General features: G+C 46.8%; 1 protein-coding gene, 1 long non-coding RNA gene and 3 pseudogenes across 3 annotated transcripts; 4 read left to right on the forward strand and 1 right to left on the reverse strand.

Moving 5' to 3' along the window:
* The first annotated feature begins 15288 nt into the window (after positions 1 to 15288).
* On the forward strand, positions 15289 to 26835 carry LOC117194911. 2 transcript variants are annotated; one of them, XM_033399377.1, is made up of 3 exons: positions 15289 to 15438; positions 25895 to 26587; positions 26655 to 26835. In XM_033399377.1, the coding sequence occupies exons 2-3, from the start codon at positions 26340 to 26342 to the stop codon at positions 26755 to 26757; spliced, it is 351 nt and encodes a 116-aa protein (XP_033255268.1). In that variant the 5' UTR covers positions 15289 to 15438; positions 25895 to 26339; the 3' UTR covers positions 26758 to 26835. The 2 variants fall into 2 exon arrangements, with proteins under 2 accessions (XP_033255268.1, XP_033255267.1); XM_033399376.1 differs by lacking the exon at positions 15289 to 15438 and adding an exon at positions 21399 to 21716.
* A 6361-nt stretch (positions 26836 to 33196) lies between these two features.
* On the forward strand, positions 33197 to 37859 carry LOC117194912 (annotated as a pseudogene).
* A 2007-nt stretch (positions 37860 to 39866) lies between these two features.
* LOC117194933 lies at positions 39867 to 41445 on the forward strand (annotated as a pseudogene).
* LOC117194934 lies at positions 41443 to 42392 on the reverse strand (annotated as a pseudogene).
* Positions 42393 to 47450: 5058 nt separating this feature from the next.
* Positions 47451 to 48533, forward strand: LOC117194935. The gene is made up of 2 exons (XR_004474939.1): positions 47451 to 47610; positions 47664 to 48533. It is a non-coding gene; the product is annotated as an uncharacterized LOC117194935 (long non-coding RNA).
* The last annotated feature ends 16921 nt before the right edge of the window (positions 48534 to 65454 follow it).

Genomic DNA, 65454 nt, shown 5'->3' on the forward strand with positions numbered 1-65454 from the left:
GGGTGCGGCGGACTGGCTAGTTCGGGGCCCGGTTCCTGGCGTATAGACCTCGTCTCGTAGCAAGGGGGCGCCTGACCGGGGGAAATCCACTTGACTCCCATGTTGAGTTGGTCCGGGTCACTGTTGCTGCACGTGGTCTACGATCAAACGTCTGGAGCGTCGCCCGAGGAGTCGAAAAACGTAGCTAAGACGCGGCGAAAGACGGGGCTCTGAATCCTTAAACGGCGAGGACGCGTGCGAGGCTATTCGGTAGTGAATTACCGGTGGCCGTCTTGGTCGTGGGCCTGGACACGGGGGGCTGGCAATTAACACACGCGCTTGTTCAGGGGTACTTCAGTCGTTGGTTTCTGCAGGATTGTTCCGGTTAGAATCCGTTGGTTCGTGTTCAGTTTCGGGGGGAGCGCGAGGTGGACAGAAGACGCGGGGATCGCTGTCTTTCGCACGTTGTATGCTGCGGGATAGGGACCACTGTATGCTGCGGGATAAGGACCACTGTATTTTGCGCGTTGTGTACTGATCGAAGGCAGGGATCACTCTGTTTCACACGTGTATGTTTGACCGAATGCTGAGGATGACTGTCTCTTGCGTTGTATACAACCGGCTTATATTGGGTCTGGTGAACGGCCGAGCCTCTGCCGACGTCGACGTCTCGGGAGTCGGCCGAGAACACCACGCGAGGAGGCCGCGGGCGAATGGTTAGGTAATAGTCGAAGATCGGGGGGTGCGGGTAGTATGAGAAAGGGATAATTTCATGTATTATACTCGTGGGGTCGTTCGGCTCATTGCCGCCGCCGACGCCCAGAACTGTTCTCCGGTCTTCACCCCCCTCTCTCCCCACTGAGATGTAACAGAGGTCTGGCTGCCCTTGGCTCTTTCCCCACTGTACCGGGCGCTATGATCCCGCATGGTTTTGCCTGAGGATAACGGGGACCACAGAATTTTCGTTCTGCTGTTTGCGTGCTGCTTCGTCGCTGGTGTTTCGCTTGGATTTTTTTTTTTTTCTTTCTGCTGGACATGGGAAGGGCATCACTATGCTTTGCTTTGCGCTGCGGGGCTGTACTTTTCATTCTGTCGTTTTCCTCTCTCATTTCCTCTTTCCCGTTCTCTCCTCTTTCATTTGCCGACGGCTAACGGGGATTGTACAGCCTTTCTCAGCCACGCTTTGCTCGCTGCTGGCCTGTACCTTCGTATCGTATTTTCTTATTGATACCCTATATTTCTCCTCGGTTGATGCGGCGCTACCTACGCGATCTACTTGTGGATCTTTAGGCCACGAAGGGTGAAATCCCCCCAGAAAACTATCGTTTGAATTGTCTCAAACAGTCCCTGCTCGGGCGCCATCTGTAAAGTAGTGATCCTAGGCTGGGGTCAGTCTCAGTCTGCCAGGGTCACCTACAGTTTATTTGTAAGTTGCTGAGACGTTGAGACTGGGGGGGGAGGCGGGTCGTTGGCGCAGGGATCGCCGAGCCGCCGTCAACGACGGGGCCTTCGGGAGAAATTAGGGAGGGGGGGGGGGAAAGCGGCGTTGGGCGCGGGCGGCGCGAAACTCACCCGAGACGCTGCACTCCCCGACTTCAGCAGGAGTAAACCCCTGTTGCCAAGGTCGAAGTGGGCCGCGGGTCCGGGGAGGTGAAGGAAAAGGATGAGGGGGGGCGCCTCTGTCGAAACGCGTACCACTTCTCACTCCAGCAGGGTTAAAACCCTGTTGCCAGAGTCAGAGCGGAGCGTAGTGACCGAGAACAGTCAGAAAACGGTGTGGGGAGGGGGTGGAGAGTATGACCCGAGTCGGTGGTCCGACCAGAGACATAAATGGAAGCCACGCGTTCTTAATTCTATGATCGAAGTTTTATTAGATTGGTTCCCTCGCACTCCCTCCTACTCCTACTACTACCTTGGCCAGCGGCCAGCTCACCCGCGGATCCGGCGCCTGTGCTCCCGCAGCTCCTCCATGCTTTTCTCTCCTCTCTGGCGCGCGGCCGTTCAACACTTTTTTTTTTCTCTTCACTTCGATGTCCGCGACGTTCCGTCTTCGCTCACTTCCCAGAATCGACTCCTCTCTCGCTACGGTCGCTCGACGTTCTCGCCACGCCTCGCGCTCGTTTTCGGGCCAACGGGACTTTTCCGAAAGAGCTCCGCTCTGCTGCCGGCTGAGCATGGCTCCCTCTCCTCGCCGTCTTCTTTGCGGTTGTTCCGTGTGAGCTGGCCGTTTGGCGGGATTTCGGCTATGCAAAACATAACTAGCTTATTTACTACTATAGCATATGGTTGTGAGTAATCCAATTATTAATATTATTATTATTATTCTTGTTACTATGTGAGGGTCCCAGTATGGGTCCTCACAGTGGCTGATAAAATTTTTCTTCGCCAAAAGGGGTCTGAGCTTTGCCAGTCGATCTCGGTTTCTCCAGTGTAATTTAATATTGACGAAAGGTATCCAACGGAGGTCAAACTTCTGCCGCACAACGAAAATTTGCGATCAACCTTATTTTTGACCTTGGCAGAGGACATACAGCTGCCTCTGAAATTCTATGTCGTGGCCTGGATAGGCACAGACATATCCATATCGGATGTCTTCAAGGAAAATGATTGACACACACACACACACCCACTGAATTCAACCGTAGCTACTATTGCTATTATTATTATTTTTTTTGCATTTAAATTTTGTACATTATAATCTAATCTAGGACACATCAATGCATGCAAGCCTGTTGCAGCGATGGAAAACCAAACGTAAGCTACCACTAAAAGTAAGAAAAACACCGCTTTGCTTATAATTTGATTTGTTCTTCTAAACTTTTCTCCTCTTTATATATATAAAACGAGGTGGAACGTTGTGAGTTGCTGCGGACACCGCAACTCTACAGTTATACCCGATACTAAGTCAGTATGGCTCTCTCCGGCAGACACCGCTAATATTGAACTACACGACAAAGAGTGCGTGCGAGAGAGACAGAAAATCAGTCTGAGCGTGACGTCGGGGGCTGCGTAGCCACTGCAAATTGATTTGTTCCTTTTGGCTACAAAAATGATCCGATCTGATCCAGATTCAGCAATCTGATAGATATGGTCATTATCTATGATTCTGCGTTTTTAGTTTTCTCGAATGTGCAATATTGTGGATGCAACAGATTTTCGTCCTTTGTGGGGGCGGAAGGCGGTGGGGCGAAATTCTGAGATATACGTTTTGTAGTGAGATCTAACAGAAGTGCGGATACCAAATTTGGTTACTCTAGCCTTAATAGTCTCTGAGATTTGTGGATGCCCCAGATTTTCGTCCTTTGCGGGGGCGGAAGGGGTGTGGCGAAATTTGGACACGAAACGGTCAAGGTCCGATATCACAGGAGTGTGGATAACAAATTTGGTTGCTCTGGCTCTTATAGGTTCTGAGATCCTTGAACTCATATTTTGCAATTGGCAAAACCGACTATGAAACCTGTGTGTTAGAGAGAGACAGAGCGAGAAAGAATGAAATTGTTTTCTTGATTCTGGCTATAATAATTATACGATCTGGTTGAGATTTTACACTCTAGAACATATAGTCATCCTCTACGATTCTGCGTTTTTGGTTTTATCGTATCTTTAAAAATGTAGATGCCACAGATTTTCGTCCTTTGTGGGGGCGGAAGTGGGCGGGGCGAAGTTTTGAAATATTTTTGTAGCAGTGACATATCACAGAAGTCTGGATCCAAAACATCGTTGCTCTAGCTCTTATAGTCTTTGAGCACTAGGCGCTGAAGGGGACGGACGGACGGACGGACGGACGGACGGACGGACGGACGGACGGACGGACGGACAGACGGACAGACGGACAGACAGACATGGCTCAATCGACTCGGCTATTGATGCTGATCAAGAATATATATACTTTATGGGGTCGGAAACGATTCCTTCTGGACGTTACACACATCCACTTTTACCACAAATCTAATATACCCCAATACTCATTTTGAGTATCGGGTATAAAAACAGACTTCATTTTGTCACGTTCCTGCCAAGCCAAGCCCGTGGCGCAAAGAATTTTAGCATTTGGCTGGGCTAGCCTCCCATTAACCCCTTGAATTTGAATAACCCACCATATCGCATATCATGCGGCGTATAGAAAGCTTGTGCCCCATTATAAGTGTATGAGGCCATCCAAGGACTGGCTCCTGGCTCCTGATGGGATGTGTGATGTGCGTGTTCCCAGCTGATTTGCATAGAAATGGGCCGGCAAAAATGTCGATAGGGTCCCGTCAGGGAACTGGGGAATCTACTCACGAAAGGGAGCCTCGCCTGCAACGAGCCTGTGAGTGGAGGAAATACAAATCCAATTGGATAAGGCCTAAGCAAGTGCAATGGAGAGCAAGTATCCATTATATTCAAATCTGCTTTAAAGTTAAACATTTGTAATTCCCATGTTCCAGATGGGACTAAAATTGCTATAAAGTACATTTGATCTATAGACAGAGAAAGGCTTAACTTCAATCGAAATCTGTTTCAGAGCAATGGAACTTGTAGATTGTTGTTGTTGTTATGCCATGGAAAACCCATTCGGTACCGGACAGACCATGACTCTTATCGTGATGATCCACCGCTGAACAGGTAAATAAAAGCTGGGCTGGAAAATGAATGTTGATCTGATCTCCACTGCAGGTGGAGATGCTTATGCAAATGAGGATCGGAAAGGCCCCAGGCCCAGTGGCTTAGAACGGACGGAAAACTTTCACCTGCCCACACAAGGTCGTAGGGCCGTACGGCCGTAGGGCCCTAGGGAAGATGGGCCTGTGGTGTAATGTGTCCCGGTGTTCTGGTGTGGTAGCTTTCGAGACGCATTCCACAAACTAGACAACTTGCATAGATGTTATGGTTAGCAGTGTGTGGGATCTTTCGGCTAGGGCTCGTCGGATGGGGGGGATCTTTCAGTTGCTCCAGCTAAGCACATACAAGAGATTCTGGTGCTAACCTGGCCGTTAGGTGTTATACAAATCAATTCAATAGTGCCATATGCATCGCCGCACGGAGTTAGGTCTTGTAATCTCCGCGTTTACCCACCCTACCATGTTAACTCTGCTCGCCTATTTCTTGTGTTAACCCTTAAACCTCTATATGTTCCCCCTTCCCAATACCCCTGTATAGTTATTCTACTCCAATTTCATGTTGATCAATCTTCAGTGTACTAACAACCATCCTCAGCATCACCTCAAATCTTCATAACATCTTATTTATCTACAGTTACAGCAACTTAATTTTAGCGGTTTTTATACCCGATACTCAAAATGAGTATTGGGGTATATTAGATTTGTGGTAAAAGTGGATGTGTGTAACGTCCAGAAGGAATCGTTTCCGACCCCATAAAGTATATATATTCTTGATCAGCATCAATAGCCGAGTCGATTGAGCCCTGTCTGTCTGTCCGTCTGTCCGTCCGTCCGTCCGTCCGTCCGTCCCCTTCAGCGCCTAGTGCTCAAAGACTATCAGATCTAGAGCAACGATGTTTTGGATCCAGACTTCTGTGATATGTCACTGCTACAAAAATATTTCAAAACTTCGCCCCGCCCACTTCCGCCCCCACAAAGGACGAAAATCTGTGGCATCCACATTTTTAAAGATACGATAAAACCAAAAACGCAGAGTCGTAGAGGATGACTATATGTTCTAGAGTGTAAAATCTCAACCAGATCGTATAATTATTATAGCCAGAATCAAGAAAACAATTTCATTCTTTCTCGCTCTGTCTCTCTCTAACACACAGGTTTCATGGTCGGCTTTGCCAATTGCAAAATATGAGTTCAAGGATCTCAGAACCTATAAGAGCCAGAGCAACCAAATTTGGTATCCACACTCCTGTGATATCGGACCTTGACCGTTTCGTGTCCAAATTTCGCCACACCCCCTTCCGCCCCCGCAAAGGACGAAAATCTGGGGCATCCACAAATCTCAGAGACTATTAAGGCTAGAGTAACCAAATTTGGTATCCGCACTTCTGTTAGATCTCACTATAAAACGTATATCTGAGAATTTCGCCCAACCCCCTTCCGCCCCCACAAAGGACGAAAATCTGTTGCATCCACAATATTGCAGATTCGAGAAAACTAAAAACGCAGAATCATAGATAATGACCATATCTATCAGACTGCTGAATCTGGATCAGATCGGATCATTTTTATACCCAAAAGGAACAAATCAATTTGCACTGGCTACGCAGCGCCCGACGTCACGCTCAGACTGATTTTCTGTCTCTCTCGCACGCACTCTTTGTCGTGTCGTTTAATATTAGCGGCGTCTGCCGGAGGAGAGCCATACTGACTAAGTATCGGGTATAACTGTAGAGTTGCGGTGTCCGCAGCAACTCACAACGTTCCCCCTCGTTGTGTTTTGGTATTCAGACTTACGTAATGCGCTGGACTTGCTGTGGACTGGGGCTGGGGCTCTGTGCCCGGGGATAATCAAGATTTACGGTCGAATTTTCGTCTTTATCACTGGCCAATGAGGAGCTGGAGGGGAGCAGAGATGTTTGACTTTGTCTATGGGGTTCACGGGGTTCAAATTCGCTTTCTGGGCCATTGACCGGCTAATGTATTGATTGATTTCCTTACCAGGAGTTCCAATAACAAAACTTGTGTGTTGGCATTGTTCCATTGTGGGCCACAACCACACCTTCGATTGCATCACTACTAAATGTGTGCCTTTGTGCTTCGTTTCAGATCACCCACCCAAGACCTTCGAACCATGTAACGACAACTCGAACGATTCGACTAACATCAGAGGCCACAGAGATCCCACGAGAGGTCTCGTTGTAGTACCCAATACTGTTTCAACTTCAAGAAGTCTCCTCCCTAAGCGAAATCAGGTAAGTACTCGCAGGTTGAGCAATGGATTGAGATGGCTGCTTCGATTAGTAAACACTCAGAGATCAACGGGCAGGCAGCGATCTTTGATCTGCAGGAAATCGATATAAAGAACAAACTTCTGCCGCTGGCTTTTGCTGGGAATTATTTGTATACCCAATACTCAAAGAGCATCAAAAGGTATTTTAGTGTGTAACACCCAGAAGAAAGCGTTTCCGATCCCATAAGGACATATATTCTTGATAAGCATTAATAACCGAGTCGATATAGCTATGTCCGTCTGTCTGTAACAGCTACATTTTGTATCCAGGCTCCTGTGATTTCACACTGTTGCAATCGGCTGGCCCCCCTTCTGCTCCGTAGCTACGAAAAAATCATAGAGAATGACCATATCTGGCAGATTGCCGGTTCTAGATCAGATCGGATCACCACTTCCACTCGCTTACTCATCCTCTCTCTCTCTCTCTCTCTCTCTCTCTCTTTCTCTCACACACACACACACCCCTCCTCGTGCAGTGTGCGAAATCTGGCAGAGAGGGGAGCGAGATATCAACACACATACTAACTGAGTATCCCGCTCGTTCATAATTCTTTTGTAATCATTGTTTGGTTGTTCTCCCATGGAGGAAATATATGTACAAATGGCTTATTGGATCCACCCTGAAGAACCATTTATTTCTTTGCTTTAAAGCACTCGGATAGTCCGGAGGGCAACATTTCAGGCATTCTTCTGTCTGTTTGTGTCGGGCGTTAAGTAAATTTATGTTTATGTGAGCAAAGGAAGCCCATAAAAGTGGCACTGCAAGACCACACGTGCGACCTTTTAAACACTTTAAAAAATATTTGGAAATCTTAAATAACATAAGTTCCAAAAACAAGTATACCCCATATTTCCATGCCGATAGATGGTTGAGAATTTATTCTGAACATAACATCCACTATCATATGTTGATATCAGGCGCCTCTCTCTGACGATTTCGTTGACTAGGTCAGGCTGTATGCTTCACTTTTGGTTTCCGTGAGTGCAAAAGGGACCTGCGCAGACGGAAAAGAGAGGACAAGTCTCGTGTCCTGGCAACATGCGGATGGCAACATGAATTTGATTGGGATTTCATTTTCAATCAAACCTAGTCTGTGAAATCGGATTAGCATTATGTAAATACAAAAACAAACGAATTTATTCTGCTATAGAGCGAGAAAACAAACTCCAATCAGCTTTTGTAGCTTTCCCATAACTTTCGGTGCTATTCGTGTGGCGCGGAGTGTATGTGTGTATAGCTTCTAGAGCTTCTGGCTTCTCTCCGAGCGAAAGGAAGAGAGAGCTCCCTCGCAGTTGCGCTCCTTGACCTTGGACACGCACAGACTCGCATAAAATGTTGCACTCGCAGGCCGCCGCCGCCATCCATCTCCCGCAACATCTGCGATTCCGAAGCCCAAAACCCAGCAGCCAGTAGCCAGCAGCCACATGTTGGGGTATCGCGGATAATTCTCGAAACAGGGAACAAGTGTGTGGCAAATAAACAAACATATGTAGGAAATACTATATTCTGCGGGACAGACATCTGTCCAAACGATCCCCCGCAATGGCTTCGAATTCGGACTTGGATGCCAGCATCGATGATACGCGGTAGGTACACCTAAATTGGAGCATCAGGCCCACACCAGATCTGGCCACCAGTGAGTCCGAGAAATCAACAACATCGGCGGGGCAGCATCTGAATCAGCAATCGCTGCGTCATCACCATCAGCCAGCGACCCTGTTATAAGAATTCGCTGCCCTTTCCTATTGATTTTCAATGCTCTATCATCTATCTGCCATTCATCATATACAGATTGATTGATACGAATGGGCGAAGGGGGCCATGGGAAGGGGGCTACGCGTGCAAAGGTCCCCGTTCATTTGTGTCAAATGGAGTGAAAACAGGCCCCAACCGAATAGAACTACGGAGGGGGAGCTTACACAGAGAGCAGGGGAGCAGGAGAACAAGGATGGCATTGTAAGCGAGAGCAGGAAAAAGGTCTTCCCCCTGAGGACATACACAAAGGTATCACCGATTAGCCCCCGGTTTTCCATTCGGTGCTAAGATGCCTATAGAAAATCCCTATTATTACAAACATTTGATTAATTTATTGAGAATGCAAGACGCATCTTATCGGTACTGTGCTCCAATTACTTTGTGTTCCAATTGCACATTTCTTGGGTTACACCTTAAACGTCGCTGTTAAGAACAAATATTTCCCACATTTACTATCAGGTAAACGCCCATTTGGCAAATACATTGTGTGACATTCGCAGTTCTTGAAACATCAGCAAAGTGCAACCATTGCATAGCCCTGTAGATTGGACTGGATCATCGCAGTGCTTCCCAAATTATTCAAACTATTCAATATTCAAGAAAACCATTCAATTCAATACCCACAATGAAAGTGTGGCAAATTGGTTGTATTCCAATTTGTAATTTACACTTTCGCTGCAGTTTCTCGTGTCTAACTTTTGTTTGGGTTTGGGTTTGGCATTTTCACAATTCGCGGCGACCTTCAGGGCCGCCCCCAATCCGCGTATTGTTCAAAGTCGAGGCCTGCGAAGTGTTGGTCATAAAAGTTAATGGCAGACAGCTCCATTCAGTGCGGTAATACCCCAGAGTGGCAGTCGCAATGGCGGGGTTTTGCATCGTACAATGTACGATGAGCATGCAGTTTCTTCTCCGAGTTTATTTGGCTTTCGTTCGATGGAGCCCCTGTTTGGGTCTATGCAAAAGCTGTACATAATTATAATGTTCGTTGTGTAGTGGCTGCCTGCCTCTGTTTATTGTTAGTTGGTTTTGTTTGTGTTTCTGTTTCGGCTATGATACTCTTTCCAAAAGTATTTACACAAAGCGAATCGCCTAGACGGAAAATTCCGCATAATGATACCAATCTCTTGCAACCTAATCCGTTTGGTACGCCTGCCTCCCACCTTCATCCATCGGAAGCATTTCCGTGTAGTCATGCCACGCCGTTGTCTGTAAATCCGCCAACGGTGGCTCCGGAGTTCTTTACACCGAGCAATGTGCTTCCTTCGAGCACCCAACTCCCCAACAGCATCAATCCCATCCCTGCAGTTTCTGTGGCCGTCACTTCTGACGCGGTGAGTGCTCCTAGTGCGGGTGTGCTGGTTGCTGACGACGTCTTGCCAATACCTGCTCCAATTCCTGCTCCAATTCCTACTCCAATTCCTGCTACAGCCATTGCTGCCAATTCCTCTGCCCTTGTACCGAGATCTCTTTTAGGAGTGGCTCCACCATCTCGATCTCGCTCGGGACTTCAACTTAAAGCAGTGGTCCCTCGGAAAGCAATATTTGTTTCTCGTCTTATTCCTGAGGCTACAACGGAGGATGTTAAACAACATCTTGCCGCTAAACTTAACACTTCGCCTGTTGATATAGTTGTGACTAAATTTACATTTAAACATAAGCGCAACATATCATCCTTTAAAATTCTTCTCCCTGATTCTCTACTATCCTGTTCTCTAGAACCGTCAATATGGCCTGAGCATACAATTGTGCATGAGTTCCTTCTCAAAGATTCGAACTCGAATCCAAGAATTACCGAACATGCTCCAAAAAACTGATGTACTATTTTTCCATGCACTATCAGAACGTTCGCAGTTTGCTGGGAAAATTGCGTCAAATTCATACTAATAGCGCGTCCTTTGATTTCGATGCCATCGCGTTTACCGAAACCTGGCTTAACTCCTCTGTCAATGATCCCGAAATTTTCATTGATAGTTACACTATTTATAGAATGGACCGCCCATCTTTTGCAGGTGGGGTTCTGATTGCAGTTAAATCTGTTTTCTCATCTGAGTTATTCCCATTCAATAACATTCATGGAATTGAATTTGTTGCAGTCAAAGTTCGTGTTGGCTCCGCATTTTTCTATTTAACCTGCTCTTACATTCCTCCCAGGTCTGATGATGAGCTTTACTTACACCACCTTTCAGCAATTAATTATGTTGTTTCTACATTAGGGTGCAATGATCGAATTATTGTCATGGGGGACTTTAACCTCCCATTTCTTTCTTGGCTGCCTTGTGATGACGCTAACCTGTTGTTTCCCAATTGCCATTATGACTTTATCAATGGGCTAACGGATATTTCCCTTGTCCAAATTAATGCCGTTAAAAACATTAGGGACAGACTTCTTGACCTCGTTTTTTGTTAACGATGGTTCTCTTGCTACTGTATCTAGAGCAAGCCCAATATCTCTCCCTGAAGATCCTTACCATCCAACTTTGTTGATATCACTGGAGTGTACACAATCTGGAGGTGCTGACAGTTCCATGGCTCCTTGTCACATAAAGTGTTTTCGCAAAACAAACTTTATGGATTTAGATCTACATCTCTCGCGTGTTGATTGGTCGTTTCTTTATTCATTCCCGAACATAGATGCAACTGTTAACTCGTTTTATAGTTCTATTTACTCCGCCCTTAATACGTTTGTTCCAGATATCACTGTACCTGTATCGTCCAAGCCTCCCTGGTTCTCCAAGTATTTGTCATACTTAAAAAATAATAAATCCCGGCTCTATAAAAAGTACCAGAAGTCGGGCTCCACGTTGGCCTTAGCTCTATACTTCTCCGCTGGCTCTCTGTTCCTTGCCGTCAATAGTCAGTGTTATAATCATTACCTTTCACAATGTAGTAGTAACTTTCGTAGTGATCCTAAAAAATTCTATTCGTTCGTTAATTCTAAGCGCAAGTCAAACGTTTTTCCTCCGTCCCTTCATTACCAGAACAAAACAGAAGCTTCTGCTGTTGGTATTGCAAATTTATTCGCTAACTTTTTCCAAACAACGTACTCGTCTCATATTTACAACGCATCCACTCCGTATCCGTACCAGCTACCTCAAGATAACAGCATTTTTCTGCCCTTTTTCGAGGAAAGCGTTGTTCTGGAAGGTTTGTCATCTATGGACATATCGTTTTCTGCGTGGTCCAGATAAGGTACCAAGTTGCATCTTAAAACACTGTGCCCAGTCCCTTTGCAAGCCCTTGACCTTTCTCTTCAACCTCTCCTTGGAACAGTCTTGTCTCCCAGTAATTTGGAATGAGTCCTACATCATTCCGCTTCACAAAAAAGGTTCAAGATCAAACATTGAAAACTATCGTGGTATCGCAAAGCTTTCCGCCATCCCGAAGCTTCTTGAGTTCCTGGTCACCCGGCAACTGCAACATCTTTGTTGCAGCTTGATATCTCCGTCGCAACACGGTTTTTTCAGACATCGTTCAACATCGACTAACCTTCTTGAGTTTTCTAACCTAATCCACCGGGGTTTTCAAATTGGTTTGCAGACGGATGTAGTTTTTACGGACTTCAGCAAGGCATTCGATTCTGTGAACCATGCTCTGCTTATTCAAAAGCTCTCTTTATTAGGGTTCCCAACGAATCTTCTAGATCTTAGATCAACTTGATCTAAGTGAACTACTATTGTGGTGTTCAACTAATCTTCTTTTTCTGAACCTTTCCAAATGCAAACTTATGACATTTTACCGTCGCGCTCCTCATTTTGTCTCATATGTTCTAGGAAATCATGTCCTTGAGCGAATTTCGAGTTCAAATGACCTCGGAGTCCTTTTTGATCATAAGATGTGTTTCAACACCCATATAGCTGCAACTGTAAATAAAGCTAAGGGTGTTTTAGCGTTCATCAAGCGTTGGTCCAAGGAGTTTGACGACCCGTACGTTACGAAACAACTGTACATCTCGTTAGTACGTCCTATATTGGAGTATTGTTCTTGTGTGTGGAGCCCGCAGTATAAAGAGCAGCAGGCTGTTATTGAATCCGTGCAAAAGCAATTTTTAATTTTTGCCCTTCGGAACTTTAACTGGGACTCGGGTAGAATCTTGCCACCCTACCGGTCTAGGCTAAATCTTATCGACCTGCCGTCGTTGCACCATCGCAGAATATGCAATGGCGTAATGTTCGTGCACAAGCTCCTTCTTGGACTGTTGACTCCCAAACTGTCTTGGGTCAGATTGACTTGGCCGTTCCATCCAGACCTACCCGTACTTTTAGGCCTATCCGTCTACCCATATGTAGGTCTAATTATGCTGATCATGAACCTTTGGGTTTTATGCCATAATTATAACTCCCTCTGTCAAACCCTATCCCCTGAACTGTCTCTTAAACTAATTGCATGCAATATTTATAATCATTTAAATTTAGCTAACTTTTAACTTATCTTTTTCCGCTTTTAATCTAAGTACCATTATTAACAGATAATTTGTTAATTTAATTTGTTAATTTAATTTAATAAAAAGGATCGTTTGGAAGTTCCCCTCTGGAGTTGTTATGTTACCAGTCTGAAAGACCCCGAAAGGGTATTGAAAGATACGGCTTTCGAGGATAGTTTTTGTTCAATGTTTGCCCCCTTTGCCACCGCAGAGGTATCGTATCGTGAGGTTAGAGAGTGTGTGCCCATCTGCAAAATGCAAATGAAAGTCAAAGTTAAACTTGTTAGATTTTTCCCGTTGAGATACCCCGCACTCGTCCACAGATACAGATGATATCGTATGTCGCCCCGTACACGGTCTGTATTGTCGCCAAATGTGGACGCCTTTTCGTGTGGCTCCTCTTGGGCGTTGCTTTTGGGGAAACCCGAATGATTCACATACATCAATGATTCCACAAATCGTAGAATTATCAAAGGAATAGCTAGTGCACTAATTTACCACACACTCCCAGCTCAATTGGCAGCAGTCCGTAATGAACTCGGCCTTGGCATTCCCCCAAATTCTATGCCAAACCATATTTTGTGATCCAGACTCCAGACCCCCCTGGTGGCAGTCATTCCATTTAATTAATCAACGCTAAAAACGAAATGAAAATTTTCCAGTTGTGTGTGGATTGCTTTGCTCATCATCATCATCCCCATCGGCGTGCCATGGTTACTGCACCACAAGTGGCGACACGATTCCGTGGCTGCAGTTCCATTTCGATGCGAAAAAAAAATTCTTTAACTGCCACCCGCGCGAGGCGCACTGAAGGGGTGTGTGTGAAGAGGGTATATACTTTGGGACACACATGGAGCTGGCTGCTTGACTAACGAGGCTAACTGCGTTAACTAGGTTAGCTCTCAGGGCTTTCTGGTGCGGTCTGGTCTATAAAAAAAGGACATGTTTTCCGAAAAGAAAAAATATATTTTCATTCAAAAATTCTAAAGCCCCATATCTATTGGAAAAGGTCGCTTTCGTTCGTTGTGTAAAAATCATGTAGCCCATCTTCAAAATGGCTCAACTGTTCCGAGTCTTTCCCCGCCTTCAAATGTACATTTTACGTGATTTCTACATGCATTCTACACAAATGTGGTGCCCGAAAGTATGCTACGAAAAATGGGTTTAAGGGTTTCAAATTACAGTACAGGCATGACACCTACTTAAATTGCACCTGCATTTTGGATTTTTGGTGTGTTCCTTGGGCCCATAGTTTCTATATAGATAGTGCTGACAAATATAAGAAAACAGTGGCTCTTGGCTGTGGCGTGGCTGTGGCTTCCATTGATGGATCTGTATCTCTGCGATTGCCAGGGGAAAAGTAAACAGTGCTTCGAATTGTTAAGAAATGAGAAAATACACATAAATTAATAATAATATTACCCCGTATAAACATACATACTGTACATATAACAGCGTCTGTGATCATTCGGCATCCCCGAGCTTGGAGTGAATCACTTCACCCCCATGACTCACGTCCCGCCCTCATTCGTACTGGCGCCGAAAGAAGCCAGAACAATACAATAGCCAAAGCAGCGGCATCGCATCCACGTTGTCAACAGGCAGCAGGCCACAGAGTTCAGCAGCGAAGACGAATTCTTATTTGAAAATAGTTTTCCTTGAAATGCCTTTGGCCCGCCGCCGGCCTGCACCGCTGCAGCGGCTCTTCCATTTCAATTTCAATTTTAAGCGAATTTACTGCACAAATGGACAATGCATTTTGCTCTTGGGCCTGGGCTTGGGTCTGTGTCTGGGTCTGGGCCTCATGGCATTTATTTATTGGTTGATTCATTGATCAAGTGGGTTGTGGGTCCCACACACATATTAATTATGATGTGGTTAAAGAATAGTGACAAAATGAGTGCAAAATAATTTAAAGTCTGCAAAAGTCGAGTAACCTTCTCACCTTTTCCTCACGCTGAACTGCTGTCAGTTTGGTTGGCTTTTATCGCGATTGCAATGTGACATTTAATTTCCCCACCATCCTTGCCATTCCTGTTAGGAGCTGTGACATTAGGACGATCGATCCATTAGCGAGGTGTCGGGGCAAGTGAGTGACGGGAACCATCGCGGAACCATCCATCCCAGTCCAAGGAGTAGCTCTAACATCAAAATATTTGTTACATTTCAGCTCATAAAAAACCCTTTTGTTTTGTTGTTTCGTTCCAGCATGTCTTCCGGCCTGATGTCGTGTGTGAGGAAAACTCGCCGCCGCTGGAGCTCGAGTTAGATGCGAGTGCCGATGGTTCATTGTCACTGCCGGAGGGCAACGTCAGCAGGTCACATGGGGGGCCCGCCACCTCCACGCCCATCTCCAGCCCCGGAAACGGTGGCCTCGAGCCCGCAAATGCCGGTGAGTTTTGTTACCAAATTGCTCCCATGCTCCATCATATCCTTGGAAAAAGCTCGATTAATTGGCTTATTGTTTATTCGATGGCACACAGATGCGAAATCATTCAAGTACGGAATGTGGGATTATGAAATTGCCTTTGGTACCGACTGGGAATTGCCTGCCGTAGTGGAGCTTTCTGCTTCATCTGATGGTTTCCCCAGCGGCTTCTGGCATGGCTTTGACTGTGTTCAGGCCAGCCGTAAACAATTTCCGCGCACTGTGCCAACTCCGTGCGCCCCGGTCCCAACTCGCTCTCGCGCGCGCTCGGAGGGGCGCTCGGATCCACAATCCACGATCCACACGGCGCTCACGGCAGAAAAAGCACCATAAGCATAGAGTTAAGCAGTTACGATTTCACCCCCGCTTCAGACGGCCGATTCTACCGCGCGACCGTCCAACCAAATACACACACACATATTTATATATATACCACGAAACATAACGGTTTTCATTTCTTATGACGGCTACATCAATTGCGTTGTGGGAGAGTTGAGCTTCGATCCGCCCCCACTACAAACATTGGTCCTTAGAGCCGGATCTTCGCCCTCCCCATAAGGAGAAGCTCACCCCAGCCAGCCATCGGCGGATCGCTCCAAGTTCAAGCATAAGTACTCTTCGATTGTGCCTAACAACAGTGCAGTGATTTTGTGCGAGTTTTCCATCCCAGTCCGAGTTCCCGTGGCATATGTACATATGTATTTATTTCTCGCTCTAGCTCCAAATTAAACCATACTTCGTTCTGCCAACGGTTGTGGCTTCCTACTTCTCCAAAGGTTTAATTTGATCCGAGCTAACTCCTGCGTTCAGCTTCCGATCCAGTGTAAATAACATTCTTACCTCTCCCAGCTACCAGCTGAGCTTTCGTTGCTAACATACATACATATGTACATGTATGTACACATCGCAACGCAATCCAAGCGGCTGGCAACAAACATAAAGGCATATTCTTGCAATTATTTTTGTGGTTTATTCCGTGCATGCTCAACGTTCCATAGTTTGTCGGTTTTATAAGGAAATAAAAATAACAAATCACTGCGCCTCCTTATTTAACTAATTATACTACCAACAAAATTACGATCCATACATACTGCACATATGTACATGTATGTATTTATCTTACATATCTATACGTACGCATTTTAAATTAGCATATTCTTGCACATCTATGTACATATATAATATACATACATATTGTATATAAAACGGTTATCCACTGTTTTACCCGTTGTTTGACATCTCTTCAACCCAAGCCGCGGTACATAGCACTTACAGCCATACATACACACATACAAGCAGCAGCAGCGGTGCATTCTTTTCGTTTTTCTTTTCGCTTTCGCTTCTCCACCGTTTGCCTGCGTTGTAGTTGTTGGGAGAATATTTTTCGGTGCCCGCGCTTGACCGTAACGGAACGCCAAGTGACGCGCTACCCTGCATTTCGAGAGTATATTGTTTTTAACCGTAGTTCAATCGTAGTATTTATATCTATATATTCCGGCCACGGTGTACTATTTCCATAATTTAAATACTCGCAATAAATTCCACCAAAACCACATATCCACGGTTCGTAGTTCTGAACTTCCACGTCGCCATTTCCGCCATCCATCAGCAAACATGCCCACTGTTGAGAAGAAATCTCGCAAGAAGTTTAAGCGGGTGAGTTCGCTGAGTTTGACCCATCCACCCAGCTCCAACGGCTCAGTCACTACGCCCACATCTTCCCGTCCGGCCCCAGCTGAGCGAGTTCCGACCACGTCCAGGGCTCACGCACCACATGCCTTCGAGGATTTTTTGCTCCCCTCGGGAGTCCCTCGCACGGCTCCTAGCACTATGGCCGCAAGTTCCGCACAGTCTAAGTTTGCCTTGGCTGCAATCAGACTGCCCCGCTTCGACCAGAAGCTCAGCGCTCCAGATGCTAGCACACCAACCCGCTCGCTCTCCCAAGTCCATCGAGAACAACTCCGAAGCCTGTGGCAAAGGTGGACGCGGAGTTCGCGGCCTGTTCGGTGACGATGGCGGAAGAGGATCCAGAGGGTGTAGCTTATGTCCAAGAGATGTACGATGACTGCTACGCGGTCTACGCGCAATGCCTGGCCGAACTGAACGATCAGCTCGAGCCCCCGACTGTCCCTCACACGCCGCAACTGGCCGTTCAAGTGCCGACTTCCGGCGGTTGCCGCCTCCCTCCATGTGACACTGAAGTTTTCAGTGGGGACTACCAGCAGTGGCCCACGTTCCGAGACCTGTTCACCGCCATCTACATAGAAAAACCCAAGGTTGGCTCCAGTGGAAAAACTGTTCCACCTCAACAAAAAGACCAGCGGTGAAGCCCACGACATAGTGGCACAGCTCCACTTACGAACGAGGGTTTCGCGTCCGCATGGAACGCCCTCCGTGAGCGTTTCCAAAACAGGAGGCTGATACTCAATGCCCAGCTGAAGATCCTTTTCAGTCTGCCCCAAACCCGTACCGAGTCAGCAGCAGCGCTAAAAGAGCTCCAGAGGGCCGTCCACAAGTGCCTCACGACACTCACCCATTCCGAGGTCTCCACAGACAGCGTTTTCGCTGACGGAGTTTTAGTGTACCTCATTTCCGCTAAGCTGCCAAAGATGACCTTAGAGCTTTGGAGCAATCCGTGACGCACATGTCCGAAATTCCCACCTGGCACGCCATGGACAAGTTCCTGGCGGAGCGGTACCTGTCTCTCGAAGTGACGAGGACGACCATCCAGGCATGGAGACTCAGGCCCACTCCAGGGCGAGCATACGCACTGCAGACAATTCGAGAAGCAATCCGTTTCGGTCTCAAGGAAGTCCTTATCTTAGGAGTGCCCACTCGTTCGAGACCACAGTGAATCAAACGAGGAGCACGTGTGATCTCTGCTCCAAAGAGTATCATCCAATCCGGGATTGCCCTTACTTCCTTCAAATGCTCGCGCTCGCTCCGACTACATTAAGCAAAAGCAGCTTTGTTTGAACTGCTTTGCAAGGGGCCACCAGATAGATACGAGCATGCCAAAGCGCCCACAATTGCATAATTTGTGGAGACCGGCACCATACGCTTCTGCACCGTAGCAATCCAGCAAACTCCAGCGAGGCGATTTCCACAACGGCACAAAATTCCTCAGCGTGGCCTGAGCTACATCTACGAGTACCAAGCGTACAAAATCCAAGTTCGTCCGAAGCCCAGCCAAACGTTCAGTCATATTTCGCCTCCGGTAAGAGTGCTGTCCTCCTAGGCACGGCCATCGTTAATATTTGCCACCTGGGAAAAACTTTCCACGCCCGCGCTCTGATCGACTCTGGCTCAGAGGCGACGTTCATTACAGAACGTCTTGTGGACATGATCAAATTGCCATTCCAACGTATCCAGGCACAGATCTCCGGCCTAAATAATGCCGTATCCGCTCAGTCAAAGAAGCTCTGCAGTTTTTCCATCCGTTCTCCGACTAAGCCGGGCTTACAACTAAATGCCACAGCCTACGTTATTCCGGAATTGGCCGCGAATATCCTTCCGTCCATTCAGTTAAGTGGCTCATTGACCAACATCTGTGGCTCTCTGCTCGGGCAGGAGACCATTTTCGGCTGGGTACTCACAGGTCCAGTGCCTCAGGTGATGAATCAAATCTCAACGTTCTCGAGTCAAAATTTCCAGACGACCTATCACACTGGTAGAAGACTCGGGGTCTTTTTACGACAGCAATTTCCTTCCAGCTCCCTCCGCAGAAGTTCTCGAACGGTCTCCTGACCGACGGAAATATTTCCAAAATATGCACTGTATGAAAGCTCTACGCTCCGGACCGAATTCAAGCCTGAACTCGAAGTTCTCCGCACCCAGATATGGCCCCACGTCCCGCGCCAACCGCACCAGGGAGAACCGACGTGCTCGGGAAATTGGCTCCTACCGTTGTCGAATCTGCCAAGGAGTCCATCCGCTACGGACCTACCACCAATTTCTTCTCCTGAGTCCCGAAGAGAAACTCCGAGCTGTCCTTATCAACCAGTATTGCGGGAACTGCCTGGCTCACCAACACTCCGGCAAAAACAACCACACGCTACTCCACGTACCCACGTCTCGTCGTCCGGCCCGCTCAGCCTCGGGAGCATCGTCGCCATCTAAATCGAACCATGCAAAACGCCGCCCTCGTCGTCCAGCCCGCTCAGCCGCGACTGTACCGTCGCCATCTATATCGGCTCACGACGAACGACACACTCGTCTCCCCGCAGATTCCTCAAGAGCAACCCCCGTTTTGCTCATCCTCACGCCTATCCGACCGTGGAGCGACACTGAGTCGACGTCCTTGTCAAGTCCAGAGCGCCTTTTTTGGATGAATCGGGTCCGGGGCGTACGCTTAGCCATAGGCCACCCCATTATACTTTGCAATCCTGCAAGGGGGGGGGAGGATGTTCAGGCCAGCCGTAAACAATTTCCGCGGACTGTGCCAACTCCGTGCGCCCCGGTCCCAACTCGCTCTCGCGCGCTCGGAGGGGCGCTCGGATCCACAATCCACGATCCACACGGCGCTCACGGCAGAAAAAGCACCATAAGGCATAGAGTTAAGCAGTTACGATTTCACCCCCGCTTCAGACGGCGGATCTACCGCGCGACCGTCCAACCAAATACACACACACATAATTATATATATACCACGAAACATAACGGTTTTCATTTCTTATGACGGCTACATCAATTGCGTTGTGGGAGAGTTGAGCTTCGATCCGCCCCACTACAAACAGACTGACATCCCCAAAGGTGGCTGCTGCAGGAACTCCTGGGGTGGCATGGATATCAAATACTTGTTGGGGTAGGCTTTAATCTCGACTCAAGGGATGATAGTGATACAGGAATGGAAGCATATAGTTTAGGGATTCATTTCATTTCATTTCACACATCAATGTACAAAGCGAGCACAGTCCGGGCTCAGTCGAGTGGGAATTGTTGGAAGAGATGTTCGGAAAAGCCCTGTAAGGTCAGATTTGTAATAATTAGATGGGGCTTATGGCTTTGGGTACCGCACCACCACCAGAGATACGAATACGAATACAGCTGCAGATGCAGATACAATGAGCGCGAAATACGCGCTTTGTTTGTCCTCTAGTTTGGGGCTTGGGCCAGCCGAATAACTGGATAATGTTTATATAATTGTGGGTAATACTCGTACAAACCCCACGTGCTAATTATCGCCGACGACTTTCTCCGCAAAGCGAGAATCGACCAAAAATGTTCTGTTCTATTCCGCGGTGAAATGGGAATGCAAATAAGAACAGGCATGGAATGGGATTTCACTTCATTTTGGGGCCACCCGAAGTGTTTCTGTTGTTATGACAACACCAATAGCAACAACAATTTCCATCAGCAATAACAATGTGTACATTTCAGCATATATTTGTGTGCATAAATACCTGGTCGCTGCACAGTGGGTGAGATCACGATCCACCCAGACAGCGGGTCGTACTACACTTTTGAAACCCATAAATTGAATGTATGCTGTATGCTGGATCTCTTCGGCTGCTGCCCATTGTGCAGGGTCTTGGGTTGGCTTGGCCCCTGACAGGCAGGCAGGCCGCAAAGAGCGCCAAATCAGCCCGATTTGCCAATCTGGCTAAGAGTGCGACACAGCCAATAGGCCAAGACATGCGACGCGACGCTGTCGATGACTGTTGTTGTTCGCTTGGGGCTCTCTTCGGTTCGGTTCAGTTGAGTTCAGTGTTTAATTTGATTTGAGTTCGCCTCGGCTGGGGTTTCGTTCGCTTCGTTTTCGTGGATTTCGATTTCGATTTCTGTGTTCCGTGCGACGGCAGTCGCCGCCTTCCCATTGATTCAATTCATTCTGTGCGCTCCGCTCCACCTGTACAGTTGAAACGATTTCGTACGCCGGTTATTGCACTAATTGAATTGTCGTCGCTGTCGCTATCGCAGTCGCTGATACCCTCGCTACCCTGCCATCGAAGTGGAATCGAATTGAAAAACTCAACCGCTGTTCGTTCCATCCGTTATTAAATCCGCATAATTTGTAATCAATATTATCGGCCAAGCACCAACAAATACCTGGCACATCGCGGAGTCATTAAGTAGAGTGCATTTTTGTGGTTCTCTAAAGTGAATTTTTCAAGTGTGAAGTGGAGTTGGGGACTGGGGGGCTTGTTTACAAGGAGCAACAATCAGTAGAGTAAACATCGCGGGGAATTTCTCAATTGAACAGAACATCTGCGGCTATTTTCGGAATTCATTTATTTAAACAGGTAATAAAATGTATTGTTTATTGTTTATTGCGTGTATTGTTTTTTTGGGGATAGAAAAATTCCATGCATTTCGACTGTAAACAATCATAATATATACTATATGCCACCTTAGAGCGATATTATATAAATTTTGGGCCGAGTCAGAGGGGCTTATCAAGCGACGATGATTTTTCGGGTTCAATCCCCGTACTGTGCAGGCCCTAATTGAGGCAGCGGCAACGGCAACGGCCAGACGCCTCTAATTGAAGTGCCGAGTGCCAAGAGTTGTGTAACCAATTTCGTGCGTCTCGCAGAGCGTCGATTGTTGGTGTGATTTGTTTGGCCCGGGCGGACCGGCGTGCCGGCCATTCAGCACGCTCCCGACCGATGGCAGTCAACGTCTTTGGGCTTTTGGCGATTAAAACAACATGCAGATTGGCAGAGAGCCGACTCGCTGCTTCCTTATCAGACCCATTGTTATATAAACAAGGTCTGGGATAAGACAATCGATAGATTGGAATAGAGAGGGAGTCTACGGTCATACTCCTTCTGGGACTATTTCCACAGCCAGATTAGAGAACTCTTCGTTCGGGATAGAATGGTGCATGGTTATCATCTCTGTTCTCTTCAAAAGCCCAATTCCCTATACTTGATATTGGTTATCATCTCTGTTCTTCGTGTAGTTCAAAGTCTCTTTTCCGATTTGTGCTTCATTGGCGGCTGGTAGGAGCTGCCGGATGGTAGATTTCTGTACTAATTGGTGGCTTCTTCCACACAATACAACGTTTGCCCTGAACAATGGCTCAAATATAAAGTAAATAATGGTATCAATTGATATACGCTATCTGCGAAACGTGAGTGATATTTGTTTTGACATCATTTTCTATTTGGAAAAGCGTTGCAGGCACCCACGTAGTCCTGTACCCTTTTCACTGGCCCAGACCCAAGGCTAGGCCTCGGCTAATCCATGGAAAGAATATCCAATTCTAGAAGCTTGCCTTGTAGCGGCTTACGGGCCTACAGAATATATTCAGCGTCTGAAGGGCTCAAGACCTGCTCGCTCATAAGAACAGTCGTGGAAAAGTGCAACTCTCGGGGCCTCCGTGCTCGCCTCCCCTGGCTTGGGGCTCACTATTCTAATTCCACTCGACTGGACGTGGCGCAGCGCGACTCTGGCTCACTTGACCTTCCCCAAGCCGAAGACTGGCAATGCCCACATCCGCTCACATACTCGTACTGGTGCCTGGTGGTGGCTTACAAAACTCGCCAATTACTGCAGCGGATTTGCATTTATCATGATGTTGTGGCGTTGTGTGGTGTGGCAACAGTTTGCCAATGATTAATTAATAAATGAACCCACACGCCGCACCGAACCTTTTTGGAATCGCACATCGAGAATCGAATGGTTTCGAGTAGGAATTGGTGTCAGTGAAACTGTCGGAGGCAACACTCCCGCGGCCCACGCACTCCGCCCCGGGTACAGTGGGCACTCGGGGAGTTTAGAGACAATCGAAATCATTCATTATCGCAGTGCATCATGTTGCCAAATTGAAAGACTTGAGTCTATTTGATGTATTACAAAATCTGACAATGACATGGCGGAGACAAAGACGCAAGCAAACAGTTTCGCCCACATTCGCGGAACTCCAACCGATGACAGCACGCGAAAAAGCGAAAACAGCCAAACGGGAACCCAAGCAAAAACAGATCTTGCTCAATGGACTTTAGATGGATTAGAAGTAATAAAATACAGGGGTCTGCCCCTTTTTCCTTCGTAAATTTGCAAGGGCCTTCCATATTAAGGCCGCTCTCAGTCCCAGAAGGGTTCGCCTTCGCTGACCCAATTAGCATTCTATAAATACGCGATTGTCACTTGTCAGAAGGAGGTACTCGTACTCGTACTCGTACCCCTGCCCTACCCCCTGTTTGGCGGTTAAAATTCCATTAGCAGCAGGTCCCCATCAATTTCCAGAGGAGGCGAGACCGAGGCACCCCCAAAAGGTAATAAATAGAATGACGCGCAAGTGCCCTTCGCCTGCTCCTCGACTTGGGCGGCTGGAACTAATCGTCAGCATCGGGCAAATAATCCGTATACCTTTGTATGTACTATCTGGCCGTGTTCGCGTGCCCCCAAAACGTGACCGGCATGCGAATAGGCAGACCCCGAACACTTTGATTAGGCGGCACATTGGGAGAAGGTCCAATCGCAACGTTGTCTTCAGTATTTTAGAAATCAATATGCATATACATACTCGTATATAGTGGCTTCCGTTCTGTTGAGAGTTGGGTTCTCTTCACGTACACTTTTTTTCTGGTCTGGTCTGTGTTTAGTAAACTTTCTTCGACGGCATGACACATAACACACATCCATGAATGCAATGCCTTGCAGAGTGAATCACTTGTGGAGTTCCCGGAACTCCTGGAGATGAGGATGATCTCTCCAGAGAAAGGGAGCTACTAGATGGCTTGGAAACCACCGAATGCCCGGCTACAATCAAGAGATGTTCTGCACTGAGTTTGGTATCGTGTAGCTACATATGTATTCCACATTCAACATTCCATATCGATCGATAAGGAATCTACCTGCAGCCACTCTCTGTCTCCCTCTCTCTCACCATATTATCGCCCTATCGAAATGAAATAAACAATTGTTAAATAGAAGACGACGGGCGACCCAGCAATGCCCGGCTACAATCAAGAGATGTTCTGCACTGAGTTTGGTATCGTGTAGCTACATATGTATTCCACATTCAACATTCCATATCGATCGATAAGGAATCTACCTGCAGCCACTCTCTGTCTCCCTCTCTCTCACCATATTATCGCCCTATCGAAATGAAATAAACAATTGTTAAATAGAAGACGACGGGCGACCCAGCAATTCCACTTCAATTGATTATATTTTACGATTCTGGCTTATTACGTCTCTGGAATGGCGTCCAAGAGGTTCTATATAAATCTATATATATAGATATATATAAATATGGATTTCTGGTCATAAATGGTCCCTACTTTTCTGTGCACGTGGTGCTGGATTGAAGATTATTCATAATCATTTCTCTCAGTGTGCGTGCACTATCTATCTATCTATATCTGTCACGTTTTTCCACCTGTCACCCTCGCCTTCCCCTTTTTTCGCTGATTTGGGAGTTCCAATTGAAGGCCCTCAAATTTTTGCCTATTATGGGCATGTTTTTCGATTCGCTTCGTTCTCGCTCATTTATTGTTTATTTCGTATCGCTCCGCCTTTCCGCTACGTTTTCTTTGGCTCCTACCCTGAGAAAGATTCTATTAGCAATCGATGGATGGTCATGGTCTCCGGGCTGTGAGTAACTGAGGAAGTAGGATGGAAATCGGAATCATGATTCTTACCGCTTATCTCATCGGAAGTGTTCCCAAGTGCTGGAGGAGCTACTACCAAGAATCGGAATTCGGGATAAATAACAGGCATTTATTTAGTTATTTACTTTCTTCGTTGTTGATTCAGAGCCTCCTCTCCCTAAACTGCTCATATTTCTACCGCATTTTGGCAAGCTCCTTACTTAATCGTTCTTCTCTGCTCTTCAGTTGCTTAAATATCCATCATTTCTTTTGATATCAATCCAAATATTGAGCCAAATTCAGCCTAACCTGAAAACCTATACCCGTAAAAGAATAACAGTGGGTGACAGGGTGGCACAAGATGGTTACAAGATGGCTCCAAATTAAAGGCAAATTGTTAGAGTTTTCTTCAATTTTGGATGGCAAAGCCCCAAACAAATACGCCCAAAAACAAAACCCACAAATAGGAACAAGATCGTTTGGTTTCTTAAGACATTCTACATACCCGTGGCTTTCTGTGTGCCATTCAAGTACCCATTTTTTATAGAATTTACGAAACTTACAAGCTCTCAAAGTCAAGAACAAGTTTCCCGCCTTTTAGCACCACTCGCACCAACAGCTGATCGAACATCTGACTTTGAAGGGCTGCATTTCTCTAGCCAATGTATGAACTTTTCAAATTGGATTTGGTTCCATGACATTTTTGAATGTACGCCAGAATTTTGATCTATGCTCTAGGGGTATGCGGATGGATAACTATTCACAGCAAGCCCTATGCCATATGTCTCTTTATTCCGTATAAAAGTAGTTTCCAAACAAAAAATAAACATGTTTATGCGTCAAAATTTATGTCTGATCCTGGGCCTTTATCCTTCCAGAGCAACAACTGCAGCAGCAGCAGAAGCGTCGGCGTTTCGATCCGCTGCGTAATCTGCGCCGCATCTTTCGGCGTCGCACCATCAACAGCTCTGCGGACAGCCCGTCTCCAGCACCTAGACCCGGACCCGGACCTGGACCTAGACCTGGCTCTGCAACACCTTGCCGCCGCCGGCCAGCAGCTCCAGCGAGAAGAATCTGCGCAGTGTTAGCGCGTCACCCGCCTCCTCGGCCGCCGCCTCCTCGCCGGGCTCCCCGCTGAACCAGCAGTCGCTGGGCGAGAGCTACCAGACGCAGTCGCTGCCCAAGTCCAAGTCCTACGGCTTGCACCGCGATGAGCTGCTGAGCGTGCTCCTGGGCAAGAAAAGGGCCAGCAAACAGGCGCAGCACAACTCCGAACAGCAGCAACAGCAACAGCAGCAGCAGCAGGATTTCCCGGCGGACGCCATGTACCAGACACAGCGCCAGCGTCAGCTGGGCGTGGCCGTCTTCCCCGAGACGCGCAGCCTGAGCCGCAGCAGCTACTTCTCGGAGCAGCGGCACCAGCAGCGACACCTGCGCAGCGTCGGCGACTCCACGCAGGAACTGGGGGGGGAGCGGGAGGGCAACGCTAGCACGGGGGGCGGCGATGGGGCCGCCGACATCTCCGACAGCCAGCGCAGTCTCAGCGAGGGCCGTCTCTTGGACGTCGACGGGTGAGTGGTCCATCCCACCGATTAGATCCGAGTGTGTCTAAGACCGTTCCCACCTCTCGTTTCACAGGGACTTCTCTCGTGAGACTCTTTCGCAGTCACACGACAGCGTCTTCTCCGAATCGGCGACGGCCTGCAGCCTATCGATTGTCCTGAAGGTAAGTCGGTTCTAGGAACTAACCAGAGGACTCCTCCTCTAGTCTTTCAAACTCTATCTATTAAAACTATAAAAGCAGAGGATATCACACTAACTTGTTAGCATCTTTAGCCTCCCTCCAGTGATTGATGATTACTACTTTTCACTCATTTTTTCCACATCTATTTCTACAACAAAGCTTTTCTTTGGATACCATGGATGGTCTCTTGGGAATCCGCTTGGGGTTTCTGTTTCTGTTTGTGCTGCAATCAATCTAAGTTGATTTTAATCAAATTTAAATTTGTGCTTTTGTTGGCATATCAGCAGCTGTGATGTGACCAAATCTCCAGCAGTCAATGGCTATTGACTCACATACGATCGATTCATTCTTTTGTGCGGCTGCTTCTCGTTGGGCAAGGTCTCGTTCGGTGAGGCAATCAGAGACTCTGGAACAGAGTTTACAAGGCAGTCAACTGATTAGCTGAATTATCTGGGAATTCAACAAGTCCTCATTCATTCGGGGATTGAGTTCAGTGAACTGGGGCCTTGATTGGACTAGAGCAGAGATTCCTTCACATTTCTCCTAGATTCATTCTGAATTGCGTAGGAGTCCGAAACGCTATGTTGTCTGTGCTTTTGGTGGAGCAGCAAACCGCTGAGCCGCAGGGAAAGAGTGAAAGATGGAAAAGGAGGAAAGGCACGCGTCGTGGCGCAACTGGAAACCGAACTGCAGTTGCAGTAAACCATCCCATCGTGCCACCGCTCTATCGCTCTATTGCTCCCACCCCCAACGCGTGGCAATTTGCGGCTTCTTCCTCTTATGTTGCTTCTATTGCTTCTCGGTTTCTGGACAAACGAGTTGCCAGGCCGATGGTTGCTTGGCCGCTTGGTCGCTTGGTCGCTTGGCCGCCTGGCCGCTTCTTGTTAGTCCACTTGGCTCCACTCGCTCTCTATCCCACCCAATGCCATGCCATCCCATGCCATCCCATCCGTTCCATTCCATTCCCCTGGCAGCTTATTTGCCAACCTGGTTTAGCAAATAAATCGCATTTCTTTTTCTGTTTCTATGCTATTGAAACTCCTGCAAAGCTTTCCGCTAAATCAGTTTGCATCTAGCCATTTTTGCCAGTGAAGACCAAGGCAGCGTGGCTTCGCGGTTCTCGTTTCGATTCGATTCGGTCTGATTCCGGTCCGGTCCGGTCCACGATCCCTAGCGTCTAGGCTAGTGAAGAGCACCCAAAATACTTGCTTCAGCCGGTACTGCGGGGTAGCTGTGGATGCACATATTCTACTGCGATTCCTGAGTACCAGATCCCAGTCATTAGAGATTAAGATTCGGTCGCAAATGGAGTTTTCTATCAGCAAGTGACCATTGATCACTGATCGGTGATGCTAGTGCAGTCTGTACCGCTTCGAGGCACTTTGAACCGCTTATTCTGTCTGTAAGCACAGAAACCTTTTCGTATATCTTCTGGGCTGGTCTTGGTGCTAATCGCCCACTGAAAGACTGGTCAATTTTCCTTTGAAAAGCTGAAGAGCAGCCCGAGGAACGAGCATATTTATTTATTTATTAAATTAACAATTATCTGTTAATAATGGTACTTCGTTACTAAAGGCGGAAAAAGGATAAGTTAAAAGTTAGCTAAATTTAAATGATTATAAATATTGCATGCAATTAGTTTAAGAGACAGTTCAGGGGATAGGGTTTGACAGAGGGAGTTATAATTATGGCATAAAACCTAAAGGTTCATGATCAGCATAATTAGACCTACATATGGGTAGACGGATAGGCCTAAAAGTACGGGTAGGTCTGGATGGAACGGCCAAGTCAATCTGACCCAAGAGAGTTTGGGAGTCAACAGTCCCACAGAAGGAGCTTGTGCACGAACATTACGCCATTGCATATTCTGCGGATGGTACAACGACGGCCAGGTCAATAAGATTTAGCCTAGACCGGTAGGGTGGCAAGATTCTACCCGAGTCCCAGTTAAAGTTACGAAGGGCAAAAATTAAAAATTGCTTTTGCACGAATTCAATAACAGCCTGCTGCTCTTTATACTGCGGGCTCCACACACAAGAACAATACTCAATATAGGACGTACTAACGAGATGTACAGTTGTTTCGTAACGTACGGGTCGTCAAACTCCTTGGACCAACGCTTGATGAACGCTAAAACACCCTTAGCTTTATTTACAGTTGCAGCTATATGGGTGTTGAAACACATCTTATGATCAAAAAGGACTCCGAGGTCATTTGAACTCGGAAATTCGCTCAAGGACATGATTTCCTAAGAACATATGAGACAAAATGAGGAGCGCGACGGTAAAAATGTCATAAGTTTGCATTTGGGAAAGGTTCAGAAAAAGAAGATTAGTTGAACACCACAATAGTAGTTCACTTAGATCAAGTTGAAGGCGTGTGTGCAAATACCAATCAGAGTAAGAAAGACAGATTTTGACATCATCAGCATACATTAGTGTAGTAGAGTATGTTATAACTTGAGGAAGGTCGTTCACAAATAAAATAAACAGAAGCGGGCCCAGAATGACTTCCTGTGGCACACCTGAAGTAACATTAACAGTATTTGACAACACGTTAGAAAACAAAACACGTTGAATACTGTTTAGAGAGATAGGACAAAATCCAATCTAGAAGATTCGTTGGGAACCCTAATAAAGAGGGCTTTTGATAAGCAGAGCATGGTTCACAGAATCGATTGCCTTGCTGAAGTCCGTAAAAACTACATCCGTCTGCAAACCAATTTTGAAAACCACGGTGGATTAGGTTAGAAAACTCAAGAAGGTTAGTCGATGTTGAATCGATGTCTGAAAAAAACCGTGTTGCGACGGAGATATCAAGCTGCAACAAAGATGTTGCAGTTGCCGGGTGACAGGAACTCAAGAAGCTTCGGGATGGCGGAAAGCTTTGCGATACCACGATAGTTTTCAATGTTTGATCTTGAACCTTTTTTGTGAAGCGGAATGAATGTAGGACTCATTCCAAATTACTGGGAGACAAGACTGTTCCAAGGAGAGGTTGAAGAGAAAGGTCAAGGGTTTGCAAAGGGACTGGGCACAGTGTTTTTAAGATGCAACTTTGGTAACTTTTTTCTGGACCCGCAGAAAACGATATGTCCATAGATGACAAACCTTCCAGAACAACGCTTTTCCTCGAAAAAGGGCAGAAAAATGCTGTTAGCTTTGAGGTAGCTGGTACGGATACCGGAGTGGAATGCGTTGTAAATATGAGACGAGTACGTTGTTTGGAAAAGTTAGCGAATAAATTTGCAATACCAACAGCAGAAGCTTTCTGTTTTGTTCTGGTAATGAAGAGACGGAGGAAAAAACGTTTGACTTGCGCTTAGGAATTAACGAAACGAATAGAATTTTTTTAGGATCACTACGAAAGTTACTACTACATTGGTGAAAGGTAATGATTTATAACACTGGCTATTGACGGCAAGGAACAGAGAGCGAGCGGAGGAGATATAGAGCTAAGGCCAACGTGGAGCCCGACTTCTGGCACCTTTTTATAGAGCCGGGATTTATTATTTTTTAAGTATGACAAATACTTGGAGAACCAGGGAGGCTTGGACGATACAGGTACAGTGATATCTGGAACAAAACGTATTAAGGGCGGAGTAAATAGAAACTATAAAACGAGTTAACAGTTGCATCTATGTTCGGTAATGAATAAAGAAAACGACAATCAACACGCGAGAGATGTAGATCTAAATCAATAAAGTTTGTTTTGCGAAAACACTTTATGTGACAAGGAGCCATGGAACTGTCAGCACCTCCAGATTGTGTACACTCCAGTGATATCAACAAAGTTGGATGGTAAGATCTTCAGCGGAGAGATTATTGGGCTTTGCTTCTAGATATATAAGTAAGCAAGAGAACCATCGTTAACAAAAACGAGGTCAAGAAGTCTGTCCTAATGTTTTTAACGGGCATTAATTTGGACAAGGGAAATATCCGTTAGCCCATTGATAAAGTCATTATGGCAATTGGGAAACAACAGGTTAGCGTCATTACAAGGCAGCCAAGAAAGAAATGAGAGGTTAAAGTCCCCCATGACAATAATTCGATCATTTGCACCCTAATGTAGAAACAACATTATTAATTGCTGAAAGGTGGTGTAAGTAAAGCTCAGCATCAGACCTGGGAGGAATGTAAGAGCAGGTTAACTAGAAAAATGCAGGAGCCAAACGAACTTTGACTGCAACAAATTCAATTCCATGAATGTTATTGAGATGGGAATAACTCAGATGAGAAAACAGATTTTAACTGCAATCAGAACCCACTGCAAAAGATGGGCGGTCCATTCTATAAATAGTTGTAACTATCAATGAAAATTTCGTGATCATTGACAGAGGAGTTTAAGCCAGGTTTTCGGTAAACGCGATGGCATCGAAATCAAAGAACGCGCTATTAGTATGAATTTGACGCAACTTTCCAGCAAACTGCGAACGTTCTGATAGTGCATGGAAAAATTAGTACATCAGTTTTTTGGAGCATGTTCGGTAATTCTTGGATTCGAGTTCGAATCTTTGAGAAGGAACTCATGCACAATTGTGTATGCTCAGGCCATATTGACGGTTCTAGAGAACAGGATAGTAAAGAATCAGGGAGAAGAATTTTAAAGGATGATATGTTGCGCTTATGTTTAAATGTAATTTAGTCACAACATATATCAACAGGCGAAGTGTTAATTTTAGCGGCAAGATGTTGTTTTAACATCCTCCGTTGTAAGCCTCAGGAATAAGACGAGAAACAAATATTGCTTTCCGAGGGACACTGCTTTTAAGTTGAAGTCCCGAGAGCGAGATCGAGATGGTGGAGCCACTACTTAAAGAGATCTCGTACAAGGGCAGAGGAATTGGCAGCAATGGCTGTAGCAGGAATTGGAGTAGGGAATTGCAAGCAGGAATTGGAGCAGGAGTTGGAGCAGGAATTGGAGCAGGAATTGGCAAGACGTCGTCAGCAACCAGCACACACCGCACTAGAGCACTCACGCGTCAGAAGTGACGGCCACAGAAACTGCAGGGATGGGATTGATGCTGTTGGGGGAGTTGGGTGCTCGAAGGAAGCACATTGCTCGGTGTAAAGAACTCGGAGCCACCGTTGGCGGATTTACAGACAACGGCGTGGCATGCCTACACGGAAATGCTTCCGATGGATGAAGGTGGGAGGCAGGCGTACCAATCGGATTAGGGTTGCAAGAGATTGGTATCATTATGCGGAATTTTCCGTCTAGGCGATTCGCTCAAGAGTTTGAGCCCAAGAACTTGTGATTCAAGGGCAAGAAATTTCTCGTTGAGGACCACAAATTCTTTCCGGACATCCAGAAACCAGTTCGAGTCTGTCTCATAAATGTGCGCATTTCGGCCTCAATCTCCCGACAAGCCAGACATGACCAAGACAGGCCCATGCGTTTCGAGATCAGATCATTCAGCCGGCCAAAATTTTTTCCACACCAGCACATTTTATGTGGGCAAAATTGTGCACAGCCAGCAGCTAAGAAAATGAATCACCAATGATAACACCACCGAATTCACATTTCTTTGCACTACAAACGATTGCATTATTGACAGCAGTAGAATCACTGTGCACGAATAATAAGAGAACGGAGTGAGATCGCAGGTAAAGTAAGGAGAGCAGACAGCAGAGCGAGCCAGACAATCAGCTGCAGCGGCAATAATTCAAAGCAGATGATCCAACGAAGTGCAGAAAACGAGCAGTAAACTCACCAAATCAGAGACACAAAAGAAAAGTCCACAGAGAGGGAGAGTATAGGCATCCAGAGAGAGTGAGAGCAACAATGCGAGAAGCCCGCGTATGCTCACGAGAGAGTGTTGGGCGATGCAAACGCTGATGCGCGAGAACAGTGCACACCGAAGAAGCGATAACGAAAAGCAGACTGGGCAAAAAACAATAACAAATTGCCTGCACGAGTCCGATGTGTTACGTTGCAATATTGAATTTATATTTTAACACTTGGTTTACAAACAAAACACTGGTGGTTAAACAAAGTAGAATCAAATTAAAGAGATGCGATAATAAATCAAAACAAAGACACAACAATGTTGTATGATATTTAGGCAAAGGCGGAGAATGCGGGAGCAAGAAAAAAAACACAACCGGCTTAAGCAAGAGCTAGAAGCCTAAATAATTTAATAAATAATAAATAAATAATGAGCGGGGCACTAACAAGGGCTATTGTTGTCTGTCTCCGATGGAGGCGGCACGCGATCCAATGATTTCACTTTCCACTGAGACAAAGCCAGAAAAACCACTCAGCCAGCGCCGCAGATGTATGCGCATCCAAGTGCAATGTGCAACTGAAAATGGTCTCGCGGCAGAACAGAGGGCAGAGCAGATGAGCAGAATCGACCCTCGACGAGGAAAAACGAGAGTGAAATTGAATGGAAATGGCGAAATGGAATGGAAATGGAAATTAGAGAGCCTCGAAGATGGTAGCCGGAAAGCACGGGTTCCTCAAAGTGCAGGCCAATCCATTCAAGCTCTGGTTTACGGTAAGACTTAAGGGTTGGGCCCATTCAGGAGTCGCAGGGACACAGTTGCACAGCTCCACAGTTCCCCAACAGCTAACCAATCGACCACGTTCGCAGTCATTCGTAGCCTCGACACCGCATTGAGGCACTCGAAATGATCGACTTCAAGCAGAATCCGTTCAAGATGAGGCCTGAGCGGCTCTAGCATCGGCGAGAGTCGTCTCGGCCGCAGCTGCCTGCGCGCTTCGCTTCGTGTTCCGTGGAAGAGCTGGGTAACGGCACAGCGCGCCCCCTCACCCGCCCCCCCCTAACCATACGTCTAAGAAGCAGCAGATTACCCACATTTCGCTTTTGCTTTCCATTTAAAGGCGGAGCTCCACAGACGTCCTACGCAAGCGACGCAATCCGACCCGAATGCCTCCGACGAGGAATCTGGCCTGCCCCGCAGTCCGGCATCGCCGCAGAGACGGGTGGCCGGAGGCCAGAGCCGCAGCGCCGCGGTGGGTCCCAGTCCAGACCCGTGGACACAGCCAGAGCGAGGTGTCCTCGCTGAGTCTGCAGAGCGTGACCAGCGCCGAGGAAACGGAGGACAGCCAGCAGAGCCAGACCCAGAGCCAGAGCCACAGGTACCACTCGCGGGTGTCGACCAGCTCCTCCGTCTCGATGGAGGACAGCCACCGGCTGTCCCAACGCGGCGGCCAAGCACAAGATGGCCATCAGGCCGGCCAAGAAGAAGGGACCCAGCCGACAGCACCGCAGACAATTGGAGGTGAGTGAAGATGCGCCCATGGCCTTGATAACCATATGATACTGATTTCTGCTCGTATCTCCAGTCCTCCATACCAGAAGCCAACGAGGATATGCAGAAGACATGTCCGGGCCTGAAAGCAGTCCGTGGTAAGTGACCCCAGAGGCTTCTCAGAGTTCCCAGCTAATGTGCATCCTCCTTTGTTCCCGCAGATGTTGACCTCAAGAGCAGGACTCGCTCTCTGCACCGAAGACGACCGCTGCCATGAATCCCAGCCCCAGCCCCAGCAACAAGAACGGCCCCCAACTCAAGCTCGAGCTCCATCACGACGAAGCGAACCAAGACAATCGAACAGGCGACACGAACGACAGTCAGGTGACGAGCACGTTTTCCACCACGGCGCAGATCTTCGGACTGCGAGCCCCCACGAACAAATCCACCACCCACCAGCACCGCCAAGGTGACCAAGGCAAACACAGTGCTCGAGAGCAGGGGCGAGTCGTCCACTGATGGGGACGATGCCCTGGCCGCCATAGAGAGCACTGAGAGCGGACTCCTGCGGCGGCTTATCCACAGAAACTCGAAGCGCAGCATTGCCAGGGGCAACGATGGCCTCGAAGACACCGACTCCAGCCAGAGCATGGCCAAGAAGCTCCAGATATCAAACTCCTGCCTGGAGACGGGCTTTTCGAGAGCCGTTTCTGATACCGGACAAGTCGCGACAGCAGCTCGTGCAGGAGACCCGCCAGATGATTAAGCGTGAGATCCACATCGAGGCCAGCCACGGCCGCAACGCAATAGTCGGCAACTTAGGGGCAGGGCTCACTACCCAGCCGCAGATGGCGCCCAAGCCCAAGTCGGGACCTGCTGCACGCCAACGCTACATCCCCCAGGAACTTGGCTCCAGCTCGCCCGCCGGCATCCCGAACAGCAGTGCCTCAAACGACATCACCAACCTGCTCTCCAAGATCACCCGGGGCAACGACACGTTCCAATCTACAACCCTGGTCCGCGAGCAAACAGGTCAAGGCCGAGACCAACCTCCCACTTCGAGCGCAAGCCACGGATCGTGGGGATCAGCGCCTTCCAGCAGAAACTGTGCCGCTCCAGCGACTCGGGTGGGCCAGAACTCGAGCTCCTCCAACTCGCTGGAGACCAGCACGGACGAGCCCTCGCCGCTCTATTTACGAGGAGAAGCAACGCAAGACGGTCGAGAAGTCGCGTAGCTTCCGCAACTAACCAGGAAGAGCGGGAGGCCGTAGTCGACTCGACCGTCGTGCACAACCACATGCCCAGTCTGCCCGACCTCTCGATCAGCTTCCGCCTGCCCTCCTACTACAAGCAGAGCTCTCCGCCACAGTCCCGCGCTCGCCCCTCTCGCCGAACACCAAGTGCGTGTCCTTGGGATTCGAGATCAACGACAACAAGCTGCTGCAGGGGCGCGCGGAGTCTACGGGCCAGCTGCCGGCGCTGGCGAAGAGCTCACCACAACGGAGCAACAAGCTCCTGGTACAGTCCTGTCCCGGCCCAGCCAACATCTCCCAGATAGAGCAGAACATCGACATGATCGTAAAGTCGCCGCTGGTGAGTGTCCTGCGCAAATCGGCCACAGTCAGCAAAGAGCTGAACGTGGAGCAGGCCACGCCAGCAGCCAAACTGCAGCCGGAGCGTCCAAAGCTACTGGACCTCGGAAGGAAGATAATAACCAGCACGGCCATCTGCACTCCCAGCCCGGCCAGCCCACTGACCAAGAGTGCAAAGCTCTCACACAGCCCTCCCGCAACTCCGGCTAAGAACAACAACAACAGCGGCGGCAGCAGCCGCCGCAACTCCAGCAATGTGGAGACTCCAGTCGAGCCGGAGTTCATGAAGATCCAGCTGAACCGCGTGGATCAGGCGAGCCTGCACAAGAAGTCTAAACCACCTGGTGCTGGCCAAGAACCTGAAATCCCCACCGAGCGAAGCCAGAGCAGCGATGACCTCAGCCTGCGGCGGAGCAGTGGGGCAGGGGGGGAGGTTGTTGAGCACACAGAGATGCCGCTGGGTCCTAGCACTGTTGCACTTAACCTTAACCTTAGGCAGGCCCTGGAGCCGAATCTGGGCAGGCAGCCGCGTTCTGTAAGCGCGACCAGCGTGCGGACCAGCTTTGGCAGCAGCGAGACACTCTCATCCGCGAACACGCCTGTCACGACACCCATTACACCAAAGAGCAACGGCATCCCCATCCCGGTCTCCACCGCCAAGCTGGGGGCAGCCCCGAGGGACCAGCATATCATACAGAAGGAGAACAAGGTAAACCGCCTTTCTCTGGAGGAGCGCAAGCGGCTCTTCCTCAACGAGGAGCGGAAGGAGCGTAATCTGGCGGAGCAGCGAAAGCAATCAATCAGCAAGGCGGAGATGCCACCAGCTGTGAGTGCTCTAACTCCTGCCACTCCGCCAAAGACACCGGAGCTGACCGAGGTCAATGGAAATACTAATCCCGTGGTGCTGCGCAAAAAATCCTTTGCCAGCTGCAATGGCAACGCCTCTCCGAGCAAGGACGACCCCACGCCGGAACTGATGAAAAGTGTTTGCCCGCCGCTCGCTGAAGGTGAAGGACGAGGAGGTGGTAACCCCTGCCCAGCCAACACCTAAGAAGATGTCAACACCCAGCGGGAGCCAGAGTGTGGACAGTGATAAGGAGAACCAGTCCAACAGCGAGGAGAAGCTGGACAAACTGTCGCCCAAGTACGAGGCGCAGGTCAGCAGTGAGTTTACCAAGACATCCTCCCAACATCCCACCAGCAACCGGAACTCGGTTGCCGACTTCCGCAATCTCAACAGCAGCCACAACCACAACAACAATAACCACAACAACAGCCACATCAGCAGTAGCCTGCAGAAAGCGACCAATACACAGCAGAAGGTGGTAAGCTACCTGCCCCCCATCAAGGTCAGCAATGGAGTCCGGAACAACCTGAGCAACAGCAACAATGGAGGCGCCAAGCCTGCGAACGAGCGCTTGTCGCTGCAACTGAAACAGGCCCCATCATCAGCACCAGCTTCGTCGGTACAGGCAGCTCCACCCACCACCACTGCCTCCGCTGCAGGAGCAGGAGTTCAAGCCACAGGTGCCATGTCCATGTCCATGTCCGGCACGCCAATCGAGAGATCGGCGACAGTGGGCGAATTCAAGGGCATCCATCAGCGCCGGGCCGAGTGGGAGCAGCGGGCCAAGGAGGCCCTCAAGTAGATGCAAACGCTCTCTATAGACTGGAAGGACAAGAATTCAACTAAATGCGAAAAAATAGAATAATCAAATTATCACTACGCGTATAACCATAGCCTTTAATTGTAAAAAGGAATAGAACAGATCCAAGGTGCGGGAGCCGACACTCGATGGACGCAAGAGTCCATTCAAAGAAACTGGTGACGCACTCGAGTTCTGCTCCCGAATCACATTAGGAAATAGCAACCATATATCGATCTTCAAAAAGTGACTAGCGTGTATTTATTTTTAGTTTCTCTGCATGAACTTTAACGTGTCGTCAACTGTAAGGCCTAATCACTCTCACAGATTAGCAGGGAGCATACGAGTATGATACTCGAATTAACTAAAGCTAGTTTTGGATCGGTCGAACTGAAGGATTATACATTTTACATAGATTAGCTATTATTTTGCAATACGTACATATAATTTCTCCGCTATTATTGTTTCCGTAACAGTCCTGATATGTCGGATCCATAATGTCAGCTGCGATTTCAGAATTTTTCAAATAAGAATACATAACCTTTGTTTATAGGCATACCATTTATATACTGACATATTATAAATGTACATACAATAATACCGACCTAATAAATATCCAAGGATGCAAGAATTTGACTTTTAAATCACCCAAAATCTATATACTGATAGTACGTACATATGTATTCTGGTGGAAAACTTCAGAAAAGTTTATTATACCCGATACTCAAAATGAGTATTGGGGTATATTTATACCCGATACTCAAATGAGTATTGGGGTATATTAGATTTGTGGTAAAAGTGGATGTGTGTAACGTCCAGAAGGAATCGTTTCCGACCTCATAAAGTATATATATTCTTGATCAGCATCAATAGCCGAGTCGATTGAGCCATGTCTGTCTGTCCGTCCGTCCGTCTGTCCGTCCGTCCGTCTGTCCGTCTGTCCGTCCCTATTAGCGCCTAGTGCTCAAAGACTATAAGAGCTAGAGCAACGATGTTTTGGATCCAGACTTCTGTGATATGTCACTGCTACAAAAATATTTCAAAACTTCGCCCCGCCCACTTCCGCCCCCACAAAGGACGAAAATCTGTGGCATCCACAATTTTAAAGATACGAGAAAACCAAAAACGCAGAATCGTAGAGAATGACCATATCTCTTAGACTGCAGAATTTGAATGAGATCGTATTATTATTATAGCCAGCATCAAGAAAACAATTTCATTTTTTCTCGCCCTGTGTCTCTCTAACACACACGTAGCATAGCCGGCTTTGCTTAGAGTAAAACATTAGCGCCTAAATCTCAGAGACTATAAAAGCTAGAGCAACCAAATTTGGTATCCAGACTCCTAATATATCGGACCGAGACGAGTTTGTTTCAAAATTTCGCCACACCCCCTTCCGCCCCCGCAAAGGATGAAAATCTGGGGCATCCACAAATCTCAGAGACTATTAAGGCTAGAGTAACCAAATTTGGTATCCGCACTCCTGTTAGATCTCACTTTAAAACGTATATCTCAAAATTTCGCCCCATCCCCTTCCGCCCCCACAAAGGACGAAAATCTGTTGCATCCACAATATTGAGGATACGAGAAAACTAAAAACGCAGAATCATAGATAATGACCATATCTATCAGATTGCTGAATCTGATCAGATCAGACCATTTTTATAGCCAAAAGGAACAAATCAATTTGCACTGGCTACGCAGCCCCGACGTCACGCTCATACTGATTTTCTGTCTCTCTCGCACGCACTCTTTGTCGTGTCGTTCAATATTAGCGGCGTCTGCCGGAGGAGAGCCATACTGACTTAGTATCGGTATAACTGTAGAGTTGCGGTGTCCGCTGCAACTCACAACGTTCCCCCTCGTTTTTATATTATTTATAATAACCATTTTCGGAATTTATAGGGATGCTAACAAGGGATACCTCCCCCGCAACATGAACAACACCTATGGCATACCCTATGGAAAAGGATATAATAGAGTTAAGAATGAGTACCGGGATCAGGATATACAGGAAACTAATCAAATGAATGTATACGTTTACAATAAATCAATTTGAGACAATTTCTTTATTAATTATGTTTTAGAGTGTCTTCATATTAAATTAACGAAATAGGGTATACAAATGCCCATACTCTGATTAGGAACAAGTCGACAATTACCAGCAACATTGACATGACAACATTGCTACGGTTTTTTTTTACTTTTTTGTTTAAACCGTGTTTTAGTCAAAATACAATAAAAAAAAGTCGTTAATCTTGTAAAAAATTGATTCATCAATCGGATAAAATTATTTGGGCTGGGCTGAAGGTTTTACTAAGCCAGCATTATTTTACGGAATATTAAAATTGAGCAAAGGAACGATTACTCTCTTACATTTTTTTTTTTAACTTTTCCGCTAAAACTCTTTTTTAAGCGAAATCCAATAAAAGCAAGTGTTTAAAATAAACCAGTCAAGTATAAAATAGGTTCACCAGTTGGGTAAAATTATGTGGGCACAGCTGAGAAATCTGTCTAGCTATAAATATTGGACGGAATATCAAAAACGAGGAATATGTATAAAAGAACTTGAGTTCGTCAGTATATTTACGGTATGTTTTTAAAATGAGACGGTTTATTTTGGTATATTTCCGTGGGTCGATACCTACATTTTCCCAGCTGATTTTACTGCTCTGTTGTGTGTTATAATATGCAATTGTTCATATAAATAAATAAAATAGGCCACGAAAATGCATCTGAACCTACGTGTGCAGGGCTGCTCCAGATACTCTCTCCGCACGGGGAACTGCAGCCAGAGCCGTTGGCTGGGCAGCAATGCTGTTGTGGAAAAGTCACCGCCTCCCGCGCAGCCACAACTGGTGGTGAATGGGAGCACGTACGCCACCGACAGCTGGACGAATGTAACGCCCAAAATTCTGTCGTACCTGGGAGCGAATAAGGACCTCCAGAGGGATCATCCCCTGTCCATCATTCGCCAGCGCATCGTAAATTACTTTTATGGAGCCTACCGGAATCAGCGCGGAAATCCACTGTTTTCCGTCTACGACAAACTGAATCCTGTGGTGACAGTGCAGCAGAATTTCGACAACCTGCTGATACCCAGCGATCATGTGAGTCGCCAGAAATCAGACTGCTACTACATTAACCAGCACCAACTGCTCCGCGCCCACACCACGGCCCACCAGGTTGAATTGATCTCTGGTGGACTGGACAATTTCCTGGTGGTGGGGGAAGTGTATCGGCGCGATGAGATCGACAGTACCCACTACCCGGTGTTCCATCAGGCAGATGCAGTGCGATTAGTCACTAAAGACAAGCTCTTTGAGCGCAATCCTGGCCTGGAGCTGTTCGAGGAGACTTGGACGGGCTCATTGGCCGATCCAAAACTGATTCTTCCCTCATCGAAATGCATGGACCAGACGAAGCAGCCCTGCCACACTCTGGAAGCGGTTAAACTGATGGAGCACGAGATGAAACACGTCCTTGTGGGTCTGACAAAGGAATTGTTCGGTCCTCGCATCAAGTACCGCTGGGTAGAAACATATTTCCCTTTCACGCAACCCTCCTGGGAGTTGGAGATCTACTTCAAAAACAACTGGCTGGAGGTTCTTGGCTGTGGCATTATTCGCCACGAAATCCTCCAGCAGTCCGGCGTCCACCAGTCAATTGGCTACGCTTTTTGGTGTCGGCCTCGAGCGTCTGGCTATGGTGCTCTTTGATATACCGGACATTCGCCTGTTCTGGTCCAATGACAGCGGCTTCCTTTCGCAGTTCATCGAAAAGGATCTGCACAATCTGCCAAAGTACAAACCCATCTCCCACTATCCGCAGTGTACCAACGACCTGTCCTTCTGGCTGCCCTCCGATGTGGAGGTTGATGCTGGCTTCTCGCCCAACGATTTCTACGATCTGGTTCGGACGGTGGCTGGTGACATTGTGGAACAAGTAAGTAGAGTGGAGGATAAGTCCCTATAAATCTAACTCTTTTTCTCTCAGATCAGTCTTGTGGACAATTTAAGCATCCAAAGACGGGCAAGTCGAGCGTGTGCTTCCGCATTGTCTATCGCCATATGGAGCGCACCCTGACCCAGGCGGAGGTTAACGATATACACAAGCAGATAGCGAATGCCAGTGTGGATAGTTTCAATGTGCAAATACGTTAGTTCTAGTATAGTTCAGCCTCAACTTAAACCAAAAAGAAACAAACAGTAAAAGTGCCAAGCAAAATCAGGTGACGTCGAGCTATATTTCTCCACACTTTCATATGGTCTTAAAGCATTTAACATTCTGTTCGATCCATTCGTTGGCGCATTTCAGCAGCTTGGGATTATCGACAAACTCCATTTGAGTGTGCGGACCATTTTTGGCACTCTCTCCACCGCCTCTCCGGTCGAATCCCGCCTCGTTTTTTGTTCAGGATTCCAACGGAGGCCATTTCATGCATGTTCACGGACTTGTTCACGCGGAAGTTTTCAAATGCTCAGATGAGTAGTTTGTCGAGGTCTGCGGCAGTCGGTCTACAATCCAAAAAGGAACCAATTCTATGCACAGTGCCTGGCAGATCCTTCAGCATGTCCTCGTAACGCAGAAAGAGAACGTTTGGACAAGTGGCAATTGTTCTGGGCTTCATTCACATGGCTGTAGTACGGTAGCCAGGGATCTGCAAAGTACATTCGATGGAGAAGCTTTAATATGACAGATGTTTTGACAGATCTCCGACTTAATCCTCGTTGGAAGTATCGCCAGAAGCGCTCAAAGTCGCCAATGTATCCCTGCGTGCGGAAGAGTTGGTTCAAGTGGTAATAGGAGACTGCAACGTCCTTGGGATTGCGGGCAACGTAACCGATCTGAAATACATACGTAGTTGGATTACATTTGTTATGAAAAAAAAAATGCTTAACAAAGAGTCGAACCTTGCATTTGTTCTGCAAAACACTCGGCGCAGCAAGGAGAATAGAAAGTGCGTCTTGATGAAGCGTCGCTGGAAGAAGGCACTTCACTTAGGACCTCGTATCCCGCCGGGAAATCTTCTCAATGAATTCCAAGGCATCAGCTGATTCATGGTTCTCCTCCAGAAGCTCTGCCTTGACCTGGCTGTGCATGAAGAGTGGAAATCTAAGGGAAAAAGACGCAGTGAATACTATGATGCCCAGCAGAATTGTCAGTGGACCAACTCGAAGAAGGAAAACGGTCGGTGAGAGGTCGCGCTGGGCCTGCTCACAGTCCAGGCCATTGGCCAGCAGCCAGATCAGCTCCTGTGTACAAGTGGTGCCTGATCTGGGCACTGTCACTATCCAGACGTCATTCGGTCGCGCCTCAAAGTTGTAATACATCTCCGCCTCGTCTTTAAAATTGTTTGGAAAGAAGTAGCCCTCGGCTCCAACCTGAACAAAACCATTCCGCTCGCCTGAAAACGAATCAGGTTACACCAGGTACTGTAGCGGGCCTGAAGCGACATAGAAGAAGTCGATAGGTTGGCGGGAAGATTAATCGGTTGAGATTTGAAAGAAAAATTGAAAGTCAAGACCATGATATCGATCTCTCCTGCCACCCTTTGACAGGCACAGGGTTACTTTGACCTGTTAACAGGCGCAGGGTTACTTTTATTTATTTAATTAAATTAACAAATTATCTGTTAATAATGGTACTTAGTTACTAAAGGCAGAAAAAGATAAGTTAAAAGTTAGCTAAATTTAAATGATTATAAATATTGCATGCAATTAGTTTAAGAGACAGTTCAGGGGATAGGGTTAGACAGAGGGAGTTATAATTATGGCATAAAACCCTAAAAGGTTCATGATCAGCATAATTAGACCTACATATGGGTAGACGGATAGGCCTAAAAGTACGGGTAGGTCTGGATGGAACGGCCAAGTCAATCTGACCCAAGAGAGTTTGGGAGTCAACAGTCCCAAGAAGGAGCTTGTGCACGACACATTACGCCATTGCATTATTCTGCGATGGTGCAACGACGGCAGGTCGATAAGATTTAGCCTAGACCGGTAGGGTGGCAAGATTCTACCCGAGTCCCAGTTAAAGTTCCGAAGGGCAAAAATTAAAAATTGCTTTTGCACGGATTCAATAACAGCCTGCTGCTCTTTATACTGCGGGCTCCACACACAAGAACAATACTCCAATATAGGACGTACTAACGAGATGTACAGTTGTTTCGTAACGTACGGGTCGTCAAACTCCTTGGACCAACGCTTGATGAACGCTAAAACACCCTTAGCTTTATTTACAGTTGCAGCTATATGGGTGTTGAAACACATCTTATGATCAAAAAGGACTCCGAGGTCATTTGAACTCGAAATTCGCTCAAGGACATGATTTCTAGAACATATGAGACAAAATGAGGAGCGCGACGGTAAAATGTCATAAGTTTGCATTTGGAAAGGTTCAGAAAAAGAAGATTAGTTGAACACCACAATAGTAGTTCACTTAGATCAAGTTGAAGGCGTGTGTGCATATACCAATCAGAGTAAGAAAGACAGATTTTGACATCATCAGCATACATTAGTGTAGTAGAGTATGTTATAACTTGAGGAAGGTCGTTCACAAATAAAATAAACAGAAGCGGGCCCAGATGACTTCCCTGTGGCACACCTGAAAGTAACATTAACAGTATTTGACAACACGTTAGAAAACAAAACACGTTGAGTACGGTTAGAGAGATAGGACAAAATCCAATCTAGAAGATTCGTTGGGAACGCCTAATAAGGAGAGCTTTTGAATAAGCAGAGCATGGTTCACAGAATCGAATGCCTTGCTGAAGTCCGTAAAAACTACATCCGTCTGCAAACCAATTTGAAAACCACGGTGGATTAGGTTAGAAAACTCAAGAAGGTTAGTCGATGTTGAACGATGTCTGAAAAAACCGTGTTGCGACGGAGATATCAAGCTGCAACAAAGATGTTGCAGTTGCCGGGTGACCAGGAACTCAAGAAGCTTCGGGATGGCGGAAAGCTTTGCGATACCACGATAGTTTTCAATGTTTGATCTTGAACCTTTTTTGTGAAGCGGAATGATGTAGGACTCATTCCAAATTACTGGGAGACAAGACTGTTCCAAGGAGAGGTTGAAGAGAAAGGTCAAGGGCTTGCAAAGGGACTGGGCACAGTGTTTTAAGATGCAACTTGGTACCTTATCTGGACCCGCAGAAAACGATATGTCCATAGATGACAAACCTTCAAGAACAACGCTTTCCTCGAAAAAAGGGCAGAAAAAATACTGTTAGCTTGAGGTAGCTGGTACGGATACGGAGTGGATGCGTTGTAAATATGAGACGAGTACGTTGTTTGGAAAAAGTTAGCGAATAAATTTGCAATACCAACAGCAGAAGCTTCTGTTTTGTTCTGGTAATGAAGGGACGGAGGAAAAACGTTTGACTTGCGCTTAGAATTAACGAACGAATAGAATTTTTTAGGATCACTACGAAAATTACTACTACATGTTGAAAGGTAATGATTATAACACTGACTATTGACGGCAAGGAACAGAGAGCGAGCGGAGGAGTATAGAGCTAAGGCCAACGTGGAGCCCGACTTCTGGTACTTTTTATAGAGCCGGGATTTATTATTTTTTAAGTATGACAAATACTTGGAGAACCAGGGAGGCTTGGACGATACAGGTACAGTGATATCTGAACAAACGTATTAAGGGCGGAGTAAATAGAACTATAAAACGAGTTAACAGTTGCATCTATGTTCGGTAATGAATAAAGAAACGACCAATCAACACGCGAGAGATGTAGATCTAAATCAATAAAGTTTGTTTTGCGAAAACACTTTATGTGACAAGGAGCCATGGAACTGTCAGCACCTCCAGATTGTGTACACTCCAGTGATATCAACAAAGTTGGATGGTAAGGATCTTCAGGGAGAGATATTGGGCTTGCTCTAGATACAGTAGTAAGAGAACCATCGTTAACAAAAACGAGGTCAAGAAGTCTGTCCCTAATGTTTTTAACGGCATTAATTTGGACAAGGGAAATATCCGTTAGCCCATTGATAAAGTCATTATGGCAATTGGGAAACAACAGGTTAGCGTCATTACAAGGCAGCCAAGAAAGAAATGGGAGGTTAAAGTCCCCCATGACAATAATTCGATCATTGCACCCTAATGTAGAAACAACATTATTAATTGCTGAAAGGTGGTGTAAGTAAAGCTCAGCATCAGACCTGGGAGGAATGTAAGAGCAGGTTAAATAGAAAAATGCGGAGCCAACACGAACTTTGACTGCAACAAATTCAATTCCATGAATGTTATTGAATGGGAAAATAACTCAGATGAGAAAACAGATTTAACTGCAATCAGAACCCCACCTGCAAAAGATGGGCGGTCCATTCTATAAATAGTGTAACTATCAATGAAAATTTCGTGATCATTGACAGAGGAGTTAAGCCAGGTTTCGGTAAACGCGATGGCATCGAAATCAAAGGACGCGCTATTAGTATGAATTTGACGCAACTTTCCCAGCAAACTGCGAACGTTCTGATAGTGCATGGAAAAAATAGTACATTAGTTTTTTGGAGCATGTTCGGTAATTCTTGGATTCGAGTTCGAGTCTTTGAGAAGGAACTCATGCACAATTGTATGCTCAGGCCATATTGACGGTTCTAGAGAACAGGATAGTAAAGAATCAGGGAGAAGAATTTTAAATGATGATATGTTGCGCTTATGTTTAAATGAAAATTTAGTCACAACTATATCAACAGGCGAAGTGTTAAGTTTAGTGGCAAGATGTTGTTTAACATCCTCCGTTGTAGCCTCAGGAATAAGACGAGAAACAAATATTGCTTTCCGAGGGACCACTGCTTTAAGTTGAAGTCCCGAGCGAGATCGAGATGGTGGAGCCACACCTAAAAGAGATCTCGGTACAAGGGCAGAGGAATTGGCAGCAATGGCTGTAGCAGGAATTGGAGTAGGAAATTGCAGCAGGAATTGCAGCAGGAATTGCAGCAGGAATTGGAGCAGGAATTGGAGCAGTAATTGGCAAGACGTCCGTCAGCAACCAGCACACCCGCACTAGAAGCACTCACCGCGTCAGAAGTGACGGCCACAGAAACTGCAGGGATGGGATTGATGCTGTTGGGGAGTTGGGTGCTCGAAGGAAGCACATTGCTCGGTGTTAAAGAACTCCGGAAGCCACCGTTGGCGGATTTTACAGACAACCGGCGTGGCATGCCTACACGGAAAATGCTTTCCGATGGATGAAGGTGGGAGGCAGGCGTACCAATCGGATTAAGGTTGCAAGAGATTGTATCATTATGCGGAATTTTCCGTCTAGGCGATTCGCTCAAGAGTTTGAGCCAAGAAACTGTGAATTCAAGGGCAAGAAATTTCTCGTTGAGAGCCACAAATTGTTTCCGGACATCCAGAAAACCCAGTTCGAGTCTGTCTCATAAATGTGCGCATTTCGGCCTCAATCTCCCGACAAGCCAGACATGACCAAGACAGGCCATGCGTTTCGAGATCAGATCATTCAGCCGGCCAAAATTTCCACCACCAGCACATTTTATGTGGGCAAAATTGTCGCACAGCCAGCAGCTAAGAAATGAATCACCAATGATAACACCACCGAATTCACATTTCTTTGCACTACAAACGATTGCCATTATTGACAGCAGTAGAATCACTGTGCACGAATAATAAGAGAACGGAGTGAGATAGCAGGTAAAGTAGGAGAGCAGACAGCAGAGCGAGCCAGACAATCAGCTGCAGCGGCAATAATTCAAAGCAGATGATCCAACGAAGTGCAGAAAACGAGCGGTAAACTCACCAAAGCAGAGACACAAAAGAAAAGTCCACAGAGAGGGAGAGTGTAGGCAATCCAGAGAGAGTGAGAGCAACAATGCGAGAAGCCCGCGTATGCTCACGAGAGAGTGTGGGCGATGCAAACGCTGATGCGCGAGAACAGTGCACACCGAAGAAGCGATAACGAAAAGCAGACTGGGCAAAAAACAATAACAAATTGCCTGCACGAGTCCGATGTGTTACGTTGCAATATTGAATTTATATTAAACACTTGTTTACAAACAAAACACTGGTGGTTAACACAAAGTAGAATCAAATTAAAGAGATGCGATAATAAATCAAAACAAAGACACAACAATGTTGTATGATATTTAGGCAAAGGGCGGAGAATGCGGGAGCAAGAAAAAAACACAACCGGCTTAAGCAAGAGCTAGAAGCGAATTGACCTGTTGACGCGCAGAGATGCTTTGGACATCGGACAGGCCATGTCAAATTCCTTCTCCGGTTAAAGATCTCGTCGAGAACGGTTGTGCGCGCAAACGAATCTTTTGTAAGAAGTGCCATCATAGGAAAATTCCCTTGTGAAACAACTCGACACGGTACGGAAAAGACATACCTTTCGGTTGATCGCGATTTTGGGTGAGTACGATTGGAAAAATCCACAGAACAGGTTTTCATCTGATTTTCTGCAGCTCACGCACCCGCTGATTCCCTTGCTCGTACAAGTGGAGTCTCGCGACAGATCCCGCTCGGAAGAAAGACGCCACAGCTCCAAAGACCGGACGGTCTTTCGCTTGTTGCGTGGGGCAGCGACCCACGCTATTTAAACGCACCCCATCGTCCAGTCGCCGGCTAAGTAAGCCGCAGAGCGCAGTCAGCCGGGGGCTGGAATAAGCAAACGCCTTCCCGCTTGGAACCCCCTCGCCTGCGAGGAGCACCCTAGACAGGGTTAAACAGCAGCGCGCGCCAAGGCGCGTGAAGAAGAAGCAGGAGCAAATCAGGGATGCTGCAGTGCTAAAGCCACCTGCGGCCATCGTTCTCTTGGTTGCCCGAGCGCAGACCATGCGGCAGTGCTAAAGCCACCTGCGGCCTTCGTTTTCTTGGTTGCCGAACGCAGACCATGCTACAGTGATAAAGCCACCTGCGGCCTTCGTTTACTTGGTTGCCGAACGCAGACCATGCTACAGTGATAAAGCCACCTGCGGCCTTCGTTTCCTTGGTTGCCGAACGCAGACCATGCTACAGTGATAAAGCCACCTGCGGCCTTCGTTTTCTTGGTTGCCGAACGCAGACCATGCTACAGTGATAAAGCCACCTGCGGCCATCGTCTTCCTGGTTGCCCAATCGTCGGCCAAACAGAGGCAGAATTCTCCGCCTTCGGCTGTCCTCTTCGCCCCGACTCTGTCCAGGATTCCTCTTCCAGCAGCTTCAGGGAGCACAGTTCACCAAATCATAGGGTTCAGCGGATGCTAGCCTCGTCTATTACCATCCTAATGTTTAAAGTATAAAATCTCACAAAATTTGTATATTCATGAAGAATAATTATCAGCCAACCTCATTAACGTTCAAGATCCCACTGGGAGTTCGGGAAATGTGTTCAGAATTTGCAGTTATAAGTATTGTTAAGACATCGCTAGTTTAATTCATGTTCGTTACACATTCGTTAAACTCATATCATGCTTAAGCTATCTTTATAAATATTCACAAGCTATTGTTGTCAGTAAGTTCGGATTGAATTGTCAGGGAGAAATTCTCCCAAAAGTTCTGTGGCTCCACGTACAAGGAGTAGGTCGAAGTTAGGAATTCTGAGTTGTAGCAAGAGATAGAGTCTCCGTACTGTAAACCACCTTTCCGAATTAACGCTTGTTTTCAGCCTACGCGGGAAGATCGATCTTTCGTCGGTGGAAATTGAACAGTGAGTGAGTAAGCATACCTTCCAAAAGTTGAAATGTACGTAGTTTTGAAAACCAACTGATCCTTGCCCAACCTCGCGAATTTAAAACCTCTGACCCCTGCCTATTGAGGCTTTGCCTTGAGCGATCTGATCGTTGGCTAATTAGAGATGCCATCTGCATCCGATCATCGACTGAACTCCGTATACGAGATCACGTTGTGTCAGCCAGACCGCCTCTTTGATTTTCGACTCACTCAGAAGTTAAAAGATTTAATGATTTTTCCACATTTGTGCGAAAAGCGAAAGTAACGAACTTAAAGTATTCAATGATTTTCCCATGTTATGCGAAAAGCGAAATTTATGAATTTAATTAGAACTTAACTCGAATTACAGTCTTATTATATATATACTCATTACATTATCAAATATCCTCATATACCCAACCATTACTAATCACCTAATTTTCGTAGTTATTAAGATCATTTACTATGTTGCCACATCGGATTTAATTTTTGTTTTAAGGAAATAATGTTGATGTTTAGATAAAAGAACAAAATGGACTCAATGCTAGCTCGCGCGTTTTCGTAAAAGGGTCAAAAAGGGGTCATCGAAGAACGGCTATTCCGTGAGGATGACCAAAGGCAGGGTGGTTCCAGACTCCGCATAACATCTGCGGACATATACACCGATGTCACTCCATTTTCCTTGGTTCTCACTTCCCTTTCCTCTTTATCCTTCTTTCCTTTCGCTTCCCTCTCTCTTCCTGTTCTCTATCCTCTTTAGCTTCGTATCTTCTTCTCGTCAAATCTACCGTTCTAGCACAAGTCGCAGCACGCTAAGTTCTGGCAATATTATTAGTAATTGAAGCCTCGAGTCTGGGTTGATCTGAGGGAGCAACAACTCCACCCCCAAAGCCGACGAGCTAGAGCCGGATAATTATTAGCGTGCCCAGCTCTCTCAAATCGGAACGCCCGCTTTCGAACAGGACTCGTTGCACGTTACAGTTATAATTATTAATAATATTAAAAGTGGCGCCCAACGTGGGGCCCCAGTGGGTAGTTCGAAATATTCCACGGGGACTCCTGGATGATTAGATAGATTCTTTCATTTTTTCCCTTTTCTAAATTTTCCGCTTTTATTTTCCGGAGGAGTTATTGCCGTGTTAGAGTCCGCTTGGAAGACAGATAGAGAGAATACCCGTATTCCCTTCTGACCGCGGATTACTGGTTCGGTGACGATTTTTCCAAATAGGCAAGCGACGTTAGGCCACTTATTGGTGTTCAACGTTAGATGGGTTCTTTTACGCTGCCGCGTCGGAAAATAAATAGACAGCTTTCGAGAGTCTCTTTATCCACGGTCGCTGGAGAAAACCTTCGGCTGATTTTTCTGAAGAAGCATTAGAGGTAGCCATCGAAAGCTGGAAAACCGACAAACCGTTGCTGAACAGTTGTCTGTCCGCTTCGGTGTAAGCTGCTGACGGGTACATCGTTCGTTTTGAGGAATAAGTCTGGAGATTCCTGACTGCCCACGACAAAGCGATTTTCTTGAGAGTAGTAACTCTAATCTTTTTCCGTGGTGAGGGAGATATCGGTTGTATGATTAGGACCTTACGATTCGCTGCGTAGCTGCATTGAGTTCAAGCTAGACCAAGTTAGTTAAAGTTAGTTCAAGTGAGTTCAAGTTAGTCAATTGAGTTCATCATTGGCATTAAAGTTATTAACGGAATTGTAGGTGAATAAAACAAAGTTAGGAAGAATTATAGGCACGACTTTGAGTATAGTATTTCTGGCCATGGGTTTGGACAGATCTCCCGGAAAGGAAGCTCAAGGGGCAGGTGAAGGCGTCAGCCCGCTGTGCGCGCTGTGCCAGAAAGCCATACTGACCACGGATGAGGTATTCCGATCGGTTTGCGAGCACGTGTTCCATCTTCCCTGTATGACCACCCATTTAAAGACTAGCAATGTTTGCCCGGTATGTAAAGGCAGGTGTAGATCTGTAAGCGGGGCGGTGCCGAAGGTAGTAGCGCAAAATACTCGCGCTCAGTCTAAGGAACGTGCAAAAGGGGGAGAAGAAGCGAGTTCTTCTAAAAATATAGATCTGGTGGCAATGGAACAGAGATTGCTCACTTCACTAAGCAAACGAATGGCAGAACTGATTCAAAGCTCGGTAGTTGATTCAATGCAACAGTTAACCCGAACCTCAAGTCAGTCCACGGTCACCGCAGCTTTAGACCGTTCTTCAACGCCGTTGTCCGAGCAGTTGCAAGCAACCAACTATGGTGAGGGAACTAGTCCTGGCCATAGACTAGAACCCCAAAGCATAGCTCATCCGTCACCATTGAGAAGCGGTTTTTCTGATTTATCCCAGAGACCGGACAAAGTAGTCCATATACTTAATGGCTGGAAAATTAAGTTCTCGGGAGTCGGAGTATCGATAGATAACTTCATATATAGAGTAGAGTCATTGACCCATCAAACATTGGAAGGAAATTTTTCCGTGCTTTGCCGGAATGTGAGTGTTTTGTTTGAAGGCAAAGCTAACGAGTTCTACTGGCGACATCACAAGGCCGTAGTTGAAGTCCAATGGAATACTTTATGTGCTGCCTTACGACTTCAGTTTCGCCAAGAAAAAGATGACGTTGACATCGAAGAGCTGATCCGAAACCGAAAGCAGAGGGCAAGCGAGACTTTCGATAGTTTTTACGATAGCATCTCTAACTTGACCGATCAGTTGGAAGTACCCTGGACCATTCGGAAGTTGGTTCGTGTATTAAAGAACAACCTGCGTCCGGAAATTCGCCATGAGCTGTTGAATGTCGATTTAAAAAGTGTACAGGAGCTCAGGGAAGTGTGCCGCAGGCTGGAGATGTTTTTGGTATACCAAAGCTGTTCCATTTCGACGTGAAGTATCAGAACTACTGCTAGATCGGGAGCTACGAGAAGACTCAGACACCGAGAGGGAGTTGGCGGTAGAAGCCATCTCGTTAATCTGCTGGAACTGTCATCAGACCGGTCACAGATATCAAGATTGCGTTTCAGAACGAAAAGTTTTTTGTTACGGCTGTGGAGCCGCGAACACTTATAAACCAAGTTGCGAAAAGTGTACAAAAAACTCCAAGTCCAGCACGCCGAAGTCGCAGTACAAACTGAAGACTTCGAGTGTGCTTCGCCATCAAGGCACAAACACCGATTAACTTCGGAGCCAACAGCAGTGACATCACTGATTACACCGGACTTTCAAAAAAGCAACAATGATTTAGCGTTGGATTGCAAACTCGGATCAAAAAAAATTTTAACTGACTGTGAATTACCAGAGACCGTAGGGAAGAATAAATCTCGTGGAAAGAAGCGGATGATTCGATTCTGGCAAGAAGAGTAAATCAGGTGTGGCGTATCTAAGCGCTCTCTCTCTGAAATGGCTAAAGATCCTCGTCCGTTTTTACCGATTCAACTGTTAGACCGCACAGTATACGGTTTGCTGGATTCAGGAGCGTCCATCAGCTGTATAGGAGGTAACTTAGCGAGCGAAGTGATGTGCGGAAACGTACCTTACAAGAGAATCACGGAAAATGCTAAAACCGCTGATGGAAGAGCACAACGGATAGCAGGGAAAATGAGGATAGACATCGAATACGGAGGTGATAAATAGTCACTAGAGATTTATTTGATTCCTTCATTGAAACGTGACCTATATCTCGGAATCGATTTCTGGAATTTATACGATTTACTGCCTAGTAGGTTGCGGGTATCAGAAATAGAGGCTCCGCGAACGAAGGATAGTGAGGAACAACATTCGTTAACCAGAACCCAAAAGGGCCAACTGTCCAAGGTCATAGACGCTTATCCCTCGTTCGCTGTAAATGGCTTAGGTAAAACGAACTTAATCACACACGTGATCGACGTAGGAAATGCCAAGCCAGTAAAACAAAGTCATTTTCCTGTTTCGCCAGCCGTTGAAAAGGCCATGTATACCGAAATAGACCGGATGTTACAGTTAGGTGTGATTGAGGAATCGGACAGTCCGTGGTCCTCACCGATAGTAATGGTTACTAAGCCCGGAAAGGTTCGGATCTGCTTAGATTGTCGAAAGGTAAACGGTTTCACAGAAAAGGACGCTTATCCTTTGCCTCAGATTAGTGGCATTCTTAGCCGACTGCCGAAACCAGAATACATCACGAGTCTCGATTTAAAGGACGCCTACTGGCAAGTACCGTTACAGCTCATGTCTCGTGATAAGACCGCGTTTACGGTTCCGGTTAGGCCTCTGTACCAATTCAAGGTAATGCCGTTTGGATTGTGTAATGCCACCAGCACCATGTCTCGCTTAATGGATAAAGTAGTTCCAGCCCGGTTGCGGAACGCAGTATTCGTTTATTTAGACGATTTATTAGTTGTTTCCTCGAATTTTTAAAAGCACCTAGAGGTTTTGTCAGAGATATCTAGGCATCTGAAACAAGCAGGATTGACGATCAATATTGCTAAAAGTCATTTCTGCATGCGACGAGTGCGTTACCTAGGTCATGTCATAGGGGGTATCCGAACAGATCCCGAGAAGATCAAGGCGATCACCAGTTATCCCTTACCCAAAACTCTAAAGGGACTGGGAAGTTTTATGGGTTTATGCGGATGGTATCGTAAATTCGTACCATTCGCTTCGCTCTCTGCTCCATTAACGGACGTCATGACCACCAAACGGAAATTCGCTTTGACGGATGAAGCGGTAAAAGCTTTTGACGCCTTGAAGCAATGTCTCTGTGAAGCCCCGGTACTGAGAAGTCCAGATTTTACAAAACCTTTCTACATTCATTGCGACGCCAGCAAAACGGGAGTGGGAGGAGTATTAGTACAGTTGTCCAAAGAGGGAGACGAATGCCCTATTGCCTTCGTTTCAAAGAAGTTAAACAGAGCGCAACGTAATTACACTGTGACGGAGCAGGAATGCTTGGCGGCAATAGTATCTTTGAAGAACTTCAGAGCATACGTGGAAGGTCATGAGTTCACGATCATAACCGATCACGCCTCGTTAAAATGGCTTATGTCCAACACAGATCTAAGTTCCCGGTTAGCTCGTTGGGCCATTGCTCTGCAGAGGTATCGATTCAAGATCGAACATCGTAAAGGTGCGCAGAACGTAGTACCCGATTTTTTGTCCCGGGTCAACGAAGCTGAAGTAGCAGCTTTGGATTCACCTGATGGATCGTTGGTCGATTTATCTTCTAAACACTTCTTATCGTCCGAATATACGGATTTAGTACAGAAGGTCCAGGCTAACCAGGACCAGCTGCCTGACTTAAAAACGGATAAGGGATTTGTGTACCGTCGCGCTGAACATCTGACCGGAGAACAAGTTCACGACGAGTACGCTTGGAAGCTGTGGATACCAAAGATAATGGTTCCCGACGTGCTTGCGCGCGCTCACGACAATTCGTTAGCGTCCCACGGAGGAATCCACAAGACTATTGAACGCATAAGGCGACATTATTTCTGGCCTGGTCTAGTACCCGACGTAAAAGCACACATCAATGCTTGTCTCGTGTGTAAGACGACCAAAGCCCCGAATTATGTTCTTCGACCTCCGTTAGGGAAAGCGCCGGAGAGTCAGCGGTTCTTTCAAAGACTGTTCGTGGATTTCCTGGGACCTTATCCCAGGTCGAGAGGCGGAAACATAGGCATTTTTTATCGTACTGGACCACTTCTCGAAATACGTCTTCCTGAAGCCCGTCAAGAAAATAAGCGCTGACATGGTGGTTAAGTATCTCGAAACTGAATTATTCATGACGTTTGGTGTTCCCGAAATCTGATAATCTGATAATAGATCCCAGTTCCGATCCGAATCGTTTTAGTCGGTTTGAAATAACACACAACTTTAACGGCTGTAACGTCTCAACTACGCACGTCTGTGTATATAAATCCTGCCAGGCTAGCTGTCATTCAGCGAAGGGAAGCACACGCTTTGGGTTTCCGGCCTCTGCTCGTCGGCTATTGGAGTGATGTTCTTGCCCCCCTCCTGCTGGTGGCCTATACGCATTATACCGCGAATGAAGTAGGCGTGTCACGACGAAAAATGCTTAACCGGGAGACACTGTTTATCCCTGAATAGAATTGTGGATGTGTGCTGGAAAGGTATCTCAACTCCGCCTCTGGTGTTGTCGAGGTCGTGTCGCCCACCCTACCATGGCCATTCCAAACCGTTCGATTTAATGACGGAATGGCCCCTTTGTCCGGGGCGTCCTACATGGGGAATTTGCCAGCGAAAGCAAAGCGGTAGATTAATACATTATAAAGTTTATTCACTTACTGGCTAAAACACTAACATTACCCGCAAATACCATAATATAATCACCCACATTAAAAGAGTAGCTAAATGAAATATATGTATAAAATTCCTACAAATACTTGGCTATGTGTCATACAAACGATATACTAAATAAAGTCCGAAATGGACAAACTAACTTGCTTGCTGACTCCGTAATGTTACGAAACCAATTCGAGTGGGCACTTCTCCCTCTCACTCACCGACCGGCCCTAGTTCCCTTGTTTCAAGTTGTATTTATTAATAATAGAATTTTAAGTCCACTCATACCTTTTCTCCAGTTTATGGCTCCATCGGCGAAAGCGCTTTCCTCGATGAATACCTAAAGCTGCTGTGGTGGAAGAACACTTAAATGGGCACAAGGTTGGGGGAAATCATATTTGCAGATCGGCGAGAGTCACGACAAGCCACTACCGGAATCAAATCTAAATCTCTCCTAATTAGCTCCGCACAGAAATCATAATTAATTACACATTTACAAACACGAATACAATTACTCCGTCAATCCGTTGCTTCCTCTTTTTTTTTCTATTCTCTTTCTCCGACTGTTATCTATGTTTCCTTTCCACCTCCTGGGCGAACGGGAAACAACTCAAATTCTTTCCCCTGCTTCTGCAGGTGAAAGGTACGCGAAAGCAAAGAAAAAGGCCAAACGGCCAATCTCCGACGGTGCTAGATTAACACTTTCTCTCCGCCGATCTGCTCGCGACCAAGGGACGGGCCCTCCTTATCTGCCGCGTCGCGCTCGACTACTAAAGTGCCGACGCCAACAGCCTCGGAAGCTAGCCGCTTGGGGGACCGAGCGTTCCCCAAATGTCTTCTCCCTCTGCTTCCACGCTCGCTTCTCCGATGGCTGAGCGCTTTCCAGACAATCCAAAGGTTTAAACGCCACTTTGTTAGGCTTGCGGCTGTTGTTGTTTGCAGGCTGGCTTCCTTGGACGATCGAATCCGCACTGATTAACTCGATTTACTAAGCGCCTAGACTACAAATGGGACAACTCTTTATTCTCCTTTAGCCCTTCTCTTCTCTTCCCGCAGCACTTACCCCAACCGGACTCAGCGCTATACGGCTTCTGACGACTGAATAGCCCACTCGCCTTCAACCAAGAATCTCGAGTCGAATCTTGGATTTAGATATTTAGATTCCCTAAAGTTTTTCTCTTCACTAAATTCTTGGTTTTCCTTTCCGTCGGACCGATACGCAACCGACTCAATTGACTTTCACGAGGGAATAGCCGATAGGACGCCAACGTTCTGGCGGCAAATCCTCTAACAGGTCCCTGGATGCATTTTCAACAGAGATAGCCTGACGTTTTGACCTGTTACCGTCTTGTTGGTTTTCCCTTGACCTGTCGTTCGCCTGCCACTCTGAGCACTAGATGGCGCCACAAAAAACTCAGCATTCCCTGCTACAAGCGCTACAAAAGCCCCCCCGAAAGATCAGGCTTGGGGGTTACACTCCCAAGAATGATAACAGGACAGCTTGAAGCAGTTGGTTTACTGACGAAGATCTTTCGCGTGAAACCGTCCTACGTAACGACCCTGCAAATCCTCTAACTCATAGTAGGCCTGCCCTATCTTCTTTTTGACCCTGGCCTTCAGAAAGGCCGGACCCAACTTCGCGCTGTACCCTGACTGAAAATTGCTCTGCCTGAAATTTCTTCGGAAACACCTCCTGGCCGACATTGTAGGATATGTCTCTCGACCGTAAGTTATACTGCCGTTCATTCTTATCGTTCTGTTTTTTCATGACTTCTAGAGCTTGCTTCGAAACAAGTCTAATGAATCCTCCCGCGAGAAAACTGCTGACCTGTCGTCCATCACCCGCAATGCTCTCAGAAGCTTGTATGTTGCCCCGGAAGTGATGAAATGCTGTCCGAACACCATATAATAAGGAGTTGCATTCAGACTTGCATGCACCGCCGAACGCAATGCGCAGCAAATGCTGCTGAGGTGCTCGTCCCAGTCCTTCTGATCCTCGCGCACATAAGATCGGATTGCTGCAATCACGAGCGATTTACACGTTCGGAAGCATTAGCTTGCGGTGCGTACAGGGCCGTGAGAGTGTGCGAAACTTTATATTCCCGGAGTAGCTTTTGGAATGCCTCAGACTTAAATTGTGTGCCATTGTCGGATACTATTGTCTCCGGAACCCGAAAGCATGAAAAAGATCTTGCTGCATGTATTTGACTACCACGTCCGCGGTCAACTTCTTCACTGCCTTAAGAAACACATATTTAGAATAGTGATCGAGGACGATGAAGATGCCTATATGTCCACTTCTTGAACGGGATATGGCCCCAGGAAATCTACATATAATTTCTGGAAGAAACGTTGTGACTCGGGCGCAATTCCAATCTTCGGTCTCTGGATTGTATTGGGGGCCTTGGTAGTCTTGCAGACATCACAAGCCTGGATATACTTCTTCACATCGGCAACCAAACCAGGCCAGTAATAATACCGCCGTATCCTTTCTAGGGTTTTGTGAATGCCTCCATGGGAAGCCAGTGGATTGTCGTGCGCGTTACGCAAAACGTCAACCACTAACCCTTGAGGAATCCAGAGTTTCCAAATGAACACATCATGTAGCACCTCTTCCTGTCGCGTGATCTGACCTACGATACAACAAGTTATCTACAATTTTGAGATCTGGCAACTTATCAATATTGGCCCTAACCCTTTCTACGATCTCCACGTAATCTTCTGCCTTGAATTCTGGCGATTCCAAATCCACCAACAACCCATTGCTCGCGTCTAGAGTCGCCACTTCCTCCTCATTTACGCGAGAAAGAGCATCCGGAACCACATTAAGCCTGCCGCTACGATGCTCGATTTTAAACGAGAAACTCTGCAGCTTTAATGCCCATCGGGCTAGACGTGAGTGTAAGTCAGTTTGTGACATGAGCACTTTAAAGAGGCCGTGATCAGTGATTACAGTAAATTCATGCCCCTCGATATAAGCTCTGAACCTATTTATGCAAACTATTGCGGCCAGACATTCTTGTTCGGTGACCGAATAATTCTTTTTGGGCTTTGTTGAGTTTTTTCGATACAAACGCAATCGGATATTCGTCCCCCTCCGGCGTCTTCTGCACCAGCACTCCCCAACGCCTGTCTTGCTAGCGTCGCAGTGAACATTAGAATGGTTTGCTAAAATCAGGACTACGCAAAACTGGCGCTGAGCAAAGCATCTCCTTCAACTTTTCAAAAGCCTCCTGACCCTCTGGAGTCATTGAAAATTTCTGTCTGGGTTTGAGCAAGTCCGTGAGAGGCGCGGCTACCGATGCGAAGTTGCTTATAAACTTCCTGTACCAGCCTACCATACCTAGGAAGCGACGCAGAGACTTTAGGGATTTTGGCAAAGGAAAATCGGACATGGCCGAAATCTTATCCGGATCTGTACGAATCACCCCTTCGCCTACTATATGCCCCAAATACCGCACTGACTTCATGCAAAACTTGCTTTTCTCCACATTCAGCGTTTAACCCTGCCGCTTTAATGTAACTTGCCACTTCACTCAACACCCTCCGATGTGACTCAAAACTGTCCGACACAATCAAAAGGTCGTCCAGGTACACAAAAACTTCATTTCTTAAACTGGCCGGAATTACCTTGTCCATCAGCCTTGTCATGGTCTGCGAAGCATTAGTGAGACCAAAAAGGCATTACCTTATACTGGTAGAGAGGTTTCCCCGGAACCGTGAACGCTGTTTTATCGCGTGAGCTCGGCTCTAAGGGAACTTGCCAATAGGCATCCTTAAGATCCAGGCTCGAAATAAACAACGCCTTAGGTAGACGTCCTAGAATCCCATCAATTTGTGGTAACGGATACGCGTCTTTTTTGGTCACCGCGTTAACTTTCCTACTATCTAAACATAGCCTCACCTTTCCTGGCTTCTGCACCAATACTACGGTGATGACCACCGCACTATCGGATTCTCTATCACCCCTAACTGAGCATACCGATCTATCTCCGCATATAACAATTTCTCTACGCAGGAGATACAGGGAAGTGTCTCTGCTTCACGGCTTTTGCATCACCCTACATCAATTGAATGCGAAAGCAGAGCCGTCTTTCCTAGACCGGAAAACGGAAAACGAAGGAAATAAATTGATGGTCGCTTGCAACTGTCCATTTCCCCTCGCTGAGGTCTGCGGTTCATGAACTATCTCCGCCAGCGACATGCTGGGTGGTAATAAATCGAAACTTGACCAAAAGTCGATCCCTAAATACAAGTCCTGGCTGAGCGATGGAATAATGTGCAGCTCAAGGTCCTTCACTGCACCCATATACTGCACCGGTGTCCGCAGTCGTCCCACTACCTCTTGCCTCCGTCCATCCGCAGTGGAAGCATTTACAACTCCTCTCTTAAAAGGAATTCGGCTTTGGATTACGCGTTCTGCTAACTTTCCGCCTATAACACTCATAGCTGCTCCGGTGTCCAATAGACCAAGGACCGTTTGATCCAACAGGCGAACTTCCGCATATGGACGCTTGTCCTTCTGCTTGTAACGAATGCAATTTATCGCTTTCGCCGCCTGCCGGAACGCTCTCATCCTTCTTGCACTCCTTGTGAGGGACTTATTACTGGGTTGGTCGTTGGTGAAAAGCGAATGGGATCTGGCATGGACTAGTTGTGGCCAGACTAAAGCTTGGTGTATGTCGGATTCTGATTTCTCAGACGGAAGCTGGGCGGTAGTTTTAAGTATCCCTACTGGGATTTCGCCTCTGCACTCGACTGCTTGCGCTGAACACTGACCGGCTGGCGAGGCTGGGTGTTCACTTTGCCGTTTTTTTGGCATTTGCTACACGACGGCTTATATTTATTAGGTGCTCCGCACCCAAAGCAACAAATTTTCCTTTTGCTATCGCAATCGTGGTAGCGATGCCCCTCCTTTCGCAGTTCCAGCAAATCAGTGCCATGGCTGCCACCTCGTCCTCTTCTTCTACATCCGAGAATTCGGAGGCCTCCTCTAATTGGGCTTCCTCTACCAATTCCGCAACCTGTTTCCGGAAAGTAATCAATTTCTGGTACCCATGACTCCGCCTAACGTCGTCGAGAAAACCCTCCCTTCTACGACAGACTTCTCTCAAGCGTTCTACGGAGTCGATTTGGACATTCAGGAGCTCATGTCTAATTTCAGGTCGCAAATTGCGCCGTAAAGTTTCCACAATCGCTTTCTCTGACATGGGAGTTTCCAAATCATCCATCAGCTGTATCAGGGCGTCGTGGAAGGAATCGAAATTTTCTTTTTCTTTTTGCTTCCTGTCCCTTATCGCTTCTCTGATATCCACATCGGTTCGAGAATCCCTAAACTGCTTTCTTAGGGCTTGGCATAACCGGTCCCATCTCATCGGTCCGGAAGTTTTGTGGTAACGCCAATAAAAATCTCTGGCCTTTCCGTCAAAAAGCAGACTGGCGTTACTGCACAGAACTGGAAAATTTCCTTCGAGAGCCTGATGCGTCAAAGCCTCTACCCTATAGAGAAAATTATCAATGCTCAATCCTTCTTGGGTACCATTAAAACGTAATTTCCAACTATTGAGGATATGGGCGACTTTGTCCGGTCGCTGACTCAGATCTGAGACTGCACTGCTTGGACGGTCGTAGCTCGGAAACTGTGCTGAATACTGACTATTCAGTCCCTGTCGGAATGTTTCCTCCCCTTCTCTGTCCCTATTTTGTTGGACCGGATTATCCGCTTCCCCACGTCTATTCCCTTGAGGAATGCTATTGCCAGTCTCTTGGAAATTTGCTGCTATGCTGGACTGAATGATTTGAGCCATTTTGTCCGTGAGCTGGGCTACCACCTCGTTTTGCATCGTGCTGATGGCCTGTGTAACCATGCTACTAACTCTTTCAGCGGTTATGGCTGCTGCATCGTTTTGCTTGGCCTGGGACCTGGTATTATGAGGAGTACTTCTATCGACGCATAGCGTCTTGCATGTGGGACAGGTAGTATGGGTCTTGACATGTGACTCAATACAAGTTTTGTGAAACTCGTGGCTGCACTTTGTTTTCAATGTAGGAGCCGAAGCCAAAGTTTTCCCACACAACTGGCATTTTGGCGCCGGAGCCGGTTCAGGCTCGTTATCGGGGTTCTCCATTGTAAAAAAAATAAATCAAACTTAATTGCTAACTGTCCTGACAAAGATATGTCCCACAAAAACTACACGACAAAACCTAAACACTTACTTATCAAACGCAGACAAAACCAAAGTTAAAAATGTGTTAATAGTAAAACTAAATTAAGTATTCTAGTTAAAAGTCAGATAACTTATGCTAGCAAACCTAAGATGACCTAAAAATTCAAAAATAATAAGTAATTGTACGTGAACTCAAATTGCAAAGAGAACTGATTCCTCGTGTTATAATTTATAGCTTCCTACGTTGCCAACTTAGGGTCAATGGCCCAGCAAACGGCACAGCTGTTCTCAAGTCTCGCTTCCCTTGTACAGCGAGAGAGCTAGCAAATCAACAGCCCTACCAAATAACACACATGGAATGTAAACCACAAGAATAGAACGCAAAGAATATGATACGATAAAATAAAGTCATAAAAATGTTTGCCTTACGCATAGCTAATCCCCATGCGAAACGGACCCTATGCTAATTGAGACCCCAATTCCTAAGCACAAAAGAAAATGAAAAGAATGTGTACGCGCGCAGACGCCTTGCACTTGTCGCTGTCTAATCAAAACCAACAACAACTGCAGGCGCGAGCCGTGGCCAGCTGCTGCTTTGATTCGCGCCGCTGTCGTCCAAACATCTCGGCTCGGCACTCTACACTTGAAATGAGCATGCTGCTTCTGATTTCACTCGTGGCCAACGGAATTCTATAATCAAGATTAATCCGAGTATGTCCAACGCGCTAAAGCTCATCAGCAGCAATGGCTAAGCCTTCCGCACAGTCCTTCAGCCGTGGGCAGGGTTCCGTAAGTAAACGAGATTCCCTCTGCAGTCCTATGCGCCCGAAAGACCATGTTTAAGACTCCTGCCTCAGAAAAAGTAGGGTATTATTAAGATCGATGCACTTTTCGAAACGCTCCTCAGACGTGGCCGGATGAAAAGTCAAAACTTCTGCTTCCGTTTTCCGAATCGTCTGACAAGCCCTCTACTTGGTGTTGAGAAAAGAAGATATTCTTGAGCAATGACCACTTCCAGAGAAACAATTTTGGTCAATGCGTCTATACTGAATCGGGAAGTTTTAAAGACAAAAAAAAAGGATGTCACAGTGTTGATGGTGTCACACCTGAATAGGTGTGGCCCCACGTTGGGCGCCAATTTTTAATTATAATACTATATCTATGATTCATAAATGTAACGTGTCATCTACGCACGTCTGTGTATATAAATCCTGCCAGGCTAGCTGTCAGTCAGCGAAGGGAAGCACACGCTTTGGGTTTCCGGCCTCTGCTCGTCGGCTATTGGAGTGATGTTCTTGCCCCCCTCCTGCTGGTGGCCTATACGCATTATACCGCGAATGAAGTAGCGTGTCACGACGAAAATGCTTAACCGGGAGACACTGTTTATCCCTGAATAGAATTGTGGATGTGTGCTGGAAAGGTATCTCAACTCCGCCTCTGGTGTTGTCGAGGTCGTGTCGCCCACCCTACCATGGCCATTCCAAACCGTTCGATTTAATGACGGAATGGCCCCTTTGTCCGGGGCGTCCTACATGGGGAATTTGCCAGCGAAAGCAAAGCGGTAGATTAATACATTATAAAGTTTATTCACTTACTGGCTAAAACACTAACATTACCCGCAAATACCATAATATAATCACCCACATTAAAAGAGTAGCTAAATGAAATATATGTATAAAATTCCTACAAATACTTGGCTATGTGTCATACAAACGATATACTAAATAAGTCCGAAATGGACAAACTAACTTGCTTGCTGACTCCGTAATGTTACGAAACCAATTCGAGTGGGCACTTCTCCCTCTCACTCACCGACCGGCCCTAGTTCCCTTGTTTCAAGTTGTATTTATTAATAATAGAATTTAAGTCCACTCATACCTTTTCTCCAGTTTATGGCTCCATCGGCGAAAGCGCTTTCCTCGATGAATACCTAAAGCTGCTGTGGTGGAAGAACAATTAAATGGGCACAAGGTTGGGGGAAATCATATTTGCAGATCGGCGAGAGTCACGAGAAGCCACTACCGGAATCAAATCTAAATCTCTCCTAATTAGCTCCGCACAGAAATCATAATTAATTACACATTTACAAACACGAATACAATTACTCCGTCAATCCGTTGCTTCCTCTTTTTTTTTCTATTCTCTTTCTCCCGACTGTTATCTATGTTTCCTTTCCACCTCCTGGGCGAACGGGAACAACTCAAATTCTTTCCCCTGCTTCTGCAGGTGAAAGGTACGCGAAAGCAAAGAAAAAGGCCAAACGGCCAATCTCCGACGGTGCTAGATTAACACTTTCTCTCCGCCGATCTGCTCGCGACCAAGGGACGGGCCCTCCTTATCTGCCGCGTCGCGCTCGACTACTAAAGTGCCGACGCCAACGCCTCGGGAAGCTAGCCGCTTGGGGGGACCGAGCGTTCCCCAAATGTCTTCTCCCTCTGCTTCCACGCTCGCTTCTCCGATGGCTGAGCGCTTTCCAGACAATCCCAAAGGTTTAAACGCCACTTTGTTAGGCTTGCGGCTGTTGTTGTTTTCTGGCTGGCTTCCTTGGACGATCGAATCCGCACTGATTAACTCGATTTACTAAGCGCCAAGACTACAAATGGGACAACTCTTTATTCTCCTTTAGCCCTTCTCTTCTCTTCCCGCAGCACTTACCCCAACCGGACTCAGCGCTATACGGCTTCTGACGACTGAATAGCCCACTCGCCTTCAACCAAGAATCTCGCAGTCGAATCTTGGATTTAGATATTTAGATTCCCTAAAGTTTTTCTCTTCACTAAATTCTTGGTTTTCCTTTCCGTCGGACCGATACGCAACCGACTCAATTGACTTTCACGAGGGAATAGCCGATAGGGACGCCAACGTTCTGGCGGCAAATCCTCTAACAGGTCCCTGGATGCATTTTCAACAGAGATAGCCTGACGTTTTGACCTGTTACCGTCTTGTTGGTTTTCCCTTGACCTGTCGTTCGCCTGCCACTCTGAGCACTAGATGGCGCCACAAAAAACTCAGCATTCCCTGCTACAAGCGCTACACGGCCGTGCATTCACTGCAAGCGAGCGCCTCTGACCGTGTGAACCGGTCAGTGATTAGCGGGATCAGGGCGTACCTACGAACCGATCAAAAGGATTGGGACGAGCACCTAAGTCGCATTTCATGTGCGCTAAGATCCGCGTCTCATGCTAGTATAGGGACTACCCCGTACTACATGGTGTTTGGCCAGCATATGGTCACGGCCGGGTCGACATATTCGCTACTCAGGAAATTAAAGTTACTAGACGATCGATCCTTGGTATTCAACAGACCCGACTCGCTCGAAATCATACGCAAGGGCGCCTGTGAACAAATGCAGAAGATGCACGATCAAAACGAGAAGCGATACAACCTGCGCTCAAGACAAGTAGATTTCGCCGTAGGTCAGGAAGTGTTCCGGAGGAACTTCAAGCAAAGCTGCTTCCAAACAGGGTACAGTGCCAAATTCGGACAAGCGTTTGTAAAGGCTCGAGTTCGATGACAGCTTGGCGGTGCGTATTATGAATTGGAAGACTTGCAAGGACGATCTTTGGGTAACTACCACGCAAAGGACGTACGACAATGATAAGTCGCTTCATGCGGTATCAGCCTAGGAGATGTAACCACCCCTAGTCTGATCTGGTGGGGGGGCTTTGTAGCGGGCCTGAAGCGACATAGAAGAAGTCGATAGGTTTGGCGGGAAGATTAATCGGTTGAGATTTGAAAGAAAAATTGAAAGTCAAGATGCTTTGGACATCGGACAGGCCATGTCAAATTCCTTTTCCGGTTAAAGATCTCGTCGAGAACGGTTGTGCGCGCAAACGAATCTTTTGTAAGAAGTGCCATCATAGGAAAATTCCCTTGTGAAACAACTCGACACGGTACGGAAAAGACATACCTTTCGGTTTATCGCGATTTTGGGTGAGTGCGATTGGAAAAATCCACAGAACAGGTTTTCATCTGATTTTCTGCAGCTCACGCACCCGCTGATTCCCTTGCTCGTACAAGTGGAGTCTCGCGACAGATCCCGCTCGGAAGAAAGACGCCACAGCTCCAAAGACCGGACGGTCTTTCGCTTGTTGCGTGGGGCAGCGACCCACGCTATTTAAACGCACC

The sequence above is a fragment of the Drosophila miranda genome (genome assembly GCF_003369915.1).
Source record: "Drosophila miranda strain MSH22 chromosome Y unlocalized genomic scaffold, D.miranda_PacBio2.1 Contig_Y4_pilon, whole genome shotgun sequence".
Classification (NCBI taxonomy): Eukaryota; Metazoa; Arthropoda; class Insecta; order Diptera; family Drosophilidae; genus Drosophila; species Drosophila miranda.

Coding starts and splice junctions, on each gene's coding strand:
- LOC117194911 (XM_033399377.1), top strand. CDS start 26,340: ATGTACCAGACACAGCGCCAGCGTCAGCTGGGCGTGGCCGTCTTCCCC. Junction 26,588..26,654: donor CGTCTCTTGGACGTCGACGG/GTGAGTGGTCCA, acceptor CTCGTTTCACAG/GGACTTCTCTCGTGAGACTC.